Source organism: Agelaius tricolor, unplaced genomic scaffold (assembly GCF_023055355.1).
Source record: "Agelaius tricolor isolate 1412-34295 unplaced genomic scaffold, bAgeTri1.0.p SCAF_43, whole genome shotgun sequence".
Classification (NCBI taxonomy): domain Eukaryota; kingdom Metazoa; phylum Chordata; class Aves; order Passeriformes; family Icteridae; genus Agelaius; species Agelaius tricolor.
This window is the reverse complement of record NW_027269303.1, coordinates 1,268,302-1,337,758: the sequence shown is the minus strand read 5'-3', so window position 1 is coordinate 1,337,758 and position 69,457 is coordinate 1,268,302. Positions and strand designations below refer to the sequence as shown.

At 55.0% G+C, this 69,457-nt stretch overlaps 2 protein-coding genes and 1 long non-coding RNA gene across 3 annotated transcripts; 1 reads left to right on the top strand and 2 right to left on the bottom strand.

The window, feature by feature from the left end:
- Positions 1–10,077: 10,077 nt before the first annotated feature.
- Positions 10,078–11,279, bottom strand: LOC139604000 (olfactory receptor 14I1-like). The gene has a single exon (XM_071455000.1). The coding sequence runs from the start codon at positions 11,262–11,264 to the stop codon at positions 10,332–10,334; it is 933 nt and encodes a 310-aa protein (XP_071311101.1). The 5' UTR covers positions 11,265–11,279; the 3' UTR covers positions 10,078–10,331.
- Positions 11,280–43,099: 31,820 nt separating this feature from the next.
- Positions 43,100–44,227, top strand: LOC139604007 (uncharacterized). Its single transcript, XR_011683871.1, has 2 exons — positions 43,100–43,229; positions 43,724–44,227. It is a non-coding gene; the product is annotated as an uncharacterized lncRNA (long non-coding RNA).
- Positions 44,228–52,683: 8,456 nt separating this feature from the next.
- Positions 52,684–60,934, bottom strand: LOC139603995 (serine/threonine-protein kinase pim-1-like). The gene is made up of 6 exons (XM_071454994.1): positions 60,895–60,934; positions 54,568–54,716; positions 54,387–54,437; positions 53,816–54,182; positions 53,025–53,201; positions 52,684–52,790 (listed from the first exon to the last, which is right to left on the bottom strand). The coding sequence occupies exons 1-6, from the start codon at positions 60,932–60,934 to the stop codon at positions 52,684–52,686; spliced, it is 891 nt and encodes a 296-aa protein (XP_071311095.1).
- Between the last annotated feature and the right edge of the window lie 8,523 nt (positions 60,935–69,457).

The following is a 69,457-nucleotide window of genomic DNA, read 5'->3' as shown; positions in this document are numbered from 1 at the left end:
GACTGCAAGGCCTAGGCTCAAGGCAAACTGCATCAATGAAGGACAGAGATAAGGGGGGGTGTGGGGGGGGGACACGAGACAGAGGGTGATAAAGAGAGACAGAAAGACTGCTGTAAAAGCAGGTCAGCCTGACCTAGGAATTCTTTCTGATAAAGAAGAACTAGCAGCAAATGTCACGTGAAATTCGTAAAAATGAATATGTATGAACCTATTGTGAAACTGTATGCATATGTATTTGAGAGGGGGATAAAAAGGGACCTAAAGTTCCCAGAGGTACGCATGCCTTTCAAGGAGAGTAATCTCTGCATGCGTCCAGTGCTGTAATAAACATACTGGCTTTACAACTTTCACAAAGTTGTGGAGTTTTTTTCTCTCTCTCTCTCTGCAAAACAATAGACCTTGTGTCTTAACCTTACCTGCAGGCAATGTTTCATCCTGGCTGCACTTGGCATCAACAGCTTTCTTTGGCAGTGGGAGAACAGGGATGTTGTGCCACTGAGGGAACAAAAGCAGTTCCCAGGGCTGCTCCTCCAGAAAGCAGGAGCTGGTTGGGCAGCAGCAGTGCCTGGAGCAGACAGTGTTTGTGATGAGCTGCAGAGGAGCTGAGCCCAGGGGCTGTTGGCCAAGGCCCAGGCCCAAGGAGCATTTCTCAGCTGGCAGGGCGGCCTGAGAAGGGGAGGGGGGAATGCAGCAGCACAGGGCCCATGGAACCAAGGGAGCATTGTGACACTGTGGGGCCCTGTGACACCACGGGACCATTGTGACACTGTGGCGCCTCATGGAATCAAGGGGACCATACTGACAATGTCTGGCTCCATGGAATGTAGGGATCATTGTGACACTGAGAGGCCCCATCGAACCAAGGGTCCATTGTGACACCACGGGGCCTCATGGAACTGTGGAGACCATTGTGACACTTTGGGGTGTCATGGAATAAGGAAAGCATTGTGACACTGTGAGGCCTCATGGAACCAGTGAGACCATTGTGACCCTGGGGGTCCCCACAGAACCAAGAGGACCATTGTGATACTGTGGGGCCTGGTGAAACCAAGAGGCCTTTGTGACACTGCAGGGCTGCATGGAACCAGAGGGCCATTGTGACATTGCAGGGCCTGATGTCATCATTGGTCCATTGTGACATTGTGGAGCCAAAGGAGTCCATTGAGACACTGCAGGGTTGCCTGGAACCTTAGGGCCATGGTGACATTGTGGAACCCCATTGAACCAAGGGTTCATTGTGACACTGCAGGGCTGCATGGAACCAAAGCTCCAGGGTGACACAGAAGGGCCTCCTGTCATCAGTGGTCCATTGTGACACTGTGGAGCCAAAGGAGGCCATTGTGACACTGCAAACCCCCAGGGTCCAAAGGTTCATTGTGACATTGCAGGGCTCATGGAACAGAGGAGTCCGTGACATTGTGGGGGCCTTCTGGAACCTTGGGGCCATTGTGACACTGTGGGACTCCACTGAACCAAGGGTCCATTTAGACACTGCAGGTCTTCCTATAATCAAGGGGCCATTGTGACACTATGGGGCACCATAAAACCAAACGAACACAGAACAGGTCTGGCTGGTTTGGCCTCCTGTTGACTTCTTGACTGGTCCAGCTGACCTTGGCCTGTTGAGGGTCTCTTCTCTTCTGCTGCTGAAACACTGGGGCTCTGTACATTCTTTAATATGGAAGAGATCTGTCCTTCTCCTCCAGGCACCCATGGCCAGAACTGGGATTTCACCTCCAAATTTCCTTATATCCAGGGATTGTTCCATGGGAATATTGCCAGAACAAGTCTGTCTTGCAGTGCTTTCACAACAGCCACCTTCCATCTGTCCCCAAAACATTGGAGAAGACTCTGTGCTTTCCTTCCTATGGGAAAGAACTGTGCTGCTTCTCCTGGTGCCCATGGCCGAGATTGGGATTCCACCTCCAAAATTCCTTAAATGCAAAGTCTGTTTTCAGACAAAATCTGCCATTCCTGACAAGTCTGGCTGGCCTTTTGAGGCTCTCACCTGCCTTCCAAACACTGGGGCTCCGTGCTTTCTTTCCTATGGAAAAGAACTGCCCTTCTCGGCCAGGTCCCGATGGCCAAATTTGGGTTCCACCTCCAATATTCGCTATTGTGACGGACTGGAGGAGATTGTTGGCTCAGAAGATTTAATGTGCGGGCGGGAGGAAGGGGCAGGTCCAGCCTTGCCCTGCCCTGGAACCCCAGCCCTGCCCTGCCCTGGAACCCCAATCCCCCCAGAGCCTCTATCCCAGCCCAGCAGTGGCTGCCAGTCCCTGGCACAGCACAGGCAATGCTCCACAGCCACCTCTGCAGCCCCAGCCCAGCTCCTGAGGGACCAAATGAGCCCAAGCCCCACCTGGGGGAAGGGCCCAGGAAGACCGAGGGGTACTGAAGGCTGACCACAAGGCAAGCACACATCTTGAATCTGCATTCTCTTGGAATTTCCATTGGAAGAGCGCTGGAATCCGGGAGTAGGTAGCTCTGTGTGTGCTTCTCTGTATCTTATTTGTCTTTCTTTCTTTCTAATTCCCTCTTCTCTCAAATTTTGATTAACTTAAAATTGAACAGGTTTAGAGTTTGTAAAATTGAATGGGCTAAGGTAATACTTTGAGAACTGTTTTTGATTGATTGAATGTCATATGAATCCTTTTGCCAAAGTTTCTCTGATTTTTTAAAGTTGCCAGTAAAGGCTGTTTTGTTCTTTTCAGCTCCTGAGAATCTCTTGTTGGTATTTCTCCAGTATTGTCTTGTTGGTATTTATCAAACTCAGAGTACACAAACAATTGTAATTCCTTTTAAATGTCTCCTTGAGAGAATTGTTTGGGGGATGGGAGTCAGGGCTTGTGTGTCCTGCTTGGCACAGACCAGGCAGGGCTTTCCCAGCCACATTTCACACTCCATTGCCCAGCTGGAGCTGCTGGTGCCTCTGAGTTGTGCTGCCCCAGCCCCAGGGACGCTCTCCTTGTCTATTCTGTGATAGATATAAACACAATTAAGATCTTGACTAATGTGGTATTTTTTTGAACTTCAGAAATATTGGGCAAGTCCCTGCAGCTCAAAGCATGAAACCAGTCATTTGACAGGCACTCGAATGCCCAGAGAGCATCTTGAAGAGGAAATCTGAAAGCAGCAAGGTGGACATAGGTCCAGCTGGTCTAGTGAAGGGGTGTCCGTAGACATGGCCATTTAAACAGGAGAGCTGGAAACACCTGAAGGAGGAGGGAGAGGAAGTAATACAGTGGATATTGGTGACACAAGTCCACAGGAAGATCATTATTTATTCTCCTTCTGCCATCAGTACACTTCCAGGAACTTTGTGTTCCTGGTGGGAAAACATTGCCATTTCTTAAAAGGAATCAAATGACCCAGATAATAAAGATTTGCTGGTATATTATGAAACTAACAGGTATTAACACCTGTGCCCCTTTCCAGGCTGACATCAGCTGTGTGCCCATGAACAGGCAGTGCCACTTGTGCCCTGAGGTGCCCAGCTGGGATTGGATCTCTCCGAGAGCACCTCAGGGAGAGCAGAGCACCTTGCAAGCTGCAGGTCCCTGACAGCCCCACAGGGCTCCTGTCCCATCAACATCTGCTCTGCTCCAGTCTGAAACAGGGCCCAGCATGGTGCTGGGATCATCAGAGAGCTGAGGTGTGTGCTGGAAATGGCCTCCCCATCCCGCAGGAGCCCTGCATTTCCCTGCTGCAGCCTTGGTCTCCAGCCCAGCCATGGACGCTCTTTGGGCTCTGGAGTGTTGCTGCAGCCCCCAAGGGCAGCTGAGCTGTGCCTTTGGCACAGTCAGGCCTGGCCAGCGCAGGCCATGCTCAGCAATTGCTTGTGTGTGCCTGGCCTTGCTGTCAGCCCCGGCAGCGGCTGCGTGGCCCCTTTGTGGCCCTGTGCTGGCCCAGCCATGGTGGCCCAGCCCCTGTGCAGGCCCAGCCCAGGCCAGGAGCATTGCGGCTGGGAACGGCCCCTGTGCCGTGGTGCCCACAGCAGCCTTGGGGCTCTGTGCCCCATGGCCTCCCTGCTGGGCAGCCTCTGCCAGCTCCTGCAGAGCCCGTGGCTCCTGTGGGGCTGCACAGACAGCCCTGCCCCGGGCTCTGCCGGCCTCTGGGCCAGCAGAGAGGCAGCCAGGGCTGGCCATGGCCGGGAACAGGCCCTGAGCCCTGCAGGAGGATGGAGCTGGGCCACAGCCAAACTCAGCCCAGGCCAAAGCTGGGCTCAGCAGCCAGGGCTGCCAACGCATGGGCAGAGAGGCTGGCGCTGACAAATGTCCTGGGCCCCCTCCCTGCTCTGTCCATGCCACCAAGGGCACAGAGCAGCCTCCTCTCTGGCCACTTGCCTGTTTGCAATGCCTTGCACAGGCGCTGGCCCTGCCCCACAAGGCCTGGCCTGAGTCCTGCCCCTGCACGCTCAGACAGGCTGAGATGGACACTGATGGTTTCTGGGCCAGGCTCTCGGAGCCCAGCCCAGCTCCCTGCAAGCTCTGCCAGCTGCCCTGAGCTCTGGGCAGCACCAAGGGCCTCTCTGAGCCCAGCCCAGCCCAGCCGGCTCTGGCCCCACAGCTCTGCTCAGGCCAGGCTGCTCTGGGCACTGGCCCCACGGCCTCAGCCCCTGCCAAGGGCACAGCAGCAGCTGCAGCTGCCACAGGACTCAGCCCCAGCCATGGGGGAAGGTGCTTGGCCAAGGCCAAAGGAGGCTCCCTGGCTGCCCTGCTCCCCTCGGCCTGAGGTGCTGAGAGCTCTGCAGCCCCTGCTGCCATCCCATCTGCCCAGGGCAGCAAAAGAGCCCCGGCCTTGGGGCCCTCAAGAGCTGCTCCTGCTCCAGGCCCAGGGCCCATCCCAGAGCTGGGACAGCAGCCACAAAGCTGTGCCCATTTCTGTTCATTGCTGCTCTGGTGGGGATGGATCCTCAGCCACTTGGAGGTTGCTGATGAATTTTATTACTCCAGAGGCCTCTTCTTTCTTGAGCTCTTTGGTTCAGGAATTCAGTTATATAAGCTCATAAAGATTTGTTCAAAACATCCAAGTAAGACAAGCTCATTGGAGTAATTGAAGTTTTCACTTCTTCTGTGGCTACTTAGTCAGATTTCAGAAGTGTATTCTAAGTGAATATACTGTATTGATAATAATACAGAGAGAACTCTGTCTTTTTTAGTTTTCTTTTGCTAATTATAGGTTGATATTAGCAATGTCCAATTCACCTTAACCCCCAGCACCTCCTAATGCAGTCTGAACACATATGAAAATCAAGACCCTTCATGGCTGACAATGAATCAGACTTTGTCTCTACCCCCTCTCCGCCATTTCCCTCATCCAACCCCTGGCACTCAGCAGCTGTGGAATGGAGTCACATCCAGGGGTGTCCCCTGGCTCAGGATTTGGGCCAGGTCAGTTCAATGTCTTTATTGCTGATCTGGACGAGGCCATTGAGGGCACCCTCAGTCAGTTCCCAGGTGAGCCCAAGCTGGGTGGGAGTGTGGCTGTGCTGGAGGGCAGGAAGCTCTGCAGAGGGATCTGGCCAGGCTGGAGCCAGGGGTCCAGGACAATGGGATGAGGTTCAGCAAGGCCAGGGGCTGGATCCTGCCCTGGGCTCACAACCACCCCAAATCCCTGGGCATGCCCTGCCCCTGATCCCCACAGCCTATCCTGTTTCCTTCATCCCTGCATTGCCAGGGACTCTCTGGGACAAGGGAGCTTTGCTCTGGGGATGGAGGGAGGTGCAAGTGCAGGCACTTGAATGGGAACCACAACTCATCAGGTTTGTGTCCTTTGGGGGCCAGGAACTGGTGAGACTCAGAGGCACAGAAAGCTTCTCCTCATGGCCAACAGATCACATTTGAACAGGATACAATTTAATAACAATCTCACTCTTCCTTGAGCTATGTGCAATGTCCCAGCAGCGACTGATGCGTCCTCCATCCACATTTCCATTCTAACATTAATTACACACAAAGGTGGTTCTGTGACAGATATAAACACAATTAAGTTTTTGTATCAGGATGCTCATCCTGGAGTGGGGGCAAAACAGCTCCAACACTTCCTGATTTGCAAAGCTGTCAGTGCTGGGTGGAGAAGGGAGGTCAGGCTGCTTTTGGTGTTGAGGAAATGCTGAAACCATCCTGACTCATTTCATCTCCTCCTGTCCTGGCTGATCTCCCCTCTTTCCCCTCCCACCCATTGGCTTTTGTCTCCCACCAGGCCCCCGGTGAAGAGCCTGGCTCTGTGTTCTCCATCCCCTCCTCGCTGGCACTGCCAGGCTGGGATGAGGAGCCCCTCAGCCTTCCCTGCTCTGGGCTGGACAAGCCCAGCTCCCTCAGCCTCTGCTCACAGCCCAAGGGCTCCAGCCCCACCTTGGAGGCCCTTCCCAGCCCCTGCTCCAGCTGCCAGACATCTTTCCTGCCCTGGGCAACCCAACCCAGGCCACAGTGACCTGGATAATCCCCGTCCTTGATGTCCTGGTCACACAGCCCTGGCCCCTTGTCCCCATGTCAGGCTCTGGGGTGGATCCTGTGGAACATCCTTTGGTGGAGGCTGTGGCTCCAGGTGGGCCGGGGGGATCTCGGGGGACAGGGACCCTGCTGGGCATGGACAGCATTGGACTTGTTGGGAGAAACTGTGAGGGGGTGCTGGGGCCAAGTGACCAACCCAGTGACCTGACACAGCCCTGCTGGGATGTCACACAGCCCCTCTGGGATGTCACACAGCCCCTCTGGGATGTCACACAGCCCTGCTGGGATGTCACAGCCTGCCCTGTGAGCTCACAGCCCCTTCTCTAATGTCACACAGCTGGTCTCTGATGTCAAAGCCAACTCTGTGATGTCATAGTCTGTTCTGGGATGTTAGACCTCTGCCCTGTGATGTCACAGCCAGCTCTGTGATTTCACAGAGGCAGTCTATGATGTTATAGCTCTTGATGACCTCACATAACCCACTCTGTGATATCACAGCCCACGCTGTGACCTCATGTTCCCAGATGATCAGTTGTCTCCACCAGGTGAGCTGACACCTGGAGCTTGTTCTCCACATCCCCAGGCCTATGGAAACCACACAAGGCCCATTGTGTGAGAAGGGGAACTGGAAGTTCAGCAGCCTCAGGGTCCTGCCAGCTCAGCCAGGCCCACTGGAACATTGGGGTCCACGACCACCAGGGACCACCAGAGAGACCCCCAGGACAGAAGAATACATGGATAAAGGGGAGAGGAAATATGCTAATGATTTTGGGGAAATGATTATCATATGTATGTTTAGTTCAGGACAATCAATGAATATGTGTGCAAAATGCAGAATATAAACAGAAACTTTCCTGTGCTCAGCCTGCACAGCTTTGGGAGGAGCTCTCCCCCGTGCATCCAGCTGAATAAAGAATGCTGCTTCTTAATGCTACATTGGGGCTAAAAAGAGTTTTCTCTTTCACTGAATTTTTGGTAACACTCCCACTGCCAAGGAAAGCTCTGTCTGCTGCTGTTCACAGACAGAGAAGGGCTGGGGGCAGATGTGGGGCTCAGAGGCTGCCTGGGGCACAGTGACCATGAAATAATCAAGTTTTCAATGTTCTGTGAAAGAAGGAGGGGCAGCAACAAAACTACACTGGAATTAGGCAGGGCAGACTTTGGCCTATTTAGGATGCTGATTTGGGGAGTACTGAATCAGGTACTGATTTTTTGAAGAGAAGGAGCCCTTAAAATCAAAGGGGTCCAGGAAGGATGGACACATTTCAAGAAAGTAATCTCAAGGGGGAAGGAGCAGCCTGTCCCAGTGTGGCAAAAGATGAGCTGGTGAGGAAAAGGACTGGCCTGGCTCCACATGGAGCTTTTGTGGGAAGTTAAGGGAAAAAAGAGGATGCATCATTTTGAAAAGAGAAACAGGCAACTCAGCAAGTGTTTAAGGATGTTGTTAGGTTATGCACAAAGAAGAGGAAAGAGGTGAAAGCCCAGTTAGAGCTTAATCTGGCCACTTGTGTGAGAAATAATAGGAAATGTTTCTATAAATAAATTAGTAGCAAAACACCAGATAAAGAGAACCTCTACTCTTTATTGGATGCAGTGGAGAATAGAGTAACTAAAGAAACGTCTGAACAGTTTAACACCTTGTTTGTCTCCATTTTCAATATTAGGGCAGGTTGTCCTCAGGACAAGTGTTCTCCTGAGCTGGTAGATGGGCACAGGGAGCAGAACAGCCCCCTGGAATCCAGGAGGAAGCAGCTGCTGACCTGCTGAGCCACTCAGATGCTCACAGGTGTATGGGATCAGATGGGATCCATCCTAGGGGGATGAGGGAGCTGGTGGATGAGCTCCCCAAGCTGCTCTCCATCATTTACCATCAGTCCTGGCTCAGCAGGGAGGGCCCAGAGCACTGGAGGTGCCAGTGTGAGCCCATCCCCAGGAAGGGCTGGAAGGAGGAGCTGGGGAACTCCAGGCCTGTCAGCCTGACCTGGGTGCCCGGCAAGGTTATGGAACAGATCACCTTGAGTGCCATCACAGGGCACCCACAGGATGGCCCAGGGATCAGAGCCAGCCAGCTCAGTGGATTTAGGGCTGGCAGGTCCTGCCTGACCAACCTGGTCTCCTTTTATGCCCAGGTGACCCACCTGTGGATGTGGGAAAGGCTGTGGATGTTGTGTGCCTAGACTCCAGCAGAGCCTTTGACTCTGTCTCTGACAGCATTCCCTGGAAAAGCTGCAGCCCACGGCTTGGGCAGGTTCCCTCCTGGCTGGGAGATTTAAGAGCTGGCTGGAGGCTGGGCCCAGAGAGTGGTGGGGATGGTGCTGCACCCAGCTGGTGTCCAGGCACTGGTGCTGTCCCCAGGGATCTGTGCTGGGCCCAGTCCTGTTTAATATCTTCACTGATGATCTGGGTGAGGGGATCGAGTCCAGCATTCACAAATTGCAGATGGCACCAAGCTGGGTGTGAGTGTGGATCTGCTGGAGGGCAGGACAAGAAGACCCAGCCTTAAGCTGCACCAGGGGAGGCTCAGGCTGGACAATAGGAAGGAGTTCTTCACAGAAAGGGTGAGTGGGAACTGGAATGGGCTGGCCAGGGGGGAGGTGGCAGAGTCACTGTCCCTCTCCAGTGGCACTCAGTGGCATGGTCTGGGTGACAAGGCAGTATTAGGGCATGGGTTGGACTTGATGATCCCAAAGGTCTTTTCCAGCCTATTTGATTCTGTCATTCTGTGATGATTGGGACACTCTGGGGCCATTGTGACACTGCAGGGCCTTGTGGAACTAAGAGGACCATGGTGACACCGTGCAGCCCCACAGAACCGGGGGTCCATGGTGGTGCTGTGGGGCCAAATGGACCCAGGGAGTGCCCTGTGACACTCTGGGTCCTCGTGGAACCACAGAGGCCATTGTGACACTGCAGGGCCTCGTGTAACCAAGGGGTTTCACCATTTTGACACTGCAAAACCAAGGAGACCATGGTGACAGTGTGGGACCTCATGTGACCATGGGGCCATTGTGACATCCTGGGGCCCCATGGAACCAAGGGGCCACTGTGGAACTGCAGCACCAGTGAGAACATTGTTACACTGTGAAGCCCCATGGAACCAAGGAGAACATTGTCACATTTCGGGGCCCCAGGGAACCAAGGAGACCAGTGTGAAAGTGCAGGGCCTGGTGTAACCAAGAGGCCATTGTGACACTGAGGGGCCCCATGGAACCAAGGACATTATTGCAGATGACACCACACTGGGTATGAGTCTTGACATGTGGGAGCAACAGAGGGCTCTGCACAGTGACCTGGACAGGCTGGATCCAGGGCCCAAATCCAACAAGGTGAGGTTTAACAAGTCCCAGTGCTGGGTCCTGCACTTTTTCCACAACAACCCCTGCAGCACTACAGGCTGGGGACAGAGTGGCTGCAGAGCAGCCAGGCAGAAAGGGACCTGCAGGGACTGATGGACAGCAGGCTGGACATGAGGCAGCAGTGTGCCCAGGTGGGCAAGAAGGCCAATGGCTCCTGGCCTGGATCAGGAATGGTGTGGCCAGCAGGACCAGAGCATCTGTGCCAGCACTGATCTGCCCCAGCTCTGCACACAGACATTGCTGCTGCAGCTCCAGAGAAGGCAACAAAAGGGCATCTCTGCAGAAAACTCTGCTGGGAGATCCTTTAGTTCCTTTAACGCCACCAAAAGCACAGCCCCTCATTGGCACAGTCTGTGGCCACAGGGAAGGTGGAGAGAAACAAAATGAGAAATGGCACAAACAATGACATTTATTTGTGGGCAGTAGTAAAAAAAATAAAACAAAAGACCCACAACCAAACCAACAAGAAGTATGAAAGATTATTTTTATTACAAGTGATTTGCAGAAATTGGCCAGCAGTTTAATGTTTCTGAAACCATCCAGTCATCAGTTTCCACACTGCAGCCTTGAGCTCCTGGTTCCTCAGGCTGTAGATGAGGGGGTTCAGGGCTGGAGGCACCACCGAGTACAGAACTGAGACTGACAGATCCAGGGACGGGGAGGAGATGGAGGGGGGCTTCAGGTGAGCAAACACTGCAGTGCTGATAAACAGAGAGACCACAGCCAGGTTAGGGAGGCAGGTGGAAAAGGCTTTGTGCCGCCCCTGCTCAGAGGGGATCCTCAGCACAGCCCTGAAGATCTGCACATAGGAGAAAACAATGAACACAAAACATCCGAGTCCTAAACATGAACCCACACCAAGAAGCCCAAGTTCCTTGAGGTAGGATTTGGAGCAGGAGAGCTTGAGGATCTGTGGGATTTCACAGAAGAACTGGCCCAGGGCATTGCCATGGCACAGGGGCAGGGAAAATGTATTGGCCGTGTGCATGAGAGCATTGAGAAAGGCACTGGCCCAGGCAGCTGCTGCCATGTGGGCACAAGCTCTGCTGCCCAGGAGGGTCCCGTAGTGCAGGGGTTTGCAGATGGACACGTAGCGGTCATAGCACATCACAGTCAGCAGGAAATACTCTGCTGAGATGAAGAACATAAAGAAAAAGAGCTGAGCAGCACATCCAGTGTAGGAGATGTTGCTGGTGTCCCAGAGGGAATTGTGCATGGCTTTGGGGACAGTGGTGCAGATGGAGCCCAGGTCGCTGAGGGCCAGGTTGAGCAGGAAGAAGAACATGGGCGTGTGCAGGTGGTGGCCGCAGGCTACGGTGCTGATGATGAGGCCGTTGCCCAGGAGGGCAGCCAGGGAGATGCCCAGCAAGAGGCAGAAGTGCAGGAGCTGCAGCTGCCGCGTCTCGGCCAATGCCAGCAGGAGGAAGTGCCTGATGGAGCTGCTGTTGGACATTTGCTGAGGCTGCACATGGGCACCTGTTCATGGAGAAAGGACAGTGAAGACTTAGGGGAGATACCTGTAACCAAAATCAAAGCCATTTCCCATACACCCTCCTCTGTATCACACACGGACACGCTTCTGTGATTAAGACTTCTGGGGTTTTCTTTTTAAGCTGCCCCCATATCTGTTCTGGTATTCTTGGATATCAAACCCATAGCATTTCTGCTGCACTTTGGTAGAATAGAGTGAGTTCCCTGAGGCAAGATGATGAGTGGAGACTGGGGGGAGATGGTCTGTCCCTTCATTCTGTGTGGAGTTTCCCTGGGCTTTCATTTTTCACAAATGGAGTATGTTCACACTCCCATGTTTCTCTTAAAAACAGCCAGGTGCTGCGAAGATCACATGGATCCACCACAGCCCAGCTCCACTTTTGTAGCCAAGGACTCACGTTGCTCATTCCACCAATGCAGCACCATTTTCAGTGTCACAACACCTCTGCCTTTCCCCATCAATCTTATAACTCAGTGATGCTCTAGGAAAGATTTGCACCCTAGATTGAAGCTCCCAGCTTGGACTGAAATCTCAGGGAGACTTCCAAGTGTCCTTCTGATGGCATTGGCTGAAGGGAGATGCAGCTCCTTCCCTGGCTGCACTGACAGCATTGCCCAGAGCCGGGCCCTGGGGACAGCGTCACCCTGAGCCAGCTGTGCCCCTGCCAGAGCCCCCAGGGCCGGGCAGCTGCTCCCAGCCCTGTGCTCTGCAGAGGGAACTGGGCCCGGGGCTGCAGAGCTGTCCCACGGCTCTGCTGCAGCTCTGCCTGCACAGGAGGGGCTGCACGCCTTGGAGCCCCGGCCCTGAGGGCAGAGGCTTGGCTGGGGCACAGGAGGGAGGGGGCTTCTTCAGAGGGAGGGGCTGCACTGCAGGGGCTCCTGTGGGCATCTCTAAACTCTCCCTGCCACAGCATTGCTGGGCTTTGTTTTCTCTCATTGCCTGATCTTCTCTCTGCTTCCTGCAGATTTCCCTCCTGCAGGTGTTTCCCTGTGCCTGATCTCTCCCTGCCAGCACTCACAGACCCCAAATCTCTACCCTCTCCTTGGCCCTACAGAACCCTGCCTGTTTGCAGGGCACTGGCTGAGGGCAGGTTCTGTTTGCAGCTTGGAGAAAGGACAGCTCAGACTGAGCCTGATGGCTCCAGCAAAGGTGATGCTGCTGCTGTCCATGGGCAGAGTGGCTGAGAGCACATTAGGGATCTCCTACTGATCACTAAAAGAAACAGTTGGGATGTCTCAGGCACTTGTTAAAATAATAATAAATCATTCATAATCAACGTTTAACATTTATCTCCCCCTCCCTGCCATTGTCCAATTGTAGGAAACTGAATTACAAAGTCTTTGGAAATATCCTCATTTTTTACAAAGTCCTTGTCTTGGAAATATTCTGTGAGTGATCAGAACCCCTCAGCATGTCAGATCCTCATGAGCATTTAACCTCCCCTGCACCAGAAATACTCAGAGTTGTACTCACAGGCTCTGCAGGCATTGGCATGTTCCAGCTTGAGGAGATGGCTCCAGGAGCTGCAGCTGCATTGTCCTGCAGCCAGAGGTTCCTGTGCCAAGGGCTGGCAGTGATTGTGCCCCAGGCACTTCTCAGCCCCTTCCCAGCCCTGACTGATTGAAGCTCTCTGTGCCTCTGGGCTGTGCCCGGGCTGGCTGCAGGCAGTGCCCCAGCCCTGCTGGGCTGGCACAAGAGCTGCTCATCCAGAGAAATGTGCTTTTGAAGCTCTTCTTGGTGACCAGGAGCTGCCTCTGTGCCAGGAGCCCAGCCCAGCTCAGCAGCACAGACACAGCACAAGGACTTTAATCAGCCTCTGGGCCTTTGTGCTCAGGCCCTGAACATCAGTCCCTGAGAGGGAGCTGAAGAAACCTCTCGGGAACTCCAAGGCAGAATCCAACCCCAAACTTTCTTGCACTTTTAATGGGTCCCACTGAGAGACACGACTGAGCAAGTGTCCCCAGGCCCCAGGCAGAGCAGAGAACTGCAGGCAGCGATGACAGGTGGGGACAAAGAGAAGCCAAGTCTTGGTGCCCTGGGGCACAACAGGGTCTGTGCCAGCAAGGGCTGGGAGGAGACACCTTGTCCTGAGGCCCTGGGGCCTCCTGGCACAGCCCCAGCCAGGCTGGGCACTGTCAGCCCCTTGTGCTGCCCTCAGCATCCCCCCCTAGCCCACATCCCAGTGGCCTCAAGGATCTGCTGCAAGGAGTCCCTGGGGAGCCTTGCTCAGCAATGGCCCTGGGGGCTCCTTCATGCTCCCTGCAGGGACTGCAGCTTTTTCAAAGGACTTTGGGTTTGGCTTTTGCCTTGGAGTCTCTGAGAGGTTTGTGCAATCATGGCCTCCAATTATCTGCTTTAACGAGTCCCTGGAGAGCTTTGCACTGACACTCAGTGGGGCTCATTAATGCTTTGAGATACTCAAGGTTTTTTAAGGTACTTTGGATTCTCCTTTCCACACTGAGTCTCTGAGAATTTTTTGTGCCATCCTGGCCTCCAGTTCTCTCCTCCAAGGAGTCCATGAGCAGCCTGTGTTGGGATGGACCTCAGTGGGACCCATTCATGCTTTGAGACACTTTGGGGTTTTCTTCTGACTTTGACTACTGGAAAGGTTTGTGCAATCTCCTCTCAGGCCCTGAGGTTCAAGGGCTCAGCTCCAAATGCACCACAGGGCTCATGAGGATCAAGCAAGTCCTGACAAACCATGGCTCTGCCTTGATTTCCCTCTAGTCTTGTTCAGTTCAGCAGGAAGTTTTCCTTTTACAATTATGGATGGTATAAATAGGAGGCTTGACTAGGCCAATATTCAAGCAGCAATCAATTTATTAATTAATATGGTAAAGTATGAGCAATACAGCACTGGCTACAGTAGGGGAAGTTTTCCCTCCAATTGCACATCGATAGTTGAGGCTTACAGGTATTTATAGGGGTACTCATAAGCTTTCTCAGCAGTTTCTATTCCAATTCTTACTGATCAGCAGTTTCTATTCCCAATTTTTACGTCACAATTCTATGTACTATTGTGATTTAGCTTTTCTCAGGATGTATCCCAAAAGGAGTATTCCCAGATGGTGGTGGTCCGGTTTCCAAAAGAAGAAAGACGAATCCCATCTGGTGAGGTCCAGCTCTCCAGATGTGGGTCCTCCTTTAAATTGCAAAGACTATAAATCTAACAACAGTGATGTCCAGCTTCCCTTGGTTGAAACTATAAATCCTTGAGGCGATGTTCATCTTCCTTTCTCAAGCTGTTTTTCTCTGCTTTATTAAGGCGTGAGATAAGCTTGTTTCCTTTATATATATTCCAAAGCTATAGTTTCAAGGATACAAGCAATGTTCTAAAATTATACTTCAAAAGGTTATTATTGCAGAACTCTTTAAGGATTAACTACAAGCAAGAAGCAACATCCTTAATGCTTTAATGCCAATGCTCCTAAATCAACCAAGGTCAATTGCAAACAAAAGATGGGTTCAAAGGACTTCTTCCATGCTTTACTTTCCTCAGTTATTATTAGAATTCACAACTGTCCCATTGTCGGTCTGCACACATATCGCAATCACAAATACACACATTGCCTGTGTGTACCTGACACGACACGCAGCTTTGTATTTCACATCCCCCGTGTCCCCCTGTGTTCCCCCGGGCAGGGAGCTGCTCTGGCCCGGGATGGCCGGGCCCAGCCGCGGGGCCTCGCCGGCAGCGGGCAGGAGCCGGCCCGGGCTGCGGGACACGGCGGGGGTGCCCGGCTGCAAAGCAGCTCTGGCTCCCGCCAGGGAGCTGTGGGCAAGGGGCTGCAGCCGTGCGGGAGGAAAGCCGCTGGGCCAGCCCCTAACGCTGCCCCGCAGAAAGGAAGGGCAGGAGGAAGCTGACAAATGAGCTTGGAATGTGGCAGTGCAGAGATGAAGGGGCAAGTGCCCTTGGGGGCCGGGGCTCGGGGCCAGCCCTCGGGCACGGCTCCGAGCGGCTCCTGAGCCGGCCTAAGGGCTGCCTGTAAGGATTGCAGGCGGCAGCCCAGAGCAGCAGCGCCGGCAGTGCCAGCCGGGCCCCACGGCCATCTGCCCGTGCCTTCGCAGCCCGTGAGGGCCGCGGGCTCTGCAGCGCCGCTCCTGCTCCCACAGCCGGCCTGGAGCCTCAGGGCTGCCCCGCAGGCGCCGCGGCAGCAGCAGCGGCCTCAGGGCCCGGCCCGGGGCTCCATCTGCTCAGCCCGGGGGCAGAGCCACAGCAGGGGGGAAGGAGCTGAAGGAGCACCAGGGAGCCCGGGGAGAGACAGGCTGGGAGACAAGGCTCTGCCTATAATTTTAACAGTTTTTATTAACCTAATAACTATATACAACTAACTTAATAACTATATACAAGTAAAAAGTCAAGTTTCTTATGACAATTGTCACAGGCGTTTCTCGCTTTGGACAAGATGTCCCAGGTCGAGCATTGGGCACTGAGTCTTTTCCAGCTGGCCGGGGGCTGTTGATGTCTGGCGGGGCTGCAGAGGCTGCTCGAGCCCTGGGGCCCATGAGACCTGTCGAGGAGCTGTGCCTGGCCGTGCTCTCCTGAGGCGGCAGGGCCTGGGCGTGAAGGGCAAGGGTGAGCCGCCACAGGTGCTGGCCCCAGCGCACCAGGACTCAAGCTCTTGTCCCACACTGGGCATGGCCATTCTCCCACGTTACTCCAGCTCCAAGCTCAGTTGCCCCATGTGCCAGTCCTCCTGCTCCATTCTGCCCCTTTCTTCTCACCCCAGACACAAAATACCCACGCCACATTACCCAGCTCTGTACACAGAGCCCTACTCATCCCCCAGCTGGCACCCTGCAGATAATCAGCCCCTGTCATCACTGACCCCCTTGCCCTGACAGGGCCATACCTGACACATCCTGTGTCCTGATCGCCGTACGATGCTGGTCATTACGGCCCTTCGAGATGTGTCCATCACCGTGCAGCAGGGTCACACTGGGCTGAGGAGGAGAGGGCAGCTGGCTGCAATGCAGGGCCCAATCCAGCACACCCCAATAATCCAACTCAGGTCTCTCTGGAGACTGAAGGCACAGATTCCCCCTGGACAGTCAGCAATGCCATCAAGCCTCAGTCACCATTCTGTGTCCCCACCTACATCACACCTACCTTGTTGTGTACCAGGAGACGCTGCAGCTGTGCACTTGTATGTGGGGAAGCCTTGATGTTCTGCATCGTGGAGCTGCTGCTCTGATGGTCCCCAGAGCTCTGCAGCACACGGGGACACTGGCACGGACCAGCGGCCTCCTGTGGGATGGGGCAGAGGACACTCAGTGCCCAGCCCTGTGGCATGCAGGGCATCACCCTGCTGTGCCAGGGAGGGCACTGGCAGTGCTGCCTGCAGGGGCATGTCCCTGCCAGCTCCTGTCCACCTGCTGCAGGAGCCCCAAGCCCATCCCACCAGGCTGCATCTGCTGGCTCTGTCCCCATGGCCACGTGTGCTGGCCATGGCACCAGGCAGGTCCCTATGCACAGGACACCAGCTGGCAGGAGCTGGGCTGTCCCAGCTGCAGGGATTGGTTTTGGGAACTCCTTTCACAGGAGGCACCCAATCCCCGTCTGTAGGATTGACGGGGGTAGCACGGTCGGGACGAACGGAGACGAGAGATCTCTGAAGCCAGGTCGTGGATGGTTTATTGCAAAGGGCGTGGGTGCAGGGCCCTGCTTGGAGCTGCCAGCTGCAGCTCAGAGCAAGCCTGAGAGAAGAGAGGGGTAGAGAGGATGAGAGGGTAAGAGAGTAAAAGCATAAGAGAGTAAAAGGGGTATGAGGATAAAAGGCAAGAGCTAAGAGACAAGAGGTAAGAGCTAAGAGGTAAGAGCTAAGAGCATAGAAAAGTAAGAGCTAAGTTCCCATTACAATACAATAAATCATCTTCTGTGCTGAATATTCTGATTCTCACTTAACCAATCTAGTACAACATACAAATCCTATAGCATTTCCATACAGCCTATAAGAATCACTACATTACCATACTGTGCTACATTTTAAACCCTAAAAACTCCTCTTTGGACCCCTTCTGCCAAGCTGGCAGTGTCTGCTGGGACCCTTGGACCTGCCTGTAAGCAGAGGGTCTTGTTTCATCAAAAGGGGATTACCTTCAGCTGGCCACACCGTTGTTTTCCCATTGTTCAGTAACTAAGGGATCTCGAAGCTTGCTTTCATTTCAATCTCACTTATAGTTTCCATATTCTCAAAATCTTTTGCCAGGCAATCATATTTATAAGGCTTTCCTGTTTCATCTTCCCCAACAGCCCTCCAAGCCTGAGCTCAGACTGCAAACAGACGCAGCTCATCAGATGTGCTTTCAGCAGCCTTGGGACAGAGAGATGGCCAGACAGGGCAGTGCAAGGCAAGGAATGCAAAAGCCCCCAGCCCTGGAGCAAGCACTGGCCCTCCACAGCTGCCCTCTGCTCCCCTGCCCTGCCCCGTCCCCCCAGGCTGCTCTGCCCCAGCCCAGGTGCAGAGCCCTCCTTGCTGTGTCAGGGCTGCTCTGCACCCCAGGCGCTGGGGATGTGTCCTCAGGGCCCTCACCTTTGGCTGGGCGGTGGCTGCTTGCTGGGGGGCATGGGCTGCAAATACGGGAGTGTCTCGGGGTACCTGGGGAGGGCAGGAGTCACAGGGGTGTGACAGGGGACAAAGAACCTGTTCCTGTTGGAGGCAGCACCCCCAAAGCCATGGGATTGTAGCCCATGGCATCCCGCTGCCTGTAGCCCTTGGGATGAGCCCCCACAGCCCCTGCTAATGGGCAGGGCTGCAGAGGGGGCTCCCCACATCAGCCCCTCCCAAGCAGACACTGTCCCCCTGTGCCAGCACAGCGGGTCACTGCTGGCACCCATCTCCCCGCATGCCAGCCCCGCTGCCCCCGAGGCACTGGTGCTACTCACTGGCCAGGAACCTGCACGCTGAGCATGCGGTCACAGGACAGGCACGAGAAAGGGACTGGCAGCTGCCTAAGGAGGGGGAGGAAAGAGGGCTGGCTGAGCTCCTGGGGCCACAGCCCTGCAGCACACAGGCAGCAGCTCCCTGCAGCAGCCAGCTGCTGGGCAGCTCACTGCACAGGGGCACGGCCATTGCAGGGTGAACCGTGGGCTCTTGAGCCTTTTCTCCCCATCCCCAAGGTGCTGGCTGATGCCAGGTGAAGGGCACAGGCACCCATGCCACCATCCCAAGCAGCCCCTGCAGCGCTTTCAGCCCCTCTCTGGCACCAAAGCTCCCCCGTGTGCACGGCCAGGAGGGCAGGGCACGACCCAGCTCAGGGGCATGGTGTGTGACAGCCCTGCCTGGCAGGAGCAGTTGCCATCGCTGTCCCCAAAGCCATCAGAATCTCCATTGCACTCACTTCTTAATCCCAGCAGCATTTTCACGCAACAGCCTATCCTCAAGTTCCTCCATGTTCCTGTTCCAGGAGTCCTCCCGGTGTTTACGGAAAGTCTTCAGCTCCAGGCGATCAAGCTGTGAACAGGTGCACAGCCTCAGCCAGCTGCTCCAGGATGTGACATGGAGCTCTCCAGGGAAAAGCCTGGAGGGGAATCCTCAGAGGGATGCTACCTCAGGCTGTCAAGTCCCAAAGGTGCCAGTTCCTCGTGGTGGGGACGAGGTACCCCTCACCTTGTCTTCAATTGCATCGCTGAACTGCTGCTGGGTATTGTTCCAGTGCTGCTCCTGGCCTGAAATCTGGCTCTGCAACTCCTGCATCCTCTCATCCAGCTCCTCCATGTTCTCTTCACACTGGCTGCAATCCACTTTGCTGTCCAAGGCAGCTTTGTCCATCTTCTAAGAGAGGGGAAGGGCAGGAGAGCGGTGGGGAAAGGGATGAGGAACGCCAGGCAGGGCCAGCGTGTGAGGGACAGAGGGAGGAGTGCTTCTGAGACAGAGGAGAAATTTTCCAGAGTAGAAATCCATTTTGATTTAGGTGAAATGTACATCTTTGAGTGTGTGGTTAGAAAACATAGCTATGTAGCCTGACTGCAAAGCCTAGGCTCAGGGAAAATGATTCAGTGAAGGACAGAGATAAGGGGGGGACGGGACAGAGGGTGATAAAGAGAGACAGAGAGACTGCTGTGAAAGCAGGTCAACCTCACCTAAGAATTCTTTCTGATAAAGAAGAACTAGTGGCAAATGTCACGCAAAATTTGTAAAAATGAATATGTATGAACCTATTGTGAAATTGTATGGATATGTATTTGAGAGGAGGATAAAAAGGGACCTGAAGTTCCCAGAGGTACGCATGTCTTTTAAGGAGAGTAATCTCTGCATGCATCCAGCGCTGTAATAATAAACATACCGGCTTTACAACTTACACAACGTTGTGGAGGTTTTGGCTATCTCTGCAAAACAGACCCCTTTTGGAGGTTTCCTCCCAAAATTTGCCCTAAGCCAGCACAGTCATCATGAAAATTTCACCAGTGGCATAATTTCCTCCTGGCAAATCTTGTGACAGAAGCTTGACCTTGTTCTCCATGAGACATTCTTGGGAAGAGCAGACAGGAGAAGATTCCTGGAAAACTGAAACAGCTTTCCAGAAGGGAAATGAAAATGAAAGAAACAATCCAAGATCTTTTCCTCTATTTATTTCTATGCTCCTCTTTTCCATATTGCACTACTTCTCCATCCCAGGAATTCCAGATGCACCGCACCTCTAAGATTGGTGACTAGTGATTTTTAGACACTTGAAAATACCATGAGCCACACAGAGTTTTCCTTCCCCTGGTTTTACTGGAAGGCAAGACTGGAGATGTAAGTGCAGTGCTGGGGTCAGGTAGGAATCCTACAGCAAGGGAAGGTGGCCCGACAGTGTTTGACCCTCAGCCAGGCCAATGCAGAGCAGCAAGCGAGGGGATTGCTGTGCCAGTGTGCAGGAGTCAGGGCTCTGCATCTGGGCTCACCGCTGCAAAGTTCCCGTGTTTGGACAGACTCAGGGGCTGTGCCCGGGGCGCGCGGGGCTCGAACGTGGGGCTCGTGGGGCGAGCGGGGAACGGACACGGGGACGAACGGCCCCGGTGCTTCAGTTGCAGCGGCGGCAGCGGCGGCAGCAGCAGCAGCAGCAGCAGCAGCAGCAGCGGCAGCAGCAGCAGCGACAGCAGAAAAACAGATATTTTAGATCACTTTTTTTCTTTCTCTTTCTCTTTTTCTTTCTCTCCCTTTGTTTCTTTTTCTCCCTTTCCCTCGGTCGGGCACCCTTCTCTCGGGGTCCCTTGCCCGACGTCCCTCTCCTCTCCCCGCCTCCCTCTCCCCTGCCGGGCCGGGCCATGCCCCCGGCCCGCCCCCGGCCCCGGGCGGGGCTGCCCCGTGCCCGGCCCCGGCCGTCCCGCCGCGCTCTCGCCTCCGCCCGGCTCTGGCCGTACTGGCGGTGGCGCTGCTGGGCGGGTGTCAGTGCCTTGTACGGGGGCGGCATCGCCGCCCTTCGGCTCCGCCTGGCCCGAGCCCGGCCCCGGACCCGACGCAGAGTCCAGTCCCGGCCCCGGCCCCGGCTCCTCCCGGGGCCCGCGGAGGACACAGGCGGGGCGGCCGCTCCCGCCGCCTCCGCTGCGGCTTCCCCGGCACGAGCTCCGCCGCTCAGCAGCGCGGCCGCCGGCCCCGAGCCTCCCGTGCCGCGTTCCAAAGAGCGAACGCCTGGGCATGGCCGGCCCGGGGCGGCTGAGGGGCGCTCGGGGGCCGTTGCTGGCCCCGGGCCGAGCTCTGACAGCCGCGTCCCGCCCGCAGGGAAGGCGCAGGAGGCCCTGCAGGAGCGGCACCGGCGGGGTTCGCTGCTGGGTCGCTCTCCAGTCACAAACATGGAGCACAGAGCCCCGAGAGTGCGCAAGGTGGTCTGGCTGGATCAGGAGGAGGAGGAGGAAGAAGGCCCTGGAGCTGGCCCAGCACAGGAGACCAATGCGGCGGTGCCGTTCCATCCACCGCAGGAGGGTGAGTGGCAGAGCTGGGCTGCAGGGCTGGAGCCTGCAGCCAACTTGGCCCCGTCCCATCCCATCCCATCCCATCCCATCCCATCCCATCCCATCCCATCCCATCCCATCCCATCCCATCCCATCCCATCCCCTGGGGAAATGCCCACGGACAGGACGGAAGAGGGGCCGGGCAGACACCCCGCAGGGGCCGTGCTCCATCTCCCTGGAGCATCCCGGGGCTCTCCCTGCCTGGGCAGCGCAGGGCTGGGCTGTGTTCTCCAGCCTCTCCCGCAGCCCCTCAGCTCTGGCTGCGCTCGCTCTTTGCCAGATGCAGCCCTGGAGCGCACACAAGAGCAGGAATCCAGCCGTGGCCGCTTCCGCAGCACAGCACAGGTACCTGCAGCCACCCCCACCTGGGCTGGGCCTGCTGTCCCTGCTCAGCCCAGCACCGTGTGTGCAGCACTCCATGCAACATCCCCGGCTTCTTGCCCTTCTCCTACAGCTCGTCTGCGACTTCATCCGGAGCATCCGGCGGGAAGAGACCAGCACCATGGGCACTGGGCTCAGAGCTCACTCCGAGCTCCTCAATCATGAGACCAGTACCGCCCTGCTGGATTTGCTCCTGGAGAAGGGTGCTGCCAGGCCAGAACAAGTGAGCAGCCTGGGGCCAGGCTTCAATTCCCCCATGAGTCCTGTGGCTTCTCCTGCCAGGCCTGCTGGTCCCTGGGAGCCTTTGAGACCATGGCAGTGCGCTGGCAAGGGAAGCATTCTCTGGGGACCCTGAGGACATTGCTCCCTCTGGCAGCTTTCCAAGTCTCCCCGTGCCTTCTCCAGGTGCCCGCCATGGTCAGGTACATTCACCGATGGCTCCTGGCCAATGATTCTGCCGAGCACAGGCTGGATGAGGCCCTGCTGACTCTCACCAAAGCACACCCGGGTGATGCAGTCGTGACGCTGCTGCGTGTGGCCCCGTCCTGTGACAGGTATGGGGCCCACCTGCCCAGAGGGCTCAGGCCTCCCCAGCCCATCACCCTGTACTGCCTGGCCCAGGTGTCTGACCAACAGAGAGTTCCAGGGCCCTCTGGCTGCTGCCTTTTCCAGCCCTGGCACGTCAGCCCCCAAGCCTGCTGCCATGCTCCCTTGCCGCCCCTCAGGGCTCTGTCCCCACAGGGCTGGGCTGCCTGGCTGCTGCTGGCGAGGGCCAGTGGGCAGAGGCAGAGCCGGCTGTCAGCCCGGGCCCCTAGGGATGCCCAGGCCACGGTGCCGTGTCTGAGACCCCCCTGAGACAGAGCTCTTACCCCACAGAGCTGCCATCACCATGTGGAAGACCATCATGGGCTCGCTCAGGACTGCGGAGCCAGTGCAGCTGATACTCCTGGATGTGCTGGGGAGCTGGCCCAAGCACAACACGTGCACCTCCAATGGGGACAAAACGGGTGTCTTTGGCCTGGCTGTGAGTTTCTGCAAGTGGCCTTTGCTGGCCCCAAGGCCGCCTCTCCAGCAGCTCTCCATCCTCCTTCCCCCACTGCATCTCCCTGCCTCAGGCAGGGCCCAGGGGCAGCTTCAGGCCCACCAGGCCCCGTGCTCCCCCTGCCAAGGTCTCTCTGGGCCTCTCCCTGCCAAGCTTGGGCCCTGCCACACGGACACCTCAGCACTGAGCGCTGTCTCCGGGGGCTTTGTCCCTTGCAGGCAACCATGGTGATGTGGAAGATCCTCCAGGAGCCCCCTGTCCCACGTGTAGTGGCTCCGTATTTCCCCCGCCTATTTTTGCATCTGCTCTTCCAAGTGTTCTTCAGCACAGAAGAGATGCCAGAGGAGGTTGATGCCTTCTGGAAGGGATGCCAGGAAGAGCACGGCCTTGCCACCAGCCCCAACAGGTGCTCCATGCCAGTCCACCTGTCCCTGCCACATGGCCTGCCAAGGAGCCAGTGCTGCCAGTGTGACCTGGCCTTTGCTGTGCACACAGGTTTGCAGTGCAGACCCTGAAGTCCCTGCTCTGCCTTGTCCAGTGTGAGCACGTGGTGGTGTCAATGGAAGGCAAGCGTGGCTGGGACACGCTGCTCTGCGTTGATACCCACCACTATGCCGTGGCTCTGCTGGCCAGGTGAGACCCCCTTTGTCCCCATTGCTCCTGGCATTTGTGCCCTGAGCCCGGGCTGTCCCACATGGTCCCCATGGCTGTGGGCCAAAGGGACGAGGGACAGCCAAGCAGACTGGGAAAGGCTGGGAAAGGAGGGTGCCCAGGAGCGGCCACATCTCAAAGGGCCCAGGTCCCCTGGCAGGGTGGTGGGGAAAGACAAGAACCGTGTGAGTCAGTGCTGGGAGAGGCTTCCCTCCCTCCCCCGGCTCAGGGTCTGAGTGCCATTTTCCACCTTCCAGGGAGATTCGCCATGCATCCAGGCCCTTGTGTAAAAGGATCTTATGCTGCCTCCTTGAGATGCTCAGCAAAGAGATGCCATACTGGGATTTCCCTGCCCTGGCATTCCTTGTGGAGGTGAGCCCAAAGGCCAGCATGACCTGGCTGAGCTGCCTCCCAGCTCTCTGCCCTCTCATCGCCGCAGCCGCCTGGGACGGTGCCCGTGCCCTGTGCTGCTGCCTGGGCCCAGCCCTGTGCGGCTCCAGGCTCCTGCCGGCCGGCTCCCCCGTCACTGGCCTGTGCCTTTCAGCTCCTCGAGTGCCTGGACTTGAGGGAATGCAGGGACAGCATCATGGATCTTGTCTTGTCATGGCACCTGCAGAGGGAGCGCGCAGACATTGGCAGCCAGCTTCTCAGGGCCCTCCTCCCGCTCAGGGACCATTCCCCGCTGGTGAGAAGGGGGCAGTGGCTGAAGCCCTGCAGGCAGCGTGGGGCTGGGCAACGCAGTCGCTTGGCCTTGCCTGGCCTTTGGGCGCTGGGGCAGCTGCTCCCAGCTCTCCTGCCTCCCGCTTCAGCTGCCCGAGTGCTTCGGGACAGGCCTTTGGCCTCTGGGCCCCGCGGCAGCAGGGTGGCCTTTCACAAACTTGCCTTCCGCACAGGCTGAAAGAATGTGGAGCCTGACCGAAAGGCTCGTGGAGCTCCTGCGGGTCAGGATGACCACCATGCTACTGGGCTATCTGTTCCTGGATAATGGTGCCCGCATACCCAGCCCCATCGCCCTGCATTTGGCTAACGTGTTCCTGCCACTCTTTGACTACGTAAGGCTCTGTGTCCCCAGCCACGGCCACTGGCTGCTGCCCGGACACTTGGTGCCCTGTGGAGATGCAGGCCTGCACCAGTGTGGGCCAGAATCAGCTGATGCTGAGCTCTTGCTGCCTTCCTGTTCTACAGGGTGATAGCCAGGTGCAGCAGTTCTCCATGATTGTCTTTCACACCTTGATGTCTGCTGTAGAAGAAGAAGGAAAGAAGCCCCTGATGACACAAGTGTGGCAGAGCCTGCTCCCACTGCTCTTCCACTGCCACGATGAGAATCTGCGTGTGGCACAGGTGAGGACTCATGGGCTGCTGCTGTCCCCCTGGCAGGGGGCTCGGCTGCCTCCTGCCCTGCGCCTGCTGGACCGCAGCCTCCTCCAGGCTGCGGCTCCTGTGCCCTGGGCTCTGGGGCCATCTCCGCGTCTCTGCTGCTCTCCAGACTTCTCGGGAAACGCTGCTTTGTGCGGTCAAGTTTCTGAAAAAGAAAGATCTTGAGAAAAGTGTGAAGAAAGAGAAACTCTGGAAGTTCGCTGAGCTCCTGGTAAGGAGGGCTTGCAAGCCCCAGCCTCAGGCTGGAGAAGGCCCCTGAGGGCGGTGCTCAGTGTGCGGGGCTGGCAGCTGTGCCCCTGCCCGCTGCTGCAGCCAGAGGCCGTGCGGGCTCTTCTCCAGGCTCCCGTGGGCCCGAGCCGGGTGCCCATGGAGCCCAGCCCGGCGGGGCTGCGGGGCGGCACCGCGGCTCCCCGGGCAGCAGCCGGCCCTCTGCCCCCTGCCCTCGGGGGCCCTTGGCCAGCGGCTGCTGGCCGCGCCTCAGGGCTGTGCGGGCAGGGGAGGCCGGGGCTGGGCACAGGCAGCGCCCGGCCCAGGGGCTGAGCCTGCGCCAACCCTTCCCTCCTGCCGCTCTCTGCAGCTGGCAGAGGACAGGAGCCGAGCGGCCGAGCACCTGCGCCGGGCCCTGCGCTACCTGCAGAGCCCACAGGAGCCCCTGCGAGAGGCGGCCATCAGGTTCATGGGTGAGTCCCGAGCCCGGGCTCCCTCCCCGGCCCGCCACAGCTCGGCCCCGGCCCCGCCTGCTGCCCTGGCAGCGCCAGCCAGGCCCGGCGCCGTGGAGCCCCGCCTGGGCTGGGCATTGCTGCTGCCGGCCTCTGGCAGCCGTGCCCTGGGGCGGCAGCGTGCGCCAAGGGCCGGGCTGAGCCCTGCCGGGCCAGCAGCCCGTGTGGCCACAGCGCCGGCAGCGCCGCCGGCAGGGAGCTGTGCCGCTGGGGCCGTGACAGGCTCTGTGTTCACAGGCATGGCCGGGCGGCGCCTGAGGGGGCAGCAGCGAGAGCTGCAGCTGATCTGCACTGGTGAGTGAGGGCAGCGGGCTGGCAGCGGGGGCTGCCGGGGGGAGAGCTGCAAGCCCTGCCCCGGCTGCGGAGGGCTCTGCTCCCGTGGGCAGAGCACACGGAGCTTTCAGGCCCCCGTGGGCCATTGGAGGCCAGCAGCTTCGGGCTGATCCCCTTGCTCCCTGCTCCCTCCTGGCCATGGCCAGAGCCAGCTGGAATGGCCCTGGCAGGGGGCTCTCCTGGGCTCCCCACAGATCCGGCTCTGACCGTGGCTCTGTTCCTCTCTCTTGCAGCCCTGGAACGCCTGACGGAGGACGTGAGCAGTGCCGTGTCACAGCTGGCACTTGAAACACTGCATGTCCTCCGGGCAATAGAGCGTGGGCGATATTCCACCATCCAGAGGCTGCAAGATCAGCTGCGCAGGGCATGGAGGACTCGGCCTCGCCTGTCGGGGGTCGGCTGCCTGCACTGCCGGATGACTTAGGAGGAGAGCTGATCTGGGAGGCTGTCTTTGCTGGGGCAACCTGAGCCAGAGGTAATTTCCTTTAAGATTTTTCTTCTTTTCTATTTTTTATCTATATTGTAAATAAATAAATTATAGAGTATATAGAATTATATATATTATTATAGATTATAGATTACTGTAAATAATTCTAGAATGTGTTATGATACACAGACTGCCAGGAGCTTTTCTTTGCTGCCCAGGGTCTGCAGGGCAAGAGGCAGGAAAGGGTGAGAAGGGAGCTTGTGCTCAGCAGCACAGCAGGCTGAGGGGTCCTGAGGCCCTGAAGGGGGAAAAGGGTGCTTGTGCTCAGCCAGCTGCCCGGGCGTGCAGCGGGCAAGGGGAAATGGCCAGAAGCCCCTTGGCCTGTGGTGGTTCTGCTGAAGCCTTTGTGCTGCCCACAGAGCGGCTGGGCAGGGGCCGGAGCTGCGGGGATCCCTGCCAGAGCGGTGCCTGGAGATGGCCACAAGGCCTGTGCCAGGCAGGAAGCACCATCCGTGCCCTCCTGCCCGTGTGCTGCTGCCTGCCTTGCTGAGGGCTCCCAGGTGCCTCTGGCTGGGGCTGCTCTGGAGCTGCTGTGGGGCTGTGGCGCTGCTGCCGGGCAGCTTGGCCGGGCTGGGGCAGGGCCTGAGAGGCTGGGGCGCTGGCAAGCCCTGAGCAATGGGGCTGTCAGAGGCCACAAGCAGCCCCCGGCAGCCGCCTTGTTCCTGCCAGAGTTGACTTGCGAGAGGGATCCTGGGCACTGTGGAACCAACAGCATCAGTGTTGTTGGAAACCCAAATGCAGGGAAATGTCAGACCTTTGGTCTTGTCAGCAAAGCTTAGAATTGAACCCAGGATTTGATCTGAGACCTTGGAAAGGGCTTCCAAACTTAGGTGCTAGAAGCGACAATGCCGATTTCTAGTTTCTAGCAGAGACACGGGGAGGAAAATTGAAGTGGAGGAAAGTTTAGAGTTTTAGAGTTCAAGATGCAGAAAAAGTAAAAGTAGTTACAATGTCAAACAAGAAGTTTAGGATGCAGTGCTGTAGGTTTGTGTGTCATAACATGATTGGCTAAGGAAGCTTGCACTGTAGCATGAGTCCATAAGATGAAAGATTGAAGGATTGGCTCCAAAACACAAATATCCTTGTTGGCAGTGTCTTCTTGGCCAAGAAATCCTTCAAAGCTCTTGTAACTACAAGTCTTGCGGCCCTGTGAGCTGTGCAGTGGAGATGTGAGCCAAACTCACCCTTCCTGTCTATGTAGAAGAGAAGAAAAAGCAATGGCATCATCTAAAAAACTCAAAGCTTCGCTCTCTAGCTCATTCCAAACTCCTTCAACTCCCCCAAAGTGGGATTTAGCTACAAACACATGGCAAGGACTCTTAGTGCTGGCTCTTTGACTCCAGAGCAGCTGCTTTAGGATCTTTCCCATAAGCCTGTGTAGTTATGTGCCAGAAATGTATCATTTGAAGAAACTTTCCCAACTGACTTGCATGGAGGTTTGTTTGAAGGGTATTTGAGGAGAAAGGCTCCCAGCAGAGGTCTGGCCTTTGGCCTAGTTGTGTCCCCTGCTGATTGTGAAGTGTGCCATCGGCTGCAGGGCTTTCTGGGCTAAAAATATCATCAAGTCACTTGGACTTGCTCATTTTGGCCTGTAAAAGCTGGACCCAATTTTGAGGCAACTTTGGAGACCTCATCTATGGGTGGATGGAGCAGCTAGGATTTTCCCAATTGTTGGGAATGGTTCTCCAGGTCCCTGGAGTATCCAGGGCCCTGGTAAGTTGCAGCTCCACACATGCCTTGGCAATGAGAAGCAGAGGAAGCCAGACCTTTTTGTGCTGCCTGTGTCACTGCACCGGGGCCATGGGATGGGCCCACGCAGCCCTTGTGCTGGAGCTGAGCTGCTCTGCCCAGCACTGGTGGCCGCCATCCAAGCTGGTTTTGCTTGTGCTGGTTCCCTGACAGCTGGGGCCCTGGGCAGAGCCCTGAGAGCCTGGTCTCCCCCCAGGGAAGGAGCAGGAGCCCCTGGAGAAGCTGTACCGGGTGGGGATGCTGCTGCTGCTGCTGCTGCTGCTGCTGCTGCTGGAGACAGCCAGGATGACATCAAGGGTGACAAGCTCTTCCTCAGCCTGGCCACTGGAGGCTGAAGGTGATGGACTTTGATTCTGGCACCTTCTTCAAAGCCAAACTCCACAGAGAATTTACAGATGAGTCCCCAGCCGGGGAAATGCTGCCAGATTTGGGCATGGCCCAGCCTGGCTGGGAAGCAAAGGTTCCCCCTTTGCTGGGGCAGATGCAACTCATCCTTCAGTCGCTGCCCAGCTGCTTTTTGGCAGGGCTGGGAGGATGGGCTGGGCTGGGTACGAAATGGGAGTGGGCTCCTGGCCCTGCCAACAGCCCCCAGCAGCCACCGTGCCCCGGGCTGGGGCTGGGGCTGGGGCTGGGGCAGCCAGCCCGACACAAACAAAGCCCCATGGTGGGAGCAGAGGTGGGACTCCAGAACCTGTGCAGGGGCTGCTTTGCTCTGCAGGCAAGGAAGGGCTTGGGCTGCCTCACTGCCCTTGTTTGCTTTGGGATCACGGTGATTTTGGGGGGCAGTGCAGGGGGGAAGAGAGAAAGTGTGGGCTTCCCTCAGCCATGGCTGGGTTTTTCCCTACCATGGAGGAGTTGGGCCTTCCTCAAGGCCCTGACAGAGATAAGAGTTTTTACCGTTTTTCTTGTTTTCCCTTTTTGCATCTAATCTCTTTTCAAGAATGTGTTGTTTGTTTTTCCAGAGGAAGCGTTCTAGGTGGTCCAGTGTGGATGGGGAAGTGCTTGGGAGCAGCTGTGGCGTGGATGGGCCGTGCCCTTGGAGAAGGCTGAGGCCATGGTTTGGGAGCAGCTTTTCTTGCAGCCGTGGCTGGCGTGAGGTGGGTCCCTGTGTGCTTGGCAGGGTGGGATCAGAGCTTTTGGGAGATGGCAGCGAGCACAGGAGCATCCTGCTCTGGGCAGCTGCTGAGGGCTGGATGTGCCATGGCTGGCTGCAGGCTGGGCACATGTCCTGCCCTCCTGCTCTGCTGCCAAAGGCAGCAGGGATGGGCAGCTCTGGGCACAGCTCTGGGCACAGCCAGCATGGCCTGGGCACCGCAGGCCTTGGCACAAGGGCACAGGAGCCCTCAGCTGACGGGCGGTTTCTGCTTTCTCTCCTTGCAGCCGGGCTCTGCGGCTGCTGAGGCTGCTCTGGGCTCTGCCAGGGCTCTGCTGGGCTCAGCCCTGGGCCCAGCTGGGCTGGCTCTGCCCTCACATTGCTCTGACAGCTCTGCATCAGACGAGCCCGTTGCCAGCACAGCGCCTGAGCTTTCTGCTTTGGCAGCTGAGTGAGACTCTGCTGCAGGCCCAGAGATTGCAGCTGGGGACACACATCCAATTGGCAAGGACCCAAACTCTCCACAGTCCCAGCTGAACGCCTGGATCGGCACAGGGTGTTTGTCTGTCCCATTCTTCCTTCTTGATTGGCTGGAATTGTGCAGTTGCACTTTCTTCCTCCTCTAGCAGTGCCACGAGTGGGCCAAAGCTGGCGAGTGGGCCGTGCTCCTGAGGCAGTGCAGTCTGGAGCTGGTGGATGGAGAATTGCCCTTCTGCACTGCCAAACCAGAGCAAAAAGCCCTAAGTGGGACTTTGTGTCTTTAAGAAAACCCTGACAGTTTCAAAGGGAATGTGCAGCTCATTTCCAGGCTGAGAAGGAAGGGCATCTTCTAAAGGATTTGGGGTTTGACAGAGTTTCCATTCCCAGTCCTGCTTGGAGCTGGAAGGGCACAAAGCAATTTCCTCTTGCTTCGAGCACAATTTCGAATACCAGTGTTGGAAACAAAGCCCAAAATCTTTTAAAAGGCTGCTGAGGTAAGTAAGATGGATCCATGGCATCAGCACATTTACAATGTAAATAACTGAGTTCTCTTTTTAAAAACATCATTTACCTCCTAATGCAAAGATTGTAACTTTGCATTTATGTTTTATTTTTTTTCACTAACATTATGTTATGTTTTTTCACTAACACTTGGATTTTATTCTTATCTTTTACAATTTACCTATTTTTTTTCCTTTTTCCTTTTTTTTCCTTTAAATAGAAAACATGTCCCATGAAAGGAATGTCCTTTGCTCCTGGTTCCTGTGTGGAGCAGCTCCCTTCCTGCTGGCTGAGCTGCTCAGGCAGAGCCCGGCAGCTCCTGGCCCTGCAGGGCTGAGGCTTTTCCCCGTTGCTGGGCACAGACTGATGGAGCAGCACTGCTGAACACGGGCACACAGAGGGACCAGCAGCAGCTGCCTCTGCCCACCTGAGGCTCCAGGGCCCAAACTCTGAGCAGCCAGGGCTGGAAGAGACTGGCAGGATCTGATCCCTGACTCTGGGCCAGGGCTGCACAAATGACCCCACAGCAGCAGCAGCAGCAGCAGCAGCAGCAGATGGAGCTGACTTTCAGCACAGCCCCTGCCCCTGTTCCCTCCCGTGTGCAGCGGTGTCACAGCAGCCTGAGGCACCTGGGAGCCCCCAGTGCCAGCAGGGACTTGAGATGGCAGCCCTGGGCTCCTGGAGGCTGTGCAAGGAACGGAGCTGGGCACTCCCTGTCCATGGGCAGCTTGCAGATGGAAAAGGCTGCTGTGCCCAGGCAGCTCCAAGGGCACAGAAAGGAGGCTCTGGAGCACTGGATCTGTGCCAGTGCCACAGTCCTGGGCAGCAGCCAGCCAGCCCTGGGGGAACAGAGGGCACAGCACGAGGGACAGAAGCAGGCAAGGGCAGAGACTGGAGAGAGCCAGAGCCAGGAGCAGGAACAGCTGCTCCATTGCACTCTTGGAGAAAGCTCTTGGCTGGTTCAGAGCGCTGAAAGGCATGAAGGGCAGAGAGGAGCCACAGCAAACAATGCTCCTGTTTGCACAGCCTCCCCTCTCCGTGTCCCAGAAGGAATTGCATGGACTGTGCTCTTCTCTCCGAGTCGTCTCGTTCAGCATGAGCAGCTCAGCACCAGGAGCTGAAGGAGCTGAAGCCTCAGGCCACAGGAGCTGGGCAAGAGGAGACTTTCTGAGCAAATGAATGCTGCTAACATGGACCCAGCTGAATGCAGTGGATAGAATCATGGAATCACAGAATCCTTTCTCTTGGAAAAGCCCTCTGAGCTCACCCAGTGCAGCCGCTCAGCCAGCAGTGCCAAGCCCAGCACTAAACCACGTCCCTGAAGTGCCAAGGCCTGGACAGCAGCCCTGAGTGAGGCCTGAACAGCAGGCCCTGAGCCCAAGGTGGCCTCTGGATGAACCTTCCAAGCAAAGGTTATCTTTGTATCTGCTCCCTGATGAAATATGCGTGGTCATTAGCACTGTGATAGATGTAGCCACTCATTAGTGAAACATGTATTGACCTTTGTGTATTTAGAAGCCAGACAAGGCCATGAAATCTGACATCTGGCCTTGTTTGGGGCTGAATGGTCAAAGTCACCTCCCTTGGTTCCTCCTGGGGCCCTGGCCAGGCTTTGGGAGGGAGCCAAGAGGAGGCTGAAGCCAGATGTTGCCACACTAGCAGTGCTGTCAGTTTGTTCATTCAGCACTGTCAGAGCTGGGCCCTCTCCCAGCGGGGTTGGAGCCTCACCTGTGGCTGGAGGCACCTGCAGGAATTGCCAGTGCCCAGGAGTGGCTCTGCAGCCCTTGGCTGTGACAGCTTCCCCAGCTGCTGTGTGGGTCTGGGGCATGGTAAAGGCTGAGGGTAACTGGGGCTGGATCTTTCTCAATCACTGCAGGCAATCTTTGGTGGGGATGGTTGGGTGCATTCTGAGCTGCTCCTGTTGTGATTCTTTGCTGCTTTGAGCTGCAGGAAATGACACTGATTCCTTCAGTTGGTGTCTGTGTCTTTGGTGCTGACCCTGCCCACTGGTAAAACAAAACTGGCACAGTCTGGCCAGATCCCAACAAAATGTCACTTGTTCAGTATAAATGTGAGGAATCAGTGCCATCAGAAATTCCCAGATGGGAAGCCCTTCCCTGGAGTTCCCTGGCTCTGGAGTGGGCTGAGGCGGGAGCCCCGTGGGAGCAGTGGGGCAGTCGGGTAAAAGAGGCTGAAGCCCTGGATGGCTTCAAATGCATCCAAAAATTGCACATGGAAAAGGAAAAGAACTTGTGGGCTTGGGAAGACGGGGGTGAACTTTGTTAACAACACATTGGAAACAGAACCAACAGAAGGAAAAACTGTTGTTGTAACACTCCCACATGGAGTGACAGAAGGTTTTAATCTTGAGCTCAGGTTCATTTGGACAAGTGAAATATTATTATTATTATTATTATTATTATTATTATTATTATTATTATTATTATTATTATTGTAATACTTATATGTAATATAACACAATAATTTATATTTTTATCTATGTATTTAAAAATTGATAATGTGAAATAATGCTGACAATACTAATTTGTCAGCTTTGTCTGCTCACTCTGACACTAAATACTCTACAGAAAAGGACTGGCCAGGACCCAAATGTCAGTGGTAAACTTTGTGAATTGTATACAAGGAATAAATGAGGAAGGGATGAAATTGGCTGTTTTTACAGGATTTGCTGATACTGTGATGCAGAATGCTTTTTCTATTACTGTGAGAAATGCAGTGATTAAGACTGCTGGGTTTTTCATATCCCAGACAATCCACAAGCTGCAGGATTGGTTGAATGGGTGAAGGGGTTGTTAAAAGAGCAGCTGAAAAAATGAGGAGATGGGAACCTGTCTCCATGGAGAACCCATCTCCCAGATGTGCTCCATGCCCTTAACAATGGCCCAGTGGGGAAATGGAAACCCCTGGCTGTGCATGGCTGCACCCAATTTACATTAATGAACTAAATCAATTATTAGAAGAAGTGATGCTGTTAAAGTATCCAGCCTCTCATCCTGCGAGCTCCAACAAACACAAATGGGGCTCTGCAGAACTGCACGGCCTTGGATTATCTGCTTGCTGGCCAGGGAGGATCCTGGGCTATTCCAGGACAGGAATGTTGCAGGAATGTCTATCAGTGCTGGGTTTGAGGTCCAACAATCAGGAATCACCTCAATAGAAAGATGAGTAGAAGACAGTCAGAAAGAAGAAAATTCCTCATGGTGGGATTGGCTCCCAAATTGGAGGCTGCTGTGAAGTGCATTCGTGGCAGTCACTGCAATCATTGCATTGTGAGCACTTGGTGTGTTATGATTCCATGTTGGAGTTGTTGTGACACCTTGTGCTGGAAATGGAGTACTGGGACTTGTCTAAAAAGAGACACAGTCTCAAGGAAAAAAGGGGCATTTGATAAAGAACAGAGAATAGCAACTAATTAGGCATGTTTTAAAAGGAATGCAAATTGTAGCTCTGAGTAATGAACTTGAGCAGCACTTAATTGAAGAACAAGAGGTGATGCCTTTGTGCCTAATACCTAAATTTAAACTGTGTTATTGCAATTGTTCTGAAGGTTGCAGTTCATCTGTAGGTCAAAGCACTGATTGAAGCACTGAGGCCTCACCAGGCCCTGAGTGAGGCCTGAACAACAGGCCCTGAGGCAAAGCTGAGCTCCAGATGAACCTTCCAACCAAAGGTAATATTTGTATCCACTCATCAATGACTCATTATTAGCAATATGATCTCTGTATGTGTTCATTGGTGAAATATGGATTTACATTCCTGTATTTAGAAAGCAGGCCAGATCCCATCTGGCTTTGTTTGAGGCTGTGGGATCAAAGTCACCTCCCTTGGTTCCTCCTTGAGCCCTGGCCAGGCTTTGGGAGGAGCCAATCAGGAGAATGAAACCAGATGTTCCCACACCAGCAGTGGTGTCAGCTTGTTTGTTTAACAGTGTAAAAGCTGGGCCCTCTCACAGTGAGGTTGGAGCCTCATTGTCTGCAAAGGTGGGTGCACCTGCAGGAATTCCCAGTGTCCAGGAGTGGCTCTCCAGTCCTGGGCTGTGAAAGGGTTAAAAGCACTGTGCCCGGGCATACTTGGGAGAGAATAAGAGACACTGCACCCAATATGGAAGCTTGCAAATATTCAGCCACAAGCTCAAGACACAGGATGAAACTTGGCAAGAAACAGGGAACAAAACTGGCAATAATGAAGGGCAGAGCTTGCTAAAACCAGTGAGGAAATTGCTGAAACAGCCAACAAGAGACTGTGCATGCCTGGAGGAGAAAGGTGCAAAGGGCACGGCGATGAAGACGTCCAGCCTTCATCAGGAGACCCCCGAGGAAGACGCGGAGCCTTCCTCAGCGCCAGCACCAGTGCGCGCTGCGCCTGCGCCTGGTGTATGCTAATGATGGTAATGAGTGCTGAGAGATCGTTTGCATAACCACACCTTTTCTAAGGAAAACCATGGATGTGCATAGAGTGTAACCATCCATTGTAATCTCTGTGTGCTGTGTGCTGTCAGGAGGAGATATCCCCACACACCCAGTACTGAATAAAGCAAATCCCCCTCCCTGGGCTTTGTCTGGGAAGAGTCTCTGGGCCCCGTTTGGGGCTATCCACATCCATGGGGTTCTGTCAAGTCCCAGAGGAACCTTGGTGCCACGTTGTTCCCCAGCCTCACAGTGCTCTCCTGCTGCCATGAGGTCCCTCCCTGTGTGACACCCTGCAGCCCTGGCTCCATCAGGGTCTCTGGGGTTCCTTGGTGCACGCCTTTCTCCCATCTGAGCCTTGCTCCCATGGGTTCCATGGACTGACAGTGGCCCTCTGCATTCCATGGGCCCAGCTAGATCACAGCAGAGCCTGGCTTTCATCAGGTTCTGATACCTGTTCTGCCAGCTGACAGGGCTGATTTAAAGAGCACAGAAACCAATGGGAAGAATGGTCTTATTTTACTGTGAGTGTTAAGGCAACAGAAAATTAAAATTATACATTCAATACAACTACATGCTTGGCTTTAGCAACAAGCAAAAAGTAGCAAGGTAATGCACCTAATCATTATTACAGGAGAGAAAGGATAGGGACTGAGAAAGACACATCCCCAATTGCCTAAACACTTTACCATCACCCAGAGTCTACAGTCGCTGGGGAGCCCCATTTCACAGCGAGGACCTGGAGAAATCTTGCAAGCACGTGGGAAAATCCCACGTGGTGCATCCACCCGTAGGTGAGGTCTCCAAATTTGCTCCAAAAGTGGGTTCAGCTTTCATAGGCCCAAATGAGCAAGTCAAAGGAACTGGATTGTATTTTTAGCCCATGAACTCCTGGGTCTCCTGGCACTTTTGCTGAGCAGGAGGACCCAGGGCTTGGCCAGAGCCCAGTCCCTTGGCTTGGAGGGTTTCCCCTAAAATATCCTACAAGCCTCTATTCATGTCAGTTGGGAAAATTTCTTGGAGTGATACATTTCTTGCAGGTAACTACACAAGATTATGTGAAAGTCTCCAAAGCAGCTGGCTTTGGTGTTAAACAGCTGCAGAATCACCTTGGTCATCTATTTTTAGCTAACTAAAACTGATGGTGTTAGTCACATAATGCCCAGGGTTTGTCCTGTAAGCCAGCTCTGGCTGAGGGCTGCCCCTCAGGCCTGAGCACATCAGCAGCTGAAGTGACCACGACTGGGAATGGCAAAAACACTCCCTGGGACTGGCCCAGAGGCCCTGGGACTCCCTGGCATGGATCACCTCAGGAGACAGGATTTCAGGGAGCCCAAAGGACTTTGGGGAGAGCTGCTGTGGACACAGAGGGAATGGCACAGCTGGATCCCTTGCCTGGGCTCCCAGAGGACCCTTCTGCTGTGGGGCTGCTGAGGGTGGAGGAGCAGCAGGTACCCATGGCCACCCCAAAGCAGGGCCCCGTTGGCAACACGGCCCCGACCGGGGCTGCGGGACCCCATCCCTGGGATGAGTCAGGAGCTGCAGAGCTGGGAGTGCTCAGCCAGAGCCGCTGAGCCTTCAGCAGCCCCACACGGCCAGAGCGTGAGCCCAGTGGGGAGTGTGCACTGACGGGGACTGTGGGGCCTGAACCAAGGCCCAGCCCCACTGAGAGCGGCTGCCGGACACGCTGCAGCTCCAGGAGCAGCTGGAGCCCCAGGCAGCCAAGGGGAGCCACCATGGATGTTCCTTTCTTCCCCTCAGAAAGGACACTGGGAAGCTGGGGAAGTGTCAGTGAAAGGAGCAGGGATGGTGGGAGCTGTGGAACAGCACTGACACGAGAAACCCAAACTCTCCTGAGAAAGGAGGGCAGAAATCCCTGGTGTCCAGCATCCTGCCAGAGAAACCCATTCCCAGAATTACCAACATAAAGCCATCCTCCAATTCTCTGGATTGTGCTGCTCCTGACCCACTAACACCTTCCCCCCAGAGTGAAGCTCTGAAGTGGGATTGATGGAGGGAAGCTGAGCCCTGAGCTAGGCCAGGGTCAGTGCCTGGAGCATCCCCTGGCACTGTTTTACAGCGGCTCTGCAGGAGCTGGGGATGCACACAGGACAAACCTGAGCATCTCCCAGCATCAGATACCTCAGAGCTCACACAGCAACACGGCCGTGGCTCTCCCAAACTGGATTTAGGAATGGCACACCTACTGCAGCCATTGGATCCAGATCAGCCCACATCCCTTTGGGACTGTTATAAAGGAGAAACTTGACTAGGCCAATATTCAAGCACAAACCGGTGCCAGCAGTGAGCGGGGCCCGTTGTTTCAGGACTGGCTCCTATGGGAAACATCCCGCTTCCCATGGCAGACATCCCGCTCCAGTCAGGCCAGCACCCCTGGGTTAGAATTTGAAGGGTCTCAGTCTCAGTCCTTGGGGAGGGCTTCAAGCTCCATCCTTGACAGCGGTTGTGAGGCATGTTATGAATAAGAAGCTTGACTAGGCCAGTATTCAAGCAGCAATTAATTTATTAATTAATATGGTAAAGTATGAGCAATACAGCGCTGGGTACAGTGGGGGAAGTTTTCCCTCCAACTGCACCCCGATAATTGATGGTTACAGGTATTTATAGGGGTACTCATCAGCTTTTTTCAACAGTTTCTATTTCCAATTTTTACTCATCAGCAATATTTATTTCAAATTATTACATCACAATTCTATACGCTATTGTGATTTGAATTTCTCAGGATGTATTTTCAAAGGAGTATCCCCAGATGGTGATGGTCCGGTTTCCAAAAGAAGAAAGATGAATCCCATCTGGTGGAGTCCAGCTCCCCAGATGTGGGTCCACCTTTTAATTGCAGAGACTACAAATCTCATAACAGTGATGTCCAGCTTCCCTTTGGTCAAAACCATAAATCCTTGAGGTGATGTTCATCTTCCTTTCTCAAACTATTTTTCTCTGCTTCAATAACACGTGAGATAAGTATATTTCCTATATATATGATCCAAAGCTATAGTTTCAAGGATACAAGTAATATTCCAAAATTATACTTCAAAAGGTTATTATTGCAGAGCTCTTTTATGGATTAAATAGAAGCAAAAAGCAACATCCTTAACACCTTAATTCCAATGCTCCTAAATAAACCAGGGTTAATTGCAAACATAAGATAGGTTCAAAGGCCTTTTTCCATGCTTTATTTTCCTCAGTTATTATTAGAATTCGCAATTATCCCATTGTCGATGTCCACACATTTCACATTCACAAGCACACATTTGGCCTGTTTGTACCTGACACGAAACGCAGCTTTGCATCTCACAGGCAGATGAGGGATCTTTGCACCATCTTTTACAGACTGACATCCCAAAACATAAAAATAATCTTGGATTTCCCCTTAAAAATAAAATTTACTGAATTAATAAAATTATAATTATTTTTCTTATTTATAAAAGAATTATTCTATATTTGTATTACCAAATTTGAATGTTTATAGTAAAAAATCCATACCTTTTAACAAGCAAAAAATTTATTGGTCGTTGGTTCTAAGTAACACAATTCCCTTCAGTAATTCATTGAGCAGTGTGGCTATTGATTTCTCCTTCTTTATGCTAATTAGTCCCATTTTAAATCTTTTTGTCATCTTTTTTATCATTTTCACAGACAGGATAAAAGGGGCCACTTTGGGGTCCAGGGAGAACTTTCTGGGGCACATTTGGGGCAGTTCTGGGTCTGGGGAGGGAATTCAGAGAAAACTTGAGGGTCTGGAGGACACTTAGGGGAGCCGGGTGGGCACTTGGAGGGGCACTCAGGGATTCCGAGGGACAGTTCGGGGTCCGGGGCAGCACTTGGGGGGCTCTGATGAGGCTCTCTGGGGCGCGGGGGGTGATGGGAGTTGTAGGCACGGGTCTAATTCAGTTTAACGGGGCCGGGGAGCATCACGGGAGTTCAAAGCGCAGCTGCAATGGCTCTCGGTGGAAGCGCGGGGCATGACGGGAGATAAAGTCCCGGCTGGAAAAGCTCTGGTCGTGCGCCGCGGAGCATGATGGGAGCCGTAGTCCCGGAAGTGGCTCGAACGCTTTGTTTAGGGGTCTGGGAAGGCACTTGGGGGACACTTTTGCGTCCGAGCCGCGACTTGAGATCCTCGTGGTAACGTAAACGGTTCAGGAGAACTTGCGGGGATCTCAGGGAACTCTACCCAGGCTCTTTAGGGCGTGGGGTACAGCAGGAGTTTTCGGCGCCGGACCGTTTTATGAGGGGTCTGGGGCCGCGGGGGATGAGAGGAGATGAATTCCCAGAAGTGGCTGTACCGGGCATCTGTGGGGTTGGGAGCACTGGGGGGTCCGGGGGCGCTTCTGGGGGTGCCGAATGGGCGCTGAAGGGGGACTGAGGGATCCTGGGGGGTCTGAGGGACACTTAAGGGATAGAGGGGTTGCGGATCCCGGGGGTTCTGTGGAGCGCGGGGCATGACGGGCGTTGTAGTCCCGGCTCCAATGGGGCTCAATCGGCCCGCGGGGCATGACGGGAGTGTAGGCAAAAAGGAAAGATGGCGCCCAGCCGAGGACCGCCTTCGAGGCCCCTTTCCGGGCGCTGATTGGCTGCGGGTGGTGATGGGCGGAAGCCTTGGCAAATGGGATGCGGTGGAGGCGGGAGCAGCCCATTCAACCTCTCCAGTCCCTCCCAGTACATCGCAGTTCATCCCAAGTACAGCTCAGTTCATCCCCAGTACTACCCCAGTACAACCCCAGTGCCCCTGCAATCCCTCCCAGGACAGCCCAGTAAAACCCCAGTTCCTCCCCAGTCCCTCCCAGTACAGCCCAGTCCCTCCCAATACACCTGAGTGTACATTCCCAGTCCCTTCCAGTTCCCATTCAATGTCATCCACAGGATGCCCCAGTGTCTTCCAGTGTTCCCCCTAATGTTCCCAGTGTCCCCAGTATGTCCCAGTCCTCCCCAGTGTCACTCCCAGTATGTCCCAGTGTCTCCCACAGCGCTCCCAGTGTTCCCCAGTATGTCCCAGTCTCCCCCAGTGTTTCCAAGGACAGTTTCATTTCTCTCGGTGGCCATGGCAGCCAAACCCAGCAGTGGGGTCAGTGCAGTGCCCATGGCCACAGCCCCTTGCAGTGGCCCAGTGCAGCTTGGGCTGATGATCCACCCTCACAGCCGGCCCAGGGCAGCTCTGCAGTGGCTTTGGTGGCACCTGGGGCTGGCACACACCTGAGCAGTGGGTCTGTTTGCAGTGGGGAAACTCAGGAGTTTGAGATTGCTGCAAAAAGCACAAAAAGGGAAAACCCCTCTTAGGCTGGGTGCAGCCAGCTCTCCAAGCACAGCAGCTCCCAGGGCAGTGAGGACAGGCAGGATGGGGCTGGGCAATGTGGAGCAAGGTTGTCCACGCTGGGTCAGAGCTCCAGGCACAGCTTCTGTGAGCAGGCCAGAGCTGCTGAGGAGAGACCCTGAGTCAATATCAATCACAGAATGCTGCAATCACCTCTGCTCTAAAGAGAAATTAAAGACACCCTTTAAAATAGGAATGTGTATTTCTTACAATTTCTTTCAAATCTTTTTCCATAACTGGGCTAGGAAAACTTTAATGACCCTCTCAGGGCTTTGGTGTTGTTTACATCAGACTCAGTGCCTGAGAGTGTCTTGAAAAAACTTCTCAAGAACTCGAAGTTAAATTAAGACTCCAAATTTTCTTGAAGTTTTAATGGGTCCCACTGAGGGACACGACTGGGAAAATGTCCCCAGGTTCCACTGCGAGCAGAACACTGGAGGCAGTGATGGCAGCTGGGGACAAGCAAGGCAAAGGTGTCTCTGGTGCTGAGCAAACCTGGGTGTGTTTCAGGAATGCAAAGGGCCAAGGCCTGAGCCCCAGCCCCTGGCCAGGCAGATCCTGTCCCTCCCTCATTGCTCAGGGCTCTTCCCGGGATGGGCACTGGCATGTGGGGATGGGCAATGCCAAGGGCAGGAGCATGGGGCGGCCCCTGCCAGGCTGCTGAGCAGGGACAAGGAGGCAATGAGGCCCCAGGCCTGCAAGGGTCACTTGTCCCCTCATGGCCTCAGGCCCAGGGCCAGCAGCCATGGCCAAAGTGCTGCCCAAGTTGGCTCTGTCAGGGCTGTCTTGCAGCTGCTGCCCATCCCTGTGCCCTGTGCAGCCCAGGCTGTCCTACGGTGTCCCTGCCCTGCGCCTCTGTCCCTGCAGGCTGTCGGCCCTGAGCAATGAGGGAGGGACAGGATCTGCCTGGCCAGGGGCTGGGGCTCAGGCCTTGGCCCTTTGCATTCCTGAAACACACCCAGGTTTGCTCAGCACCAGAGACACCTTTGCCTTGCTTGTCCCCAGCTGCCATCACTGCCTCCCGTGTTCTGCTCGCAGTGGAACCTGGGGACATTTTCCCAGTCGTGTCCCTCAGTGGGACCCATTAAAACTTCAAGAAAATTTGGAGTCTTAATTTAACTTCGAGTTCTTGAGAAGTTTTTTCAAGACACTCTCAGGCACTGAGTCTGATGTAAACAACACCAAAGCCCTGAGAGGGTCATTAAAGTTTTCCTAGCCCAGTTATGGAAAAAGATTTGAAAGAAATTGTAAGAAATACACATTCCTATTTTAAAGGGTGTCTTTAATTTCTCTTTAGAGCAGAGGTGATTGCAGCATTCTGTGATTGATATTGACCCAGGGTCTGTCCTCAGCAGCCCTGGCCTGCTCACAGAAGCTGTGCCTGGAGCTCTGACCCAGCGTGGACAACCTTGCTCCACATTGCCCAGCCCCATCCTGCCTGTCCTCACTGCCCTGGGAGCTGCTGTGCTTGGAGAGCTGGCTGCACCCAGCCTAAGAGGGGTTTTCCCTTTTTGTGCTTTTTGCAGCAATCTCAAACTCCTGAGTTTCCCCACTGCAAACAGACACACTGCTCAGGTGTGTGCCAGCCCCAGGTGCCACCAAAGCCACTGCAGAGCTGCCCTGGGCCGGCTGTGAGGGTGGATCATCAGCCCAAGTTGCACTGGGCCACTGCAAGGGGCTGTGGCCATGGGCACTGCACTGACCCCACTGCTGGGTTTGGCTGCCACGGGCACCGTGAGAAATGAAACTGTCCTTGGAAACACTGGGGAGGACTGGGACATACTGGGGAACACCGGGAAGGCTGTGGGAGACACTGGGACATACTGGGAGTGACACTGGGGGGACACTGGGACATACTGGGGAACACTGGGAACGCTGTGGGACACAATGGGACATCCTGGGAGTGACACTGGGGAGGACTTGGACATACTGGGGACACTGGGAACATTGGGGGAAGACTGGGAGACACTGGGGCATCCTGTGGATGACACTGAGTGGGAACTGGAAGGGACTGGGAATGTACACTCAGGTGTATTGGGAGGGACTTGGCTGTACTGAAGGGACTGGGGAGGAACTGGGGTTTTACTGGGCTGTCCTGGGAGGGATTGCAGGGGCACTGGGGTTGTACTGAGGTAGTACTGGGGATGAACTGAGCTGTACTTGGGATGAACTGCGCTGTACTGGGACTGGAGAGGTTGAATGGGCTGCTCCCGCCTCCGCCACATTCCATTTGCCGAGGCTTCCGCCCATCAGCACCCACAGCCAATCAGCGCCCGGAAAGGGGCCTCGAAGGCGGTCCTCGGCTGGGCGCCATCTTTCCTTTTTGCCTACACTCCCGTCATGCCCCGCGGGCCGATTGAGCCCCATTGGAGCCGGGACTACAACGCCCGTCATGCCCCGCGCTCCACAGAACCCCCGGGATCCGCAACCCCTCTCTGTCCCTTAAGTGTCCCTCAGACCCTCCAGGATCCCTCAGTGCCCACTCAGCACCCACTGGGGACCCCCCAGAAGCGTCCCCGGACCCCCCAGAGCTCCCAACCCCACAGATGCCCGGTACAGCCACTTCTGGGAATTCATCTCCTCTCATCCTCCGCGGCCCCAGAGCCCCTCAGAACAGTCCCGCGCCGAAAGCTCCTGCTGTACCCCGCACCCTAAAGAGCCCGGTTAGAGCTCCCCGAGATCCCCGCAAGTTCTCCCGAACCGTTTACGTTACCACGAGGATCTCAAGTCGCGGCTCGGACGCAAAAGTGTCCCCCAAGTGCCTTCCCGGACCCCTAAACAAAGCGTTCGAGCCACTTCCGGGACTACGGCTCCCATCATGCTCCGCGGCGCACGACCAGAGCTTTTCCAGCCGGGACTTTATCTCCCGTCATGCCCCGCGCTTCCACCGAGAGCCATTGCAGCTGCGCTTTGAACTCCCGTGATGCTCCCCGGCCCCGTTAAACTGTATTAGACCCCTGCCTACAGCTCCCATCACCCCCCGCGCCCCAGAGAGCCCCATCAGAGCCCCCCAAGTGCTGCCCCGGACCCCGAAGTGCCCCAAATTCCCCTCCCTGACCTTCAAGGGCCCCCCTGGACCCCCAAGTGCTGCCCCGGACCCCGAACTGTCCCTCGGAATCCCTGAGTGCCCCTCCAAGTGCCCACCCGGCTCCCCTAAGTGTCCTCCAGACCCTCAAGTTTTCTCTGAATTCCCTCCCCAGACCCAGAACTGCCCCAAATGTGCCCCAGAAAGTTCTCCCTGGACCCCAAAGTGGCCCCTTTTATCCTGTCTGTGAAAATGATAAAAAAGATGACAAAAAGATTTAAAATGGGACTAATTAGCATAAAGAAGGAGAAATCAATAGCCACACTGGTCAATGAATTAATGAAAGGAATTGTGTTCCTTAGAACCAATGACCAATAAATTTTTTGCTTGCTAAAAAGGTATGGATTTTTTAATATAAATATTCAAATTTGGTAATACAAATATAGAATAATTCTTTTATAAATAAGAAAAATAATTATAATTTTATTAATTCAGTAAATTTTATTTTTAAGGGGAAATCCATGATTAGTTTTATGCTTTGGGATGTCAGTCTGTAAGAGACGGTCCAAAGATCCCTCATCTGCCTGTGAGATGCAAAGCTGTGTTTCGTGTCAGGTACAAACAGGCGAATTGTGTGCTTGCGAATGAGAAATGTGTGGACATCGACAATGGGATAGTTGCGAATTCTAATAATAACTGAGGAAAATAAAGCATGGAAAAAGGCCTTTGAACCCATCTTTTGTTTGCAATTAACCCTGGTTGATTTAGGAGCATTGGAATTAAGGTGTTAAGGATGTTGCTTTTTGCTTCTATTTAATCCATAAAAGAGCTCTGCAATAATAACCTTTTGAAGTATAAATTTAGAATATTACTTGTATCCTTGAAACTATAGCTTTGGATCATATATATAGGAAATATACTTATCTCACGCCTTATTGAAGCAGAGAAAAACAGTTTGAGAAAGGAAGATGAACATCACCTCAAGGATTTATGGTTTTGACCAAAGGGAAGCTGGACATCACTGTTATGAGATTTGTAGTCTCTGCAATTAAAAGGTGGACCCACATCTGGGGAGCTGGACTCCACCAGATGAGATTCGTCTTTCTTCTTTTGGAAACCGGACCATCACCATCTGGGGATACTCCTTTGAAAATACATCCTGAGAAATTCAAATCACAATAGTGTATAGAATTGTGATGTAATAATTTGAAATAAAAATTGCTGATGAGTAAAAATTGGAAATAGAAACTGTTGAAAAAAGCTGATGAGTACCCCTATAAATACCTGTAACCCTCAATTATCGGGGTGCAGTTGGAGGGAAAACTTCCCTGACTGTACCCAGCGCTGTATTGCTCATACTTTACCATATTAAATAATAAATTGATTGCTGCTTGAATATTGGCCTAGTCAAGCTTCTTATTCATAACATGCCTCACAACCGCTGTCAAGGATGGAGCTTGAAGCCCTCCCCAAGGACTGAGACTGAGACCCTTCAAATTCTAACCCAGGGGTGCTGGCCTGACTGGAGCGGGATGTCTGCCATGGGAAGCGGGATGTTTCCCATAGGAACCAGTCCTGAAACAACGGGCCCCGCTCACTGCTGGCACCGGTTTGTGCTTGAATATTGGCCCAGTCAAGTTTCTCATTTATAACAGTCCCAAAGGGATGTGGGCTGATCTGGATCCAATGGCTGCAGTAGGTGTGCCATTCCTAAATCCAGTTTGGGAGAGCCACGGCCGTGTTGCTGTGTGAGCTCTGAGGTATCTGATGCTGGGAGATGCTCAGGTTTGTCCTGTGTGCATCCCCAGCTCCTGCAGAGCCGCTGTCACACAGCGCCAGGGGATGCTCCTGGCACTGACCCTGGCCTGGCTCAGAGCTCAGCTTTCCTCCATCAATCCCACTTCAGAGCTTCACTCTGGGGGGAAGGTGTTAGTGGGTCAGGAGCATCACAATCCAGAGAATTGGAGGATGGCTTTATGTTGGTAATTCTGGGAATGGGTTTCTCTGGCAGGATGCTGGACACCAGGGATTTCTGCCCTCCTTTCTCAGGAGAGTTTGGGTTTCTCGTGTCAGTGCTGTTCCACAGCTCCCACCATCCCTGCTCCTTTCACTGACACTTCCCCAGCTTCCCAGTGTCCTTTCTGAGGGGAAGAAAGGAACATCCATGGTGGCTCCCCTTGGCTGCCTGGGGCTCCAGCTGCTCCTGGAGCTGCAGCATGTCCGGCACAGCCGCTCTCAGTGGGGCTGGGCCTTGGTTCAGGCCCCACAGTCCCCGTCAGTGCCCACTCCCCACTGGGCTCACACTCTGGCCGTGTGGGGCTGCTGAAGGCTCAGCGGCTCTGGCTGAGCACTCCCAGCTCTGCAGCTCCTGACTCATCCCAGGGATGGGGTCCCGCAGCCCCGGTCGGGGCCGTGTTGCCAACGGGGCCCTGCTTTGGGGTGGCCATGGGTACCTGCTGTTCCTCCACCCTCAGCAGCCCCACAGCAGAAGGGTCCTCTGGGAGCCCAGGCAAGGGATCCAGCTGTGCCATTCCCTCTGTGTCCACAGCAGCTCTCCCCAAAGTCCTCTGGGCTCCCTGAAATCCTGTCTCCTGAGGTGATCCATGCCAGGGAGTCCCAGGGCCTCTGGGCCAGTCCCAGGGGGTGTTTTTGCCATTCCCAGTCGTGGTCACTTCAGCTGCTGATGTGCTCAGGCCTGAGGGGCAGCCCTCAGCCAGAGCTGGCTTACAGGACAAACCCTGGGCATTATGTGACTAACACCATCAGTTTTAGTTAGCTAAAAATAGATGACCAAGGTGATTCTGCAGCTGTTTAACACCAAAGCCAGCTGCTTTGGAGACTTTCACATAATCTTGTGTAGTTACCTGCAAGAAATGTAACACTCCAAGAAATTTTCCCAACTGACATGAATAGAGGCTTGTAGGATATTTTAGGGGAAACCCTCCAAGCCAGGGACTGGGCTCTGGCCAAGCCCTGGGTCTTCCTGGTCAGCAAAAGTGCCAGGAGACCCAGGAGTTCATGGGCTAAAAATACAATCCAGTTCCTTTGACTTGCTCATTTGGGCCTATGAAAGCTGAACCCACTTTTGGAGCAAATTGGGAGACCTCACCTACGGGTGGATGCACCACGTGGGATTTTCCCAAGTGCTTGCAAGAGTTCTCCAGGTCCTCGCTGTGAAATGGGGCTCCCCAGTGCCTGCAGACTCTGGATGATAGTAAAGTGTTTAGGCAATTGGGGATGTGTCTTTCTCAGTCCCTATCCTTTCTCTCCTATAATAATGATTAGGTGCATTACCTTGCTACTTTTTGCTTGTTGCTAAAGCCAAGCATGTAGTTGTATTGAATGTATAATTTTAATTTTCTGTTGCCTTAACACTCACAGTAAAATAAGACCATTCTTCCCATTGGTTTCTGTGTTCTTTAAATCAGCCCTGTCAGCTGGCAGAACAGGTATCAGAACCTGATGAAAGCCAGGCTCTGCTGTGATCTAGCTGGGCCCATGGAGTGCAGAGGGCCACTGTCAGTCCATGGAACCCATGGAAGCAAGGCTCAGATGGGAGAAAGGCGTGCACCAAGGAACCCCAGAGACCCTGATGGAGCCAGGGCTGCAGGGTGTCACACAGGGAGGGACCTCATGGCAGCAGGAGAGCACTGTGAGGCTGGGGAACAACGTGGCACCAAGGTTCCTCTGGGACTTGACAGAACCCCATGGACGTGGATGGCCCCAAACGGGACCCAGAGACACTTCCCAGACAAAGCCCAGGGAGGGGGATTTGCTTTATTCAGCGCCGGGTGTGCGGGGATATCTCCTCCTGACAGCACACAGCACACAGAGATTACAATGGATGGTTACACTCTATGCACATTCATGGTTTTCCTTAGAAAAGGTGTGGTTATGCAAACGATCTCTCAGCACTCATTACCATCATTAGCATACACCAGGCGCAGGCGCAGCGCGCACTGGTGCTGGCGCTGAGGAAGGCTCCGCGTCTTCCTCGGGGGTCTCCTGATGAAGGCTGGACGTCTTCATCGCCGTGCCCTTTGACCTTTCTCCTCCAGGCATGCACAGTCTCTTGTTGGCTGTTTCAGCGATTTCCTCACTGGTTTTAGCAAGCTCTGCCCTTCATTATTGCCAGTTTTGTTCCCTGTTTCTTGCCAAGTTTCATCCTGTGTCTTGAGCTTGTGGCTGAATATTTGCAAGCTTCCATATTGGGTGCAGTGTCTCTTATTCTCTCCCAAGTATGCCCGGGCACAGTGCTTTTAACCCTTTCACAGCCCAGGACTGGAGAGCCACTCCTGGACACTGGGAATTCCTGCAGGTGCACCCACCTTTGCAGACAATGAGGCTCCAACCTCACTGTGAGAGGGCCCAGCTTTTACACTGTTAAACAAACAAGCTGACACCACTGCTGGTGTGGGAACATCTGGTTTCATTCTCCTGATTGGCTCCTCCCAAAGCCTGGCCAGGGCTCAAGGAGGAACCAAGGGAGGTGACTTTGATCCCACAGCCTCAAACAAAGCCAGATGGGATCTGGCCTGCTTTCTAAATACAGGAATGTAAATCCATATTTCACCAATGAACACATACAGAGATCATATTGCTAATAATGAGTCATTGATGAGTGGATACAAATATTACCTTTGGTTGGAAGGTTCATCTGGAGCTCAGCTTTGCCTCAGGGCCTGTTGTTCAGGCCTCACTCAGGGCCTGGTGAGGCCTCAGTGCTTCAATCAGTGCTTTGACCTACAGATGAACTGCAACCTTCAGAACAATTGCAATAACACAGTTTAAATTTAGGTATTAGGCACAAAGGCATCACCTCTTGTTCTTCAATTAAGTGCTGCTCAAGTTCATTACTCAGAGCTACAATTTGCATTCCTTTTAAAACATGCCTAATTAGTTGCTATTCTCTGTTCTTTATCAAATGCCCCTTTTTTCCTTGAGACTGTGTCTCTTTTTAGACAAGTCCCAGTACTCCATTTCCAGCACAAGGTGTCACAACAACTCCAACATGGAATCATAACACACCAAGTGCTCACAATGCAATGATTGCAGTGACTGCCACGAATGCACTTCACAGCAGCCTCCAATTTGGGAGCCAATCCCACCATGAGGAATTTTCTTCTTTCTGACTGTCTTCTACTCATCTTTCTATTGAGGTGATTCCTGATTGTTGGACCTCAAACCCAGCACTGATAGACATTCCTGCAACATTCCTGTCCTGGAATAGCCCAGGATCCTCCCTGGCCAGCAAGCAGATAATCCAAGGCCGTGCAGTTCTGCAGAGCCCCATTTGTGTTTGTTGGAGCTCGCAGGGTGTGCTGTTGGATATTTTAACAGCATCACTTCTTCTAATAATTGATTTAGTTCATTAATGTAAATTGGGTGCAGCCATGCACAGCCAGGGGTTTCCATTTCCCCACTGGGCCATTGTTAAGGGCATGGAGCACATCTGGGAGATGGGTTCTCCATGGGCAAAGGTTCCCATCTCCTCATTTTTATAACTGCTCTTTTAACAACCCCTTCACCCATTCAACCAATCCTGCAGCTTGTGGATAGTCTGGGATATGAAAAACCTTGCAGGCTTAATCACTGAATTTTTCACAGGAACAGACAAAGCACTCTGAATCACAGTATCAGAAAACCCTGGGAAAATAGCCAATTTCCTCCCTTCCTCCTTTGTTTCATTGTATACAATCTCACATAGTTGACCACTGACAGCAGGGCCCTGGCCAGTCCTGTTCTGTAGGGTATTTAGAGTTACATCCCTGAGCAGCCAAAGCTACCAAATTAGTATTGTCAGCAATACTTCACATTATTATTATTTCATATGTAGATATACATATTGATATACATATAGACAGATAGATACAGACATATATATAATATATATATATAAAAATATACAAATATATATATATTAAGGTCTTATTATACAATAAATGCATATAGTTATTTATTATATTGATATTTCACTGGCACAAATGCAGCTGAGCTCAAGATTAAAACCTTCTTCTCTTGCTCCATGTGGGAGCATTCCAACAATAATTGTTCCTTCTGAAGCTGCTGTTTCCAATGGACTCTTAACAAATTCATCTTTGTCTGCCCAAACCCACAAGTTCTTTTCCTTTTCCATGTGCAATTTTTGGATGCATTTTAAGCCATCCAGGGGTGCAGCCTCTTTTACCCGACTGCCCCACTGCTCCCACGGGGCTCCGACCTCAGCCCACTCCAGAGCCAGGGAACTCCAGGGAAGGGCTTCCCATCTGGGAATTTCTGATGGCACTGATTCCTCACAGTTACACTGAACAAGTGACATTTTGTTGGGATCTGGCCAGACTGGGCCAGTTTTGTTTTGCCAGTGGGCAGGGTCAGCACCAAAGACACAGACTCCAACTGAAGGAATCAGTGTCATTTCCTGCAGCTCAAAGCAGCAAAGAATCACAACAGGAGCAGCTCAGCAATGCACCCAACCATCCCCACCAAAGATTGCCTGCAGTGATTGAGAAAGATCCAGCCCCAGTTACCCTCAGCCTTTACCATCCCCCAGACCCACAGAGCAGCTGGGGAAGCTGTCACAGCCAAGGGCTGCAGAGCCACTCCTGGGCACTGGCAATTCCTGCAGGTGCCTCCAGCCCCAGCTGAGGCTCCAACCCCGCTGGGAGAGGGCCCAGCTCTGACAGTGCTGAATGGACAAACTGACAGCACTGCTAGTGTGGCAACATCTGGTTTCATCCTCCTCTTGGCTCCCTCCCAAAGCCTGGCCAGGGCCCCAGGAGGAACCAAGGGAGGTGACTTTGACCATTCAGCCCCAAACAAGGCCAGATGTCAGATTTCATGGCCTTGTCCAGCTTCTAAATACACAAAGGTCAATACATGTTTCACTAATGAGTGGCTACATCTATCACAGTGCTAATGACCATGCATATTTCATCAGGGAGCAGTTACAAAGATAACCTTTGGTTGGAAGGTTCATCCAGAGGCCACCTTGGGCTCAGGGCCTGCTGTTCAGGCCTCACTCAGGGCTGCTGTCCAGGCCTTGGCACTTCAGGGACGTGCTTTAGTGCTGGGCTTGGCACTGCTGGGTGAGCGGCTGCACTGGGTGAGCTCAGAGGGCTTTTCCAAGAGAAAGGATTCTGTGATTCCATGATTCTATCCACTGCATTCAACTGGGTCCATGTTAGCAGCATTCCTTTGCTCAGAAAGTCTCCTCTTGCCCAGCTCCTGTGGCCTGAGGCTTCAGCTCCTTCAGCTCCTGGTGCTGAGCTGCTCATGCTGAACGAGACGACTCGGAGAGAAGAGCACAGTCCATGCAATTCCTTCTGGGACACGGAGAGGGGAGGCTGTGCAAACAGGAGCATTGTTTGCTGTGGCCTCCTCTCTGCCCTTCACGCCTTTCAGCGCTCTGAACCAGCCAAGAGCTTTCTCCAAGAGTGCAATGGAGCAGCTGTTCCTGCTCCTGGCTCTGGCTCTCTCCAGTCTCTGCCCTTGCCTGCTTCTGTCCCTCGTGCTGTGCCCTCTGTTCCCCCAGGGCTGGCTGGCTGCTGCCCAGGACTGTGGCACTGGCACAGATCCAGTGCTCCAGAGCCTCCTTTCTGTGCCCTTGGAGCTGCCTGGGCACAGCAGCCTTTTCCATCTGCAAGCTGCCCATGGACAGGGAGTGCCCAGCTCCGTTCCTTGCACAGCCTCCAGGAGCCCAGGGCTGCCATCTCAAGTCCCTGCTGGCACTGAGGGCTCCCAGGTGCCTCAGGCTGCTGTGACACCGCTGCACACGGGAGGGAACAGGGGCAGGGCTGTGCTGAAAGTCAGCTCCATCTGCTGCTGCTGCTGCTGCTGCTGCTGCTGCTGCTGTGGGGTCATTTGTGCAGCCCTGGCCCAGAGTCAGGGATCAGATCCTGCCAGTCTCTTCCAGCCCTGGCTGCTCAGAGGTTGGGCCCTGGAGCCTCAGGTGGGCAAAGGCAGCTGCTGCTGGTCCCTCTGTGTGCCCGTGTTCAGCAGTGCTGCTCCATCAGTCTGTGCCCAGCAACGGGGAAAAGCCTCAGCCCTGCAGGGCCAGGAGCTGCCGGGCTCTGCCTGAGCAGCTCAGCCAGCAGGAAGGGAGCTGCTCCACACAGGAACCAGGAGCAAAGGACATTCCTTTGATAGGACATGTTTTCTATTTAAAGGAAAAAAAAGAAAAAGGGAAAAAAATAGGTAAATTGTAAAAGATAAGAATAAAATCCAAGTGTTAGTGAAAAAATATAACATAATGTTAGTGAAAATAACAAAACATAAATGCAAAGTTACATTCTTTGCATTAAGAGGTAAATGATCTTTTGAAAAAGAGAACTCAGTTATTTACATTGTAAATGTGCTGATGGCATGGATCCATCTTACTGACCTCAGCAGCCTTTTAAAAGATTTTGGGCTTTGTTTCCAACATTGGTATTTGAAATTATGGTCGAAGCAAGAGGAAATTGCTTTGTGCCCTTGCAGCTCCAAGCAGGACTGGGAATGGAAACTCTGTCAAACCCCAAATCCTTTAGAAGATGCCCTTCCTTCTCAGCCTGGAAATGAGCTGCACATTCCCTTTGAAACTGTCAGGGATTTCTTAAAGACACAAAGTGCCACTTAGGGCTTTTTGCTCTGGTTTGGCAGTGCAGAAGGGCAATTCTCCATCCACCAGCTCCAGACTGCACTGCCTCAGGAGCATGGCCCACTCGCCAGCTTTGGCCCACTCGTGGCACTGCTAGAGGAGGAAGAAAGTGCAACTGCACAATTCCAGCCAATCAAGAAGGAAGAATGGGACAGACAAAACAGCCTGTGCAGATCCAGGCGTTCAGCTGGGACTGTGGAGAGTTTGGGTCCTTGCCAATTGGATGTGTGTCCCCAGCTGCAATCTCTGGGCCTGCAGCAGAGTCTCACTCACCTGCCAAAGCAGAAAGCTCAGGCGCTGTGCTGGCAACGGGCTCGTCTGATGCAGAGCTGTCAGAGCAATGTGAGGGCAGAGCCAGCCCAGCTGGGCCCAGGGCTGAGCCCAGCAGAGCCCTGGCAGAGCCCAGAGCAGCCTCAGCAGCCGCAGAGCCCGGCTGCAAGGAGAGAAAGCAGAAACCGCCCGTCAGCTGAGGGCTCCTGTGCCCTTGTGCCAAGGCCTGCGGTGCCCAGGCCGTGCTGGCTGTGCCCAGAGCTGTGCCCAGAGCTGCCCATCCCTGCTGCCTTTGGCAGCAGAGCAGGAGGGCAGGACATGTGCCCAGCCTGCAGCCAGCCACGGCACATCCAGCCCTCAGCAGCTGCCCAGAGCCAAAAAGCAGCTGGGCAGCGACTGACGAATTCATTGCATCTGCCCCAGCAAAGGGGGAACCTTTGGTGCCCGGCCAGGCCATGCCAGGCCCAGATCTGGGAGCATCCCCCTGCCTGTGGACTCACCTGCAAATTGGGCCTGGAGCCTGGCTTTGAAGAAGGTGCCAGAATCCAAGTCCATCATCTTCAGCTGGCCAGGCTGAGGAAGAGATTGTCACCCTTGAGGTTGTCCTTGGTGTCTCCAGCAGCAGCCCCACCTGGTACAGCTTCTCCAGGGGCTCCTTCTCCTTCCTGGGGCCAGACCAGGCTGTCAGGGCTCTGCCCAGGGCCCCAGCCATCCATGAACCAGACAAACCAAACCAGGGGGAATTGTGGCCAGCAGTGCTTGCCACACCAGGTCTCCAGCTCAGCTCCAGCCCAAGAGCTGCGTGTTCCCTTCTGCTGACCCCTGCTCAGAGCTACAGGCAGCACAAAACCAGCCTGGTTTGCTTTGCCACTGAGTGCCAAGAGATGTGTGGAGCTGGTACCTGCCAGGCCCTGGATCCAACTGTGCATGTGGATCTCTCCCATCTTCTAGGGCAGAGGAACACCCTGCACCCAAGGATGACAGAAAAGCTCTTCTAAGGATGGCCTGTCCGAGGGTTGCATGGACAAACACCTCTTAATGATATCCTGGCACTCTGGGGAGAGAAACCAGAAATCACCAGTCAGCTGGAGAAGTTGTCCCCCTGTTCCCGTGCCCAGGCCATGCTGGGTGTGCCCAGAGCTGGGCCTAAACTTCCCCATGGATGCTCTGTTTGGAGGAGAGCAGGACCTGTGCCACCTCCTCAGCAGCTGCCAGAGCGGGATGCCCACGAGCCCGATGCTGTCTCCCAGCACTGGGATTCCCCCCGTGCCCAGAGATGAGGATCCACCTTGAGAGAGCCATCGTGGGAACAAGATCTGCCCCCGGATGATCTCCTGGCCCCTCCTGAACGGGTGCTTGCCCATGACCAGGTGGCACAGCAGGAGGCCCAGGGACCAGATCGTCGCTGCCTCGCTGTGGTAGCGTTGGTGCTGGATCCACTCTGGTGGGCTGTAGGACAGGGTTCCTGTGGAACACAGACACAGCTCAGCAGGGGGATGCTGCTGCTCCCAGAGCCCGGCCCCAGCATCCCTGGCCATGTGGGGGCTGCCCCAGAGGCACACGGGGTGAGCGCTGCCCTCTCACCAGCACCTGGGACTTGTGTACAAACTCGGGGCTGGAAAAGAAGCCACAGGTGCTGGAAGAGGGCAGCAGAAACCCTGGGAAGGCCCAACCATGACACACAAAGGAGAAACCCACCCACTGGTGGAGAAAACCCACTCTCCTCCCCATCTGCATGGCCCCCAGAAATGTTAATAAGCCAAGGCAAACAAGGGGAGCAGAGCAGTCCAAGCCCTTCCTCACCTGCACACCAAACCATCCGGGGCACGGGGTCAGACCCCCCTCTTTGCTACCCCCATGGGGGTTTGTGTCGGGCTGGCTGCCCCAGCTCCAGCCCCAGCCCAGGCCACAGTGGGTGCTGAAGGCTGTCGGCAGGGCTGGGAGTTGGCCCCCCTCACACCCCACCCAAATCAACTCGGCTCCAGCATCAATCCCATCCCGGCTGCAATAGGGGGAAGCCCCGGTGCTGCACCCAGGCTGAGCCATGAGATGCCCAGGAGCATCCCCTGGAGGGCTCACCTGCAAACTGGGTGTAGGCTGTGTCTTGGAGGAAGGCGCCACAGCCAAAGTCGATGAGTTTCAGCTGCCCGCTGGCCAGGTCGAGCAGGATGTTCTCGGGCTTGATGTCCCTGTGCAGGACCCCGCAGGCGGTGCAGTGCCGCACGGCCTCCAGCACCTGGCGGAACAGCGCCCGCGCCTCCTCCTCCGGCAGGAACCCCCGCTCCGCCAGGAAACTCGAGAGCTCCTGGCACCGCTCCGGACGCTCCAGCACCAGCAGGAAGCTGTCGGGGAGCTCGAACCACTCCAGGAGCTGAATGACAGCGGCACAGCCACGGGACACCTTGGCCAGCAGCACGATCTCCAGCGGCGCGCTGCTGCCGTCGGGCTGCGGGAGGAGCGCGGTGCCGTCAGTGGGGCTGAGGCCGTGCCGGGGCTCTGGGAGCCCTCAGCCAGCCCGGGATGCTCTGCACGCCCCGCTCAGCCCACGCCCGCTCTCCCCGCAGGGCTCCCGGCGGCTCCCACCCTGCCGGGCCCCGGCTCCTCGCCGCCCGGCCCGACCCGGCTGCTGCCGCTGGCCCCGCTCACTCACCAGCTCGCCCCAGTGCCGGATGCGATCCCGCGGCACGCGTTTGATGGCCACCTGCGAGCGAGGGAGAGCAGCGGGTGAGCTCGGCGCCCTGCCCGCCGCGCTCCGACCTTCTCCTCCTTGTCCACCTTCTCCTCCTCCTCCTCCTCCTCCCCCTCCGCCCGCCGCCGGCCCCGCCGCTCACCGGGGCGCCGTCCGAGAGCCGCGTGGCCGCGAAGACGCTGCCGAAGCCGCCGCGCCCCAGCAGCGAAACCAGGCGGTACCGCTCCTGCAGGGCCTCCTGCGCCTTCCCTGCGGGCGAGACGCGGCTGTCAGCGCTCGGCCCGGGGCCAGCAACGGCCCCCGGGCGCCCCCCGAGCGGCCCGGGCCGGGCATCGCCACCCGCCCCGGGCCCCGGCGGCTCGGGGCCGGCGGCCGCGCTGCCGAGCGGCGGAGCTCGGGCCGGGGAAGCCCCAGCGGAGGCGGCGGGAGCGGCCGCGCCGCCTGTGTCCTCCGCGGGCCCCGGGAGGAGCCGGGGCCGGGGACGGGGACGGGGCTGGGGCCGGGGCCGTGGCCGGGATCGGGACGGGACTTCACGTCGGGGCCGGGACCGGGCTCGGGCCAGGCGGAGCCGAAGGGCGGCGATGCCGCTCCCGCACCAGGCACTGACGCCCGCCCAGCAGCGCCACCGCCAGTACGGCCAGAGCCGGGCGGAGGCGAGAGCGCGGCGGGACGGCCGGGGCCGGGCACGGGGCAGCCCCGCCCGGGGCCGGGGGCGGGCCGGGGGCATGGCCCGGCCCGGCAGGGGAGAGGGAGGCGGGGAGAGGAGAGGGACGCAAGGCAAGGGACCCCGAGACAAGGGTGCCCGACCGAGGGAAAGGGAGAGAAAGAAAAACAAAAACAGAAAGAAAAAGAGAAGGAATGTTGAAGCGTCTCTGCTTTTGCTGCCGCTGCTGCTGCCGCCGCTGCCGCCGCTGCAACTGAAGCACCGGGGCCGTTCGTCCCCGTGTCCGTTCCCCGCTCGCCCCACGAGCCCCACGTTCGAGCCCCGCGCGCCCCGGGCACAGCCCCTGAGTCTGTCCAAACACGGGAACTTTGCAGCAGTGAGCCCAGATGCAGAGCCCTGACTCCTGCACACTGGCACAGCAATCCCCTCGCTTGCTGCTCTGCATTGGCCTGGCTGAGGGTCAAACACTGTCGGGCCACCTTCCCTTGCTGTAGGATTCCTACCTGACCCAAGCACTGCACTTACATCTCCAGTCTTGCCTTCCAGTAAAACCAGGGAAGGAAAATGTGTGTGGGTCATGGTATTTTCGAGTGTCTAAAAATCACTAAGTCACTGATCTTAGAGGTGCGGTGCATCTGGAATTCCTGGGATGGAGAAGTAGTGCAACATGGAAAAGGGGAGCATAGAAATAAATAGAGGAAAACATCTTGGATTGTTTCTTTCATTTTCATTTCACTTCTGGAAATCTGTTTCAGTTTTCCAGGAATCTTCTCCTGTCTCTCTTCCCAAGAATGTCTCATGGAGAACAAGGTCAAGCTTCTGTCCCAAGATTTGCCAGCAGGAAATTATGCCACTGGTGAAATTTTCATGATGACTGTTTGTGCTGGCTTAGGGCAAATTTTGGGAGGAAACCTCCAAAAGGGGTCTGTTTTGCAGAGATAGCCAAAACCTCCACAACTTTGTGTAAGTTGTAAAGCCGGTATGTTTATTATTACAGCGCCGGATGCATGCAGAGATTACTCTCCTTAAAAGGCATGCGTACCTCTGGGAACTTCAGGTCCCTTTTTATCCTCCTCTCAAATACATATCCATACAATTTCACAATAGGTTCATACATATTCATTTTTACAAATTTCACGTGACATTTGCCACTAGTTCTTCTTTATCAGAAAGAATTCTTAGGTCAGGTTGACCTGCTTTCACAGCAGTCTCTCTGTCTCTCTTTATCACCCTCTGTCCCGCCCCCCCCCCCCCCTTATCTCTGTCCTTCACTGAATCAGGTTCCCTGAGCCTAGGCTTTGCAGTCAGGCTACATAGCTATGTTTTCTAACCACAGACTCAAAGATGTACATTTCACCTAAATCAAAATGGATTTCTACTCTGGAAAATTTCTCCTCTGTCTCAGAAGCACTCCTCCCTCTGTCCCTCACACGCTGGCCCTGCCTGGCGTTCCTCATCCCTTTCCCCACCGCTCTCCTGCCCTTCCCCTCTGCTAGAAGATGGACAAAGCTGCCTTGGACAGCAAAGTGGATTGCAGCCAGTGTGAAGAGAACATGGAGGAGCTGGATGAGAGGATGCAGGAGTTGCAGAGCCAGATTTCAGGCCAGGAGCAGCACTGGAACAATACCCAGCAGCAGTTCAGCGATGCAATTGAAGACAAGGTGAGGGGTACCTCGTCCCCACCACGAGGAACTGGCACCTTTGGGACTTGACAGCCTGAGGCAGCATCCCTCTGAGGATCCCCCTCCAGGCTTTTCCCTGGAGAGCTCCATGTCACATCCTGGAGCAGCTGGCTGAGGCTGTGCCCCTGTTCACAGCTGGATCGCCTGGAGCTGAAGACTTTCCGTAAACACCGCGAGGACTCCTGGAACAGGAACATGGAGGAACTCGAGGATAGGCTGTTGCGTGAAAACGCCGCTGGGATTAAGAAGTGAGTGCAATGGAGATTCTGATGGCTTTGGGGACAGCGAAGGCAACTGCTCCTGCCAGGCAGGGCTGTCACACACCATGCCCCTGAGCTGGGTCGTGCCCTGCCCTCCTGGCCGTGCACACAGGGGAGCTTTGGTGCCAGAGAGGGGCTGAAAGCACTGCAGGGGCTGCTTGGGATGGTGGCATGGGTGCCTGTGCCCTTCACCTGGCATCAGCCAGCACCTTGGGGATGGGGAGAAAAGGCTCAAGAGCCCACGGTTCACCCTGCAATGGCCGTGCCCCTGTGCAGTGAGCTGCCCAGCAGCTGGCTGCTGCAGGGAGCTGCTGCCTGTGTGCTGCAGGGCTGTGGCCCCAGGAGCTCAGCCAGCCCTCTTCCCTCCCCCTCCTTAGGCAGCTGCCAGTCCCTTTCTCGTGCCTGTCCTGTGACCGCATGCTCAGCGTGCAGGTTCCTGGCCAGTGAGTAGCACCAGTGCCTCAGGGGCAGCGGGGCTGGCATGGGGGGAGATGGGTGCCAGCAGTGACCCGCTGTGCTGGCACAGGGGGACAGTGTCTGCTTGGGAGGGGCTGATGTGGGGAGCCCCCTCTGCAGCCCTGCCCATCAGCAGGGGCTGTGGGGGCTCATCCCAAGGGCTACAGGCTACAGGATGCCATGGGCTACAATCCCATGGCTTTGGGGGTGCTGCCTCCAACAGGAACAGGTTCTATGTCCCCTGTCACACACCTGTGACTCCTGCCCTCCCCAGGTACCCCGAGACACTCCCGTATTTGCAGCCGATGCCCCCCAGCAAGGAGCCACTGCCCAGCCAAAGGTGAGGGCCCTGAGGACACATCCCCAGCGCCTGGGGTGCAGAGCAGCCCTGACACAGCAAGGAGGGCTCTGCACCTGGGCTGGGGCAGAGCAGCCTGGGGGGACGGGGCAGGGCAGGGGAGCAGAGGGCAGCTGTGGAGGGCCAGTGCTTGCCCCAGGGCTGGGGGCTTTTGCATTCCTTGCTTTGCACTGCCCTGTCTGGCCCATCTCTGTCCCAAGGTTGCTGAAAGCACATCTGATGAGCTGTGTCTGTTTGCAGTCTGAGCTCAGGCTTGGCGGGCTGTTAGGGAAGATGAAACAGGAAAGCCTTATAAATATGATTGCCTGGCAAAAGATTTTGAGAATATGGAAACTATAAGTGAGATTTAAATGAAAGCAAGCTTCGAGATCCCTTAGTTACTGAACAATGGGAAAACAACGGTGTGACCGGCTGAAGGTAATCCCCTTTTGATGAAACAAGACCCTCTGCTTGCAGGCAGGTCCAAGGGTCAGAGCAGACCCTGCCAGCTTGGCAGAAGGGGTCCAAAGAGGAGTTTTTAGGGTTTAAAATGTAGCACAGTATGGTAATGTAGTGATTCTTATAGGCTGTATGGAAATGCTATAGGATTTGTATCTTGTACTAGATTGGTTAAGTGAGAATCAGAATATTCAACACAGAAGATGATTTATTGTATTGTAATGGGAACTTGGCTCTTACTTTTCTATGCTCTTAGCTCTTAGCTCTTACCTCTTGTCTCTTAGCTCTTGCCTTTTATCCTCATACCCCTTTTACTCTCTTATGCTTTTACTCTCTTACGCTCTCATCCTCTCTACCCCTCTCTTCTCTCAGGCCTGCTCTGAGCTGTGGCTGGCAGCTCCAAGCAGGGCCCTGCACCCACGCCCTTTGCAATAAACCGTCCACGACCTGGCTTCAGAGATCTCTCGTCTCCGTTCGTCCCGACCGTGCTACCCCCGTCAATCCTACAGACGGGGATTGGGTGCCTCCTGTGAAAGGAGTTCCCAAAACCAATCCCTGCAGCTGGGACAGCCCAGCTCCTGCCAGTTGGTGTCCTGTGCACAGGGACCTGCCTGGTGCCATGGCCAGCACACGTGGCCATGGGGACAGAGGCAGCAGATGCAGCCTGGTGGGATGGGCTTGGGGCTCCTGCAGCAGGTGGACAGGAGCTGGCAGGGACATGCCCCTGCAGGCAGCACTGCCAGTGCCCTCCCTGGCACAGCAGGGTGATGCCCTGCATGCCACAGGCCTGGGCACTGAGTGTCCTCTGCCCCATCCCACAGGAGGCCGCTGGTCCGTGCCAGTGTCCCCGAGTGCTGCAGAGCTCTGGGGACCATCAGAGCAGCAGCTCCACGATGCAGAACATCAAGGCTTCCCCACATACAAGTGCACAGCTGCAGCGTCTCCTGGTACACAACAAGGTAGGTGTGATGAAGGTGGGGACACAGAAAGGTGACTGAGGCTTTATGGCATTGCTGACTGTCCAGGGGGAATCTGTGCCTTCAGTCTCCAGAGAGACCTGAGTTGGATTATTGGGGTGTGCTGGATTGGGCCCTGCATTGCAGCCAGCTGCCCTCTCCTCCTCAGCCCAGTGTGACCCTGCTGCACGGTGATGGACACACCTCGAGGGGCTGTAATGACCAGCATCGTACGGCGATCAGGACACAGGATGCGTCAGGTATGGCCCTGTCAGGGCAAGGGGGTCAATGACGACAGGGGCTGATTATCTGCAGGGTGCCAGCTGGGGGATGAGTAGGGCTCTGTGTACAGAGCTGGGTAATGTGGCGTGGGTATTTTGCATCTGGGGTAAGAAGGAAGGGGCAGAATGGAGCAGGAGGACTGGCACATGGGGCAACTGAGCTTGGAGCTGGAGTAACGTGGGAGAATGGCCATGCCCAGTGTGGGACAAGAGCTTGAGTCCTGGTGCGCTGGGGCCAGCACCTGTGGCGGCTCACCCTTGCCCTTCACGCCCAGGCCCTGCCGCCTCAGGAGAGCACGGCCAGGCACAGCTCCTCGACAGGTCTCATGGGCCCCAGGGCTCGAGCAGCCTCTGCAGCCCTGCCAGACATCAACAGCCCCCGGCCAGCTGGAAAGGACTCAGCGCCCAATGCTCGACCTGGGACATCTTGTCCAAAGTGAGAAACGCCTGTGACAATTGTCATAAGAAACTTGACTTTTTACTTGTATATAGTAATTAAGTTAGTTGTATATAGTTATTAGGTTAATAAAAACTGTTAAAATTATAGGCAGAGCCTTGTCTCACAGCCTGTCTCTCCCCGGGCTCCCTGGTGCTCCTTCAGCTCCTTCCCCCGTGCTGTGGCTCTGCCCCCGGGCTGAGCAGATGGAGCCCCGGGCCGGGCCCTGAGGCCGCTGCTGCTGCTGCCGCGGCGCCTGCGGGGCAGCCCTGAGGCTCCGGGCCGGCTGTGGGAGCAGGAGCGGCACTGCAGAGCCCGCGGCCCTCACGGGCTGCGAAGGCACGGGCAGATGGCCGTGGGGCCCGGCCGGCACTGCCGGCGCTGCTGCTCTGGGCTGCCGCCTGCAATCCTTACAGGCAGCCCTTAGGCCGGCTCAGGAGCCGCTCGGAGCCGTGCCCGAGGGCTGGCCCCGACCCCCGGCCCCCAAGGGCACTTGTCCCTTCATCTCTGCACTGCCACATTCCGAGCTCATTTGTCAGCTTCCTCCTGCCCTTCCTTCCTGCGGGACAGCGTTAGGGGCTGGCCCAGCGGCTTTCCTCCCGCACGGCTGCAGCCCCTTGCCCACAGCTCCCTGGCGGGAGCCAGAGCTGCTTTGCAGCCGGGCACCCCCGCCGTGTCCCGCAGCCCGGGCCGGCTCCTGCCCGCTGCCGGCGAGGCCCCGCGGCTGGGCCCGGCCATCCCGGGCCAGAGCAGCTCCCTGCCCGGGGGAACACAGGGGGACACGGGGGATGTGAAATACAAAGCTGTGTGTCGTGTCAGGTACACACAGGCAAGGTGTGTATTTATGATTGCGATATGTGTGGAGACCGACAATGGGACAGTTGTGAATTCTGATAATAACTGAGGAAAGTAAAGCAAGGAAGAAGTCCTTTGAACCCATCTTTTGTTTGCAATTGACCTTGGTTGATTTAGGAGCATTGGCATTAAAGCATTAAGGATGTTGCTTTTTGCTTGTAGTTAATTCTTAAAGAGTTCTGCAAAAATAACCTATTGAAGTATAATTTTGGAACATTGCTTGAATCCTTGAAACTATAGCAATGAAATATATATAAAGGAAACATGCTTATCTCATGCCTTGATAAAGCAAAGAAAAACAGCTTGAGAAAGGAAGATGAGCACCACCTCAAGGATTTATAGTTTCAACCAAGGGAACCTGGACATCACTGTTGTTAGATTTATAGTCTTTGCAATTAAAAGGAGGACCCACATCTGGAGAGCTGGACCTCACCAAATGGGATTCGTCTTTCTTCTTTTGGAAACCGGACCACCACCATCTGGGATACTCCTTTTGGGATACATCCTGAGAGAAACTAAATCACAATAGTGTATAGAATTTTGACGTAAAAATTGGGAATAGAAACTGCTGATGAGTAAGAATTGGAATAGAAACTGCTGAGAAAGCTGATGAGTACCCCTATAAATACATGTAAGCCTCAACTGTGGGTGTGCAGTTGGAAGGAAAACTTCCCCCACTGTAGCCAGTGCTGTATTGCTCATACTTTACCATATTAATTAATAAATTGATTGCTCCTTGAATATTGGGCTAGTCAAGCTTCTTATTTATACCATCCATAACTGTAAAAGGAAACCTTCCTGCTGAACTGGACTAGACAAGAGGAAAATCAAGGCAGAGCCATGGTTTGTCAGGACTTGCTGCATCCCAGTGAGCCCTGTGCTGCATTTGGAGCCGAGCCCTTGAACCTCAGGGCCTGAGAGGAGATTGCACAAACCTTTCCAGGAGTCAAAGTCAGAAGAAAACCCCAAAGTGTCTCAAAGCATGAATGGGTCTCACTGAGGTCCATCCCAACACAGGCTGCTCATGGACTCCATGGAAGAGAGAATTGGTGGCCCAGATGGCACAAAAAGTTCTCAGAGACTCAGTGTGGAAAGGACAATCCAAAGTACCTTAAAAAACCTTGAGTCTCTCAAGCACAATAATGAGTCCTATTGAGTGTCAGTACAGAGCTCTCAAGGGACTCGTTAAAGCAGATAATTGGAGGCCATGATTGCAGAAACCTCTCAGAGACTCCAAGGCAAAAGCCAAAGCCAAAGTCCTTTGAAAAACCTGCAGTCCCTGCAGGGAGCATGAAGGAGCCCCCAGGGCCATTGCTGAGCAAGGCTCCCCAGGGACTCCTTGCAGCAGATCCTTGAGGCCACTGGGATGTGGGCTAGGGGGGGATGCTGAGGGCAGCACAAGGGGCTGACAGTGCCCAGCCTGGCTGGGGCTGTGCCAGGAGGCCCCAGGGCCTCAGCACAAGGTGTCTCCTCCCAGCCCTTGCTGGCACAGACCCTGCTGTGCCCCAGGGCACCAAGACTTGGCTTCTCTTTGTCCCCACCTGTCATCACTGCCTGCAGTTCTCTGCTCTGCCTGGGGCCTGGGGACACTTGCTCAGTCGTGTGCCTCAGTGGGACCCATTAAAAGTCCAAGAAACTTTGGAGTTGGATTCTGCCTTGGAGCTCTGGAGAGGTTTCTTCAGCTCCCTCTTAGGGACTGATGTTCAGGGCCTGAGCACAAAGGCCCAGAGGCTGATTAAAGTCCTTGTGCTGTGTCTGTGCTGCTGAGCTGGGCTGGGCTCCTGGCACAGAGGCAGCTCCTGGTCACCAAGAAGAGCTTCAAAAGCACATTTCTCTTGATGAGCAGCTCTTGTGCCAGCCCAGCAGGGCTGGGGCACTGCCTGCAGCCAGCCCGGGCACAGCCCAGAGGCACAGAGAGCTTCAATCAGTCAGGGCTGGGAAGGGGCTGAGAAGTGCCTGGGGCACAATCACTGCCAGCCCTTGGCACAGGAACCTCTGGCTGCAGGACAGTGCAGCTGCAGCTCCTGGAGCCATCTCCTCAAGCTGGAACATCCCAATGCCTACAAACCTTGTGAGTACAACTCTGAGTAATTCTGGTGCAGGGGAGGTGAAATGCTCATGGAGTTCTGACATGCTGAGGGGTTCTGATCAGTCATAGAATATTTCCAGGGCAAGGGTTTTGTTCAAAATGAGGAAATTTCCTAAGACTTTGTATTCAGTTTACTACTACTGGAGAATGGCAGGGAGGAGTCAATACATATTAAACGTTAATTCTGAATTATTGATTATGAATTTTGACAAGAGCTTCAGACATCCGAACTGTTGCTTTTAGTGATCAATGGGTTCACAGGAGATTCCTAATGTGCTTTCAGCCACTCTGCCCATGTACAGCAGCAGCATCACCTTTGCTGGAGCCATCAGGCTCAGTCTGAGCTTTCCTTTCTCCAAGCTGCAAACAGAACCTGCCCTCAGCCAGTGCCCTGCAAACAGGCAGGGTTCTGTAGGGCCAAGGAGAGTGCACAGAGATTTGGGGTCTGTGAGTGCTGGCAGGGAGAGATCAGGCACAGGGAAACGCCTGCAGGAGGAAAATCTGCAGGAGGCAGAGGGAAGATCAGGCAATGGGAGAAAACAAAGCCCAGCAATGCTGTGGCAGGGAGAGTTTAGAGATGCCCACAGGAGCCCCTGCAGTGCAGCCCCTCCCTCTGAAGAAGCCCCCTCCCTCCTGTGCCCCAGCCAAGCCTCTGCCCTCAGGGCCGGGGCTCCAAGGCGTGCAGCCCCTCCTGTGCAGGCAGAGCTGCAGCAGAGCCGTAGGGCAGCTCTGCAGCCCCGGGCCCAGTTCCCTCTGCAGAGCACAGGGCTGGGAGCAGCTGCCCGGCCCTGGGGGCTCTGGCAGGGGCACAGCTGGCTCAGGGTGACGCTGTCCCCAGGGCCCGGCTCTGGGCAATGCTGTCAGTGCAGCCAGGGAAGGAGCTGCATCTCCCACAATCCAATGCCATCAGAAGGACACTTGGGAGTCTCCCTGAGATTTCAGTCCAAGCTGGGAGCTCCAATCCAGGGTGCAAACCTGTCCTGCAATATCTCTGTGTTATCTGAAAGCCCGAGGGTGAGGCACAGAAGTTCTAGGATGGGAAAATGCTGCTGGGTTGGTGAAATGAGCCCTGTGTGTCCCTGGGTACAAATGTGGGGCTGAGACCTTGAGAAAGGAATGGACATTTGGTGGACTGTAAGGGATCCATCTGCTCTCAGCAGTGTCAGGATGGTTTTTAAAGGAAACATGGGAGGGTGATCATCCTCTGTCTGAGAATGATGAAAGCCCAGAGAATCCTGGAACAGGACTGGGAGACAGACCTCCTCCCCTCACTCTCCACTCACCACCTTGCCTCAGAGAACTCACTCTGTTCTCCCTGAGGGCAGCAGAAATGCTGAGAGTTTCTGACATCTGAATATAGTCAGCAAGAGAGGGGGAAGAGGAGCTGTAAAATCTCTAGAAGATTTAAACAGATTTTACCATTCCTGCTCTCTGGCAGTGGGGGTGCATATGCTCACAGGGCCATCTGTATTAACAAGGTTTCAAAGTGGAACATGAGGACAGGTTCCTGTCCTCCTCCCACATCTGCACAGCAAGGCTGAATAATAAAAACCCTGTGTGTAGCTGCCCTGAACCTGATGACCCACTGAGCCAGCACCAGCCAGGGATCCCCCCTTGGAGCGGAAGGAAAATCTGCTGGAAATTCAAAAGGATGTCAGAGGGTTATACAAGAAGGGTCTATGGGAAAAGGCTTTGTTTTTGCTGGGAAAGGTTCCTCCTAACCTGTCACTGACTTTTCTCCATGAACAGGTGCCCATGTGCAGCCCCAGCAAATGTCCAACAGCAGCTCCATCAGGCACTTCCTCCTGCTGGCATTGGCAGACACGCGGCAGCTGCAGCTCCTGCACTTCTGCCTCTTGCTGGGCATCTCCCTGGCTGCCCTCCTGGGCAACGGCCTCATCATCAGCGCCGTAGCCTGCGGCCACCACCTGCACACGCCCATGTTCTTCTTCCTGCTCAACCTGGCCCTCGCTGACCTGGGCTCCATCTGCACCACTGTCCCCAAAGCCATGCACAATTCCCTCTGGGACACCAGCAATATCTCCTACAAAGGATGTGCTGCTCAGGTCTTCCTAATTTTCTTCTTCCTGTCAGCAGAGTATTTCCTGCTGACCATCATGTGCTACGACCGCTACGTGTCCATCTGCAAACCCCTGCACTACGGGACCCTCCTGGGCAGCAGAGCTTGTGCCCACATGGCAGCAGCTGCCTGGGCCAGTGCCTTTCTCAATGCTCTCATGCACACGGCCAATACATTTTCCCTGCCCCTGTGCCATGGCAATGACCTGGGCCAGTTCTTCTGTGAAATCCCACAGATCCTCAAGCTCTCCTGCTCCAAATCCTATCTCAGGGAATTTGGGCTTCTTGTAGTTACCGGTAGTTTATCATGTGGCTGTTTTGTGTTCATTGTTTTCTCCTATGTGCAGATCTTCAGGGCTGTGCTGAGGATCCCCTCTGAGCAGGGACAGCACAAAGCCTTTTCCACCTGCCTCCCTCACCTGGCTGTGGTCTCTCTGTTCATCAGCACTGCAGTATTTACCTACCTGAAGCCCCCCTCCATGTCCTCCCCATCCCTGGATCTGGTGGTGTCAGTTCTGTACTCAGTGGTTCCCCCAGCCCTGAACCCCCTCATCTATAGCCTGAGGAACCAGGAGCTCAAGGCTGCAGTGTGGAGACTGATGACTGGATGCTTTCAGGAACATTAAACTGCTGGCCAATTTCTGCAAATCACTTGTAATAAAAGTCATCTTTGATACTTCTGCTTGGTTTCATATTGGAGGTTTTTTTCTTTGTTTTACTTTTTCAATATCCACTGAAAGAAATGTCATTGCTTCTGACATTTCTCATTTTGTTTCTCTCCACCTTCCCTATGGCCACAGACTGTGTCAGTGAGGGGCTGCACTCTCGGTGGCTTTAAATAAACTAAAGGATGTCCCAGCAGAGTTTTCTGCAGAGATGCCCTTTTGTTGCCTTCTCTGGAGCTGCAGCAGCAATGTCTGTGTGCAGAGCTGGGGCAGATCAGTGCTGGCCCAGCAGCTGTGCCCAGCAGCAGCAGCAGCAGCAGCACTTGGTGTTGCCAGTGCTGCTGCCGTGGCCCTGCCCCGCTGCCCTGGTGGCCCTGGTGTTGCTGCAGGGCCTGAGTGCTCTCGGGGCCGGGCACAGCCCTGGGGGTGGCAGTGCCGGGGCTGCAGCAGGGACAGGCCATGGGCACTGCTGGGGCAGCGCTGACGCCTCAGGCCAGGCCCTGGGGGCTCCAGGCTCCTTGCCCAGGCTCTCTCAAGAACACGGCCAGGCCAAGGCTCAGCACAGAAACCCCCGTCAGCAGCCCCAGGCTGGCCGTGGGCAGGCTGGGGGCAAACAGCATGGCTGGGGCTCTGCAAGGGCCCTGGGGCAGACGGGAAGGAGCAGCAGAGCAGGGGCTGATCCATGCCCAGTGCGCTGCACAGCCCAGGGCAGCGTCCCAGAGCGTCCTCATGCAGCTGCCAACAACATCCCCCCTCTGCAGCCCTGGCCTCTCCCCCAGCTCACACAGGTGCCCCATCCTTGCAGGCACAGACACGGCAGCACTGCCTCAGCAGCCCCTGTTTGCATTGCACACAGCAGGGGCAGCACCCCCATGCTGTTGCTGTGGGGACATGAACCTGAGGGAGCACAAATGCCATCAGCCCCTGGGGCCAGCAAGGGCTGGGGACACCAGGGAAACCACTCAGCTTTGTCCTGGCCTCTGCACTCAGCCAGAAAGTTTGTTCCCATCAGCTGGGAGTTTCCTGTGCCACTGCAGACGCTGTTGCTCAGAGCCAGGGCTGCCTGGCAGCCACCCCCAAACTGCCCTCAGCATTTCCTTGGCTTTGCCTTTCCTTTCTTTACTCTTCCTGCTACAAATTTCTTCCTCTAGACCACTCTACTTCCCTCCCCTGCAAACAGCCCATCCCTGTTTGTCCTCTCCTCTCTGGCCCCACTCCCCATTGCAGTTCCTGACTTGGCCCCATGGGAACGTCCCTTGGGCAGCAGGATCATCCTACAAGTGCTGCAGGAATTGTCTGCAGGCTCCTGCAGTGCCTGCTGCTGCTCCCTTGCCAGAGGCACCCCAGGCCAGGGGGGCACATCTGGGCTGCTGTGTCTGCCTCTGGGGCTCCCTGTTCTGGGCAATGAGGAGGAGCTGCAGAGGCTCTGCAGGACTGACAGGATGGGCTTTGGGGCTGCCAGGAGAAGCTGAGGGACCTGGGCTGCTGGAGCTTCTACAGAGGAGGCCCAGGGCTCATCCTGCAACTGCTCCAAGGGTGGTTTCAGAGAATCCCAGAATCAGCAAGGCTGGAAAAGACCTTGGAGATCATCAAGTCCAACCTGTGCTCTGACACTGCCTTGTCTCCCCTGAGCCTCCTCTTCTCCAGGATAAACAACCCCAGCTCCCTCAGCCACTCCTCACAGGACTTGTGTTCCAGATCCCTCCCCAGCCTTGTTGCCCTTCTCTGGACACGCTCCAGCCCCTCCATGGCCTTCCTAAATTGGGGGGCCCAGAACTGGACACAGCACTCGAGGTGCTGCCCAACCTGTGCTGAGCACAGGCGAAGAATCCCTGCCCTGCTCCTGCTGGCCACACCATTCCTGAGCCAGGCCAGGAGCCTTTGGCCTTCTTGGCCACCTGGGCACACTGCTGCCTCATGTCCAGCCTGCTGTCCATCTGTCCCTGCAGGTCCCTTTCTGCCTGGCTGCTCTCCAGCCACTCTGTCCCCAGCCTGTAGAGCTGCAGGGGTTGTTGTGGCCAAAGTGCAGGATCTGGCACTGGGACTTGTTAAACCTCACCTTATTGGATTTGGGCCCTGGATCCAGCCTGTCCAGGGCCCTGTGCAGAGCCCTCCTACCCTCCAGCAAATCCACACTCACACCCAGCTTGGTGTCATCTGCAAATTTGCTGATGCTGAACTCAATCCCCTCATCATCATCATCATCATCAATGCAGATATTGAAATCCACGCTGGCTGGCTCTGATCCCTGGGCCATCCTGTGGGTGCCCTGTGGTGGCACTCAAGGCGATCTGTTCCATAACCTTGCCAGGCACCCAGGTCAGGCTGACAGGCCTGGAGTTCCCCAGCTCCTCCTTCCAGCCCTTCCTGGGGATGGGCTCACCCTGGCACCTCCAGTGCTCTGGGCCCTCCCTGCTGAGCCAGGACTGATGGTAAATGATGGAGAGCAGCTTGGGGAGCTCATCCACAGCTCCCTCATCCCCCTGGGATGGATCCCATCTGATCTCGTACACCTGTGAGCATCTGAGTGGCTCAGCACGTCCCCAGCTGCTTCCTCCTGGATTCCAGGGGGCTGTTCTGCTCCCTGTGCCCATCTACCAGCTCAGGAGAACACTTGTCCTGAGGACAACCTGCCCTAATATTGAAAAGTGAGGCAAAAACGTGTAAAGTAGCTTAGCCTTTTCCTTATCTTTAGTTACTGTATTCCCCACTGCACTCAAAAAAAAGTAGAGGTTCTTCTTACCTTATCATTTGATATTAATTTATTTATAGAAATATTTTCTATTGTTTTTCACAGAAGTGGCCAGGTTAAGCTCTAATTGAGCTTTCACATCTCAACTTTTCTTTCTGCATAACCTAACAACATCCTTAAACACTTCCTAAGTTGCCTGACCTTCTGTCAAAAGTTCATGCACCCTTTTCATTCCCGAGTTCCCACAAAAGCACCATGTGGAGCCAGGCCAGTCCTTTTCCTCACCAGCTCATCTTTTGCCACACTGGGACAGGCTGCTCTTCCCCCTTAAGATTACTTTGTTGAAATGTGTCCATCCTTCCTTGACCCCTTTGTTTTAAAGGGCTCTTTCTCTTTAAAAATATCAGTACCTGATTCGGTACTCCCCAAATCAGCATCCTAACAGTCTGCCCTTCCTAATTACAGTGTAGAAGTTTTGTTGCAGCCCCTCCTTCTTTCACAGAACATTGAAAACTAGATTATTTCATGGTCACTGTGCCCCAGGCAGCCTCTGAGCCCCACATCTGCCCCCAGCCCTTCTCTGTCTGTGAACAGCAGCAGACAGAGCTTTCCCTGGCAGTGGGAGTGTTACCAAAAATTCGGTAAAATGAAAACTCCTTAACCCCAGTGTAGCATTAAGAAGCAGCATTCTTTATTCAGCTGGATGCATGGGGGAGAGCTCCTCCCAAAGCTGTGCAGGCTGAATACAGGGAAGTTTCTGTTTATATTCTGTATTTTGCACACATATTCATTAATTGTCCTGGACTTAACATGCATATGAAAATCATTTCCCCAAAATCATTACCATATTTCCCCTCCCCTTTACCCATGTGTTCTTCTGTCCTGGGGGTCTCTCTGGTGGTCCCTGGTGGTCGTGGACCCCAATGTTCCAGTGGGCCTGGCTGAGCTGGCAGGACCCTGAGGCTGCTGAACTTCCAGTTCCCCTTCTCACACAATGGGCCTTGTGTGGTTTCCATAGGCCTGGGGATGTGGAGAACAAGCTCCAGGTGTCAGCTCACCTGGTGTAGGCAATTGATCATCGGGTAACATGAGGTCACAGAGTGGGATATGACATCACAGAG

Bases quoted from the DNA above. Each gene is read 5' to 3' on its own strand.
- LOC139604000 (XM_071455000.1), bottom strand. From the start codon at position 11,264: ATGTCCAACAGCAGCTCCATCAGGCACTTCCTCCTGCTGGCATTGGCC.
- LOC139603995 (XM_071454994.1), bottom strand. From the start codon at position 60,934: ATGCTCCTAAATCAACCAAGGTCAATTGCAAACAAAAGAT. The intron at 54,183-54,386 runs GTGAGTGAGCGG...CTCCTCCCGCAG, and splicing joins TCCGGCACTGGGGCGAGCTG to CCCGACGGCAGCAGCGCGCC. The intron at 53,202-53,815 runs GTGAGCCCTCCA...TGTGTTCCACAG, and splicing joins AGCCTACACCCAGTTTGCAG to GAACCCTGTCCTACAGCCCA.